Raw genomic sequence first — 72,089 nt, 5'->3', positions numbered from 1 at the left:
TGGCGAGCATCTTTATTAGTCCTCGGGGGCAACGTATATGCTTCGACCGCGTCTATGACTTCTTGCAGTCTCTCCTCTATCTGCGCACCACTTCGTACTGTTTTCCATAGAGTGATGTCATCTGCATACGAACTAATGTTTATGCCTTGAATGCATTCTATATGTCAGCTCAAGCAGGGCCACATTAAAGAGAAATGGAATCGAGCCTGTGGCGTGCGCACCTGCTTCCCAGTCGGATTTCTCCAGATTCGTGCTCTCCAATGTAAAATTTAGCTATCCTACCCGTCAGAAAGTCCCTAATGCAATTGCATGTTCGTATTTCGTTCCCATGATGGCGAATATTGCTAACAAAGCCTCGTGATGAACGTTCGAACGCCTTCTCCAAGTCCAATCCTACGATAACTCGCTTGTACTCTGTGACCACGTCAAGTAATTGGTGTTTCATTTGTAACACGAGGTCCTCTGTGGACAGGTTGTGCCGGAATCCTAGAACCTCTTGCCGGAATAATTCATTCTGCTCCATAAATGTATTCAGATGCGTTTGAATTACATGTTCCATCAGCTTACCTACGCACGAGGTCAATGAGATAATGCGGAAACTCTCAAGCTTAAGTTCTTTACCCCGTCTGGGGATCATCACTATCTTGACTCTATTCCACTTCGGGGAATTTTCCCTTCCCAACATTTTTGCATGTTAATGTTAGTCCTTTTAAGGTATTCTTGTTCAGATTACGAAAAATTTTGTTTATGATACCGTCCGGACCCGACACTGATTTGTTGCTTAGTTTGACTATCTCTGCACGAACCTCTGCCTTGCTCACAGGGGCGTCGAGTTGAGTATTGTCTCTACCTTATAATTTTGGAGATATACGCTATGTACTGTACCTATGTAGTGGTCCTGAAGTTCTAGGAGTGAATATTCCGTGGTTCCACTGTATCTGTGCAGAATTTTTTGAAGATTCTTTCGTTGGATGGTATGGCTGCTGTCCGCTTGTAATAAGTGTCGGAAGAGATTCCATGTTCGTGGAAGCCCTATATACCTTCCAGCCGGTCGCATGTGGACTCCCAGTTTTGCTTAGCTAGCTGCGCCGTGTGCTCCTCAGTTTACTTATTGAGCTTGGCGATCCGCTTTCTTGAAGGGAAGCCGGAGTGGTGTTTTGGCAATTTTCCGAGATGCGCGCATTAGAATATATGAAACTTGTAGATTAGGCTTCCGAAGTGGTTTTGGGCTACCATTTAAAGTTATGACGTAATCTAGCGTTAAAATTGTTACAATTCTTATGCTTCTCCTCAAAGCATTGCTGCCCAGCGGTGGAACTAGACAATGACGTCATTATGGGTGATGTTTAGAATCTCAACAGCTTTAGCCAATTCTTTCTGTGAGTCACCCTATGCCGCCGAACAAAACATCGCGACCTTTGCATTCGTTGGCGTTGGTCTTCTTCTTCAGAGCAAGCGTTTCTGAGTTGGAATTGCATCACCTGCACAAATGACGTCATGATTAGTGTTTCTACTTGTAACCATGTGCTGCGGAGAAGCCTGAAGGCCGAAATTGTTTTATTCAACGATTACGTCGTCAATTTAAATGATATAGCGCGAACCAGTTTGGCATGATTTAACCTGATACCCTTCACACATTCGACTCCTTTAATTTAGTGGAATTCTAAAACCGCTTAAGTTGCCCTTTAAGTTTCGATTCCATTTCCGCTTCCTGAGCCGCTTTTCTATATCTTAGCCTCCCACATGCGGAGAAGTTTGATATCGGCTATTTCCAGCTCATCCGCCCCTTTCTGTGTCTTGGAGGCCGACCTGACATCTTGACGAATGTCGCTCGCCCATGTCTAAGATTTCTGCCCCGGTAGTGTAGCATTCGGGTCTCTCCTTTCTGGTTGTTCCCCATTCGACCAGTGAGGGAATTAATGTTTTACCCTTACAGGGACTGCTTGTGGGCAGTTTCTAAAATGAAATAATCGCTGCCTAGATTCCCCTCGGTATTAATCCAGGTCTCGTTACCTATGTTTTTGATGAATGTCAGATTGGAAATATATTTTGTTAGGTTGTTACCGGTCTTGAGTGTGTGTGTGTGGGGGGGGGGGGGGGACGAATAAGTGAGTAGCATCAGTCCGTATTATTGGGCCTGAATCCACAGTTTGCGTCCTTTCATGTCCTCCACGTCGTATCCCCATGCGTGGTGTTTGGCATTAAAATACCCCACTATCAGGAACATGCGGGCGCCAGCTAGACGCAGGGTTTTCTGAAAGAGTGGTCCCAAGATTGCTTTTCGCAGCTTCGGGCTGCTGTATATATTTAAGACGAAAATCCTGATCAGGCTTCTTCGATGGGACAACTTCTACGAGTATGTGTTTAATGTCCTGAATCTCTGTCATGTTGGATCGCGGTCATGCTTCTTTTCATGAGAGTTGTGACACCAAGCAGTTCGTCACCTGATGCGAAATGTTGGTAAATAGAGGTTTTAGCATTAGCCTTAGTTTCTTGTAAAGCTAATAAATCGGGGCCAGCTTTGTTATTATTGAACTTCTGTAGCACTGCCCGTTTCTTGCAGAATCCTCGGGAGTTCCATTGCCAGATAGTGTAATTAGGCTGTCTGGCCATATTGGTCTGCTGTACTCCGCAGCCCCCTGAAAGTGTTCTGAACAGTTCATAGAAAAGCGCTTTTAAACGAGTGACGTTAAGCGAGATACGCCAAATTAGTCGAAGTCAGCTCCATAATTAATATATATTGGTTAATGCAAGTTTTGGACAGAAATGAATTTGGGGTCACATGAGCGCGCATTCATCACATTAGTCTTTCGAAGTGCGGGAAGCTCAGAGTAAAATATTATATGAGGAAAGTCTGAGAAAATTGGACAGTAAGAGATGGGCAACTAAAGTATTTAAATACCTATACCTAAAAAGCGTTGGCTCACAATCGAGGAAAAGAACTAGGAAACTAACCAGTAAGTATGCTGGTCACAAGGACGAAGAAATAAAGAGTGTTAAGCAACGGGTGAAAAACACAGAAGGTAAAAATTGGATAAATTCGATGTAAAAGAAATAGTGTGGAACTATACCGAAAGTGGAAAAGGCAGATCAGGAAGGAAGCTTTCTTTTATAACTCAAGAGGCAGTGCCCTACTATTTGAAGCTAGATCAGGGTGCCTGAGAACACGCAGAGCTACAAAAAGAAATTTAACAATAAAGATGACGCATCTGCTGTATGTAGTAACTCCAGTGAAACAATTGACCATATTATACTCGAATGTAATGGTATCTATCCGGAAGTCGATGCAGGCGCAGTCACTCTTCCTGAAGCTCTAGGGTTTAGAGATACCAGTGGATAGGCGAAGAAACCGGCGGTGGAAGCTAGCAAAAACGACTACAAGATTGGTGGCTTAAATGCAGAAAAAGGACATAATGTTAATAATGTAGAAACAAAAATTCAATAAATAGAATGGTGGTATAGTTAACCAATCTAAAGCAACAATTAAGATATAGGGAGAAAAATGAACGTGATAGCTACTGCTACCACCCCGTTCCAAAGGGGACGCTCCTATATTCCATCCATCCATACGAGCTCGTGGATTTTATTCAGAGAATAAATTTTAGTTTCCAAAAGTGCTTAGCCCCACCTACTGCCGTTGTTTGTTGTGCAAGTTTTGTCAGTCTTGTATCTTTTGAAACGCGTTTAACCTTGAAGCATTAGGGCTGAACTAGTTCAAACAACTATCACCGCACGTCGGCAATGTCTGCTGAATCTTTCCCAGCATGCTATTCGAATCGAATTAACTGCGGTCCTTTCAATACTCCTCAGAGTCAAACTAGATTTCTTTTATTCTTAGACGGAGCCAGAGAGTGTGTCGAATATTGCTTATATTATTTTCTCTCAGCTGAAATCTTTTTGTATGCATGGGGCAGCGATAGCCAAAAGGGTTTAGTCTCTCTCTGAAGTCCACCGGAACACATCGGCATGTTGGAACCTGATGCAAACTTGTGTTTAGTAGATATCAGAATACAGTCATAAAATGTTCCGTGTCTACGAGAACAATTAGTATTAAGACACGAGAGAGTCAGAGGCGGCGGCTGAGGGGTCGAATGAGCGTACATGACATATCGCTGCACTATTTGACTGACTGACGCAATTTCGTCGATCTCTACTTCGTATATCGCTTCAACACATCCAATTTAATCCCTTCAACGAAGTAAAAAATGCATAAATAAAAATGGTAGGCATACGTGTGCGCGCGTGTGTGTGTGTGTGTGTGTGTGTGTGTGTGTGTGTGTGTGTGTGTGTGTGTGTGTGTGTGTGTGTGTGTGTGTGTGTGTGTGTGTGTGTGTGTGTGTGTGTGTGTGTGTGTGTGTGTGTGTGTGTGTGTGTGTGTGTGTGTGTGTGTGTGTGTGTGTGTGTGTGTGTGTGTGTGTGTGTGTGTGTGTGTGTGTGTGTGTGTGTGTGTGTGTGTGTGTGTGTGTGCGTGCGTGCGTGTGTGTGTGTGTGTGTGTGTGTGTGTGTGTGTGTGTGTGTGTGTGTGTGTGTGTGTGTGTGTGTGTGTGTGTGTGTGTGTGTGTGTGTGTGTGTGTGTGTGTGTGTGTGTGTGTGTGTGTGTGTGTGTGTGTGTGTGTGTGTGTGTGTGTGTGTGTTTGCGTGCGTGCGTGCGTGCGCGCGTGCGCGCGTGTGTATGCGTGTGTGTGTGTGGTCGTGGATAAAATGGATACCGAGTAGGCATTCGTAGGGTACAATCGTTTTCTGAGTTTGCTGGACATATTCAGACGTATATAGTCGGTCACTCATTCAAACGTATCGCGCTAGCGTCGATTCCCACGTAGTGTCGCGACGGCGAGATCAATCAGAGTGCAATACAGCACTGGAAGCGCGTATGCGCACCGATCATCCTCCTGGCGTCGTCTGCTTGGCTGCTCTTCGGCTTCGTGCGAAGCAAGTTCCATGGCCGAGGCAGAAAATTCCGATGAGATTCCAGGTAGCTTTACAAATCAGTACGGAAACCAGGAAAAGTTTCTCTACGAGAGTAATACCCGTATCACGTGCACGGACAATTTCGAAAATAATCGAACTCGATCTGCACTCAACTCAATGCTGATCGAGGGTGTCATGTAGCAACTTTCAAGTGCAATCGAGCCCGAGCCTGGTTTGCTCGAAGCCCCTTCCTTAATCGCTCTCGAGTTTTTAAGGTGGTTAGAGAGCGTGGGCTGCCACCCTCGACGTCACCTATCGCACACAAAGGAAACCTCTCTGTTGTCGTTCGAACGACCGGGCAGCACTGCATGCTTCAATCCTATCTTGAATACCTCAGTGAAGATCGAGTGCAACGAGGATCAGAAGTATTCGTGTGACAGGGGTATTTCTTTCGGGTGAAGTTGGAGATCTAGAGATACGTATCTAAACGGAGGGAAAAATTAATGAAGAGAAGAGTGCAGTCAATGCCGGTACATAAACTATTTCCTCACGGGCGCACCTTCGAGCGGGTCCTTTGAGGGGCACGCACAGTTTTTCTTTTTATTTTTTCTGAGTTGCATACGGCTGTACTCGGGAGAGCTAATCAGCAAACAACCTCGCAGCGATTAGGGCGTTCGACTGCTAATATACAAAGGATACCGGATCGAATTCCAGTCGCGGCGGCCACTTTTCGATAGAGGCGAAAAGCCGTGACCGTGTGCTGTGCGACGTCAGTGCACGTTAAAGAACTCCAGGTAGTCGAAATTTCCAGAGCTTTTCACTACGGCGTCCCTGTGGGGAATTAGTTTATTTGGGAAATTAAACCTCCAAAAGAAATAAACAATCAACAAACAAGTGGCTTCGTTAAGCATAGGTACTTAAGAGATGAGCCAGCGGCCACTGATATAAAGATCACATTGGATGCTTTCCTTTTTTGGTGTTGGTGACCATGAATGAATAATTATTGATGGATATTATTGGCCAGAAAGTAGGCAAAAAAACACATGCCGCCGGTGGGATCCGTACACACAACCGCCGAATTTCGCGTCCGATGCTCGGTCACTGCACTAGTTCCGCCCTCCACGCCCCGTTAATTAGATTACATTCTACGTGGCACTCGCGCTATCATAGGACGATCTCCGCCCGCCGCTGTGGGGGAGGGTGGAGCTAGCGAACACGCTCAAAGACAGAAGCCAACTGTTAGCGACGGTAAGGAAAGCATCAAAGATTAATTTCTTTTTTTTTTGTACAAAAAATAGAGGTTAACTTTACCTTAATGGGATTTAACATCCCAAAACGACTCGGGTTATGACAGACCACGTAGCGGCGGGCTCCGAAACTTCGATTACTTGGGGCTCTTTAACGTGCACTGACATCGCACAGCACACGGGCATGGTTGTGTACCCATCCTGGCTATAGCGATAGCGACGGCGCGTGGCTATCGCGAGAGCTGGCTGTAAGATAAGCCCCGCTGCTCGGCAGCTGTGATGGAATAAACCACGTTCGGTTATGCACCCACCTGGCCTTTGTCAGCCTTGTTTTTTGCCTTCGTCAAAATGCGGCCGCCGTGGCCGGGATTCGGTCCCGCATCCTTGGGCAGAGCAGTCCAGCGCCTTAATCACTGCGCCACCGCAGAAGAATTAGTAGTGTAATATTGTCCAGTATTACACTGCTAATTCATACTGCAAAAACAGAAAAGAAAACCATCCAGTATATGTTTTCCTTGGCATCACTGACTGTTGGCTTCTTTCATTTGTGTATCATAACAAGCTTCTCACTTTCCTTACATTTGTACACTCTCGAGGACAGGTTATAAGTAACGTAAATACCCAAAGAAAGAGAAAGATTAAAAAGCCGTCACCGTAGTTCAGCCGGAAGAGCACCGAAGACGAAATTCGGAGGTCGTGGTCTCGCTTTCCACCGGCACCATATGGTTGTTTTTCTGCTACTTTCTGACCAGTTACCTTCACGAATAATTATTACTTCAAATATTACCCATGGTTCCCTTTGTGCCAGAGAGGCTGCTGGCTCGTTTCTTGCATACCTGGAAGAGATTCTTCTTCCGAGAGAAGCACGAGCTCTGAGCCCCAACTTCCTGCATTATTTCCGACGGTGCGTACGCGTTATCGTTTGCTTCATTGTTCGGTAAACTCACTAACGTATGTTCGGCAGAATTCACTAGCGAGCAGGCGGTGTTGTCGAACAATTTTCGTCAGCGCGTAGATGGTGATAATTGTTTATTTAAAAAAATCGAAAAGAAAAATAATGTTTCCGGCTGCTATCTAAAGCACCCGAGCTGCTATTCCTGCAAATAACAGGTACCCGCGGTCCTGCGGCCGGAACGTCATTAAATTGTTCCAGGCCACAAAGAAAAAACGGTATACTTTATTCAGACGTTTTGGCGGTAGTTCGGCCTTTGGCAAGGAATGCAGAAAGAAGAGGTGCTCATTGCTCATATACATAGACAGTCCAGGAACATATGACCAGCCATTATCCACCAACAAACATCAGAATATCAAAATAAGCTTCCACGTGTGTGATGTACTTGCGGTGCAGGATAGATAAAGAGTTTACATACAAAATGACACGTTTTGCACTCAGGCCATGCATCTTAAAATGTTGCGCAAGAAAAGGCAACATATGTCGAGAGAAGTCAGTCACTCTCATCGCACAACCGTGACACAAAATATCCCGAGGGTGGAATACACGTGGCACTTAATCCTGCAATATCCGGGGGTCATTCACACACTGAAGAAACATTCTGATTACTGGGCGACTATGGCAAATAAAACCAGAATATAATTTCACCGTGTAAGATGACTGATTTAGCACCGTAAAAAAAAAAATAACTTTTAAAGTCATTCTATCAGGACACCGCGAAAAGTCGGTGTTTTGATCAATGCGACGGAGAAAACGAGGAGCATTTAAAAAAAAAAAGTTAATCGTTAGTACCCTACAGTGTAGATTGCACAATGAATCGTGTGAAATGCATCTTACCCAATAGCATTTCAAAGGCCGCACCCCGGTCGAAACGGCGTAAAACTAACCGCTTACATATAACTAATGGCGAAAACCTAACTACTTGCCTTTATGGAAACTTACTGACTGCCAGCAGTATCTTCACTTTAACAGGAGCCATGTAAAGCATTGCAAAAACCAGTATTCCATACAGTCAGGCTGTCCATTTTAAAATGATATGTTCCGAACCATCTGGCTTCTATGGGAATTGTGAAGAACTTCGATTCGTTTTAACTAAATAAAAATATCCCGCCAAGGTGATTAATGATGCTGCGAAATGCGGCGATGCACTTGACCGCAACTGGTTACTTTGTTCAACTAACAATCCGGTCTCAGAACCGTAAACTAACTTGGTTTTAACCTACTCTGCCCCTCCCCCTAATGTAACAGGTATTTTAAGGAGACATAACAACATCCTGCTACAAAGTGACCGCCAAAAGGACATCTTCCAGGAACCGCCCCGAGCTGCATACACACGTGCTAAAATTTTGCGTGATATTTCAACTTGTTCGAAAACCACCCGTCCCGATTTTACTCGCTGTGCACCATGCAATAAATCTCGCTGTAAAAGCTGTTCCAAAAGGACAACGGCATCAGTAGCTATTAGCAGGCGTCCTCCAACTACCCTATCAAGATTAAAGGCAACGTCACCTGTGACACTGACAATATAACTTACCTGCTTCAATGTTGGGCGTGCAAGCTCCAGTATATATGGCAAACTGCCTACCCTTTTAGATTACGTTTTAATAATCGTGTGATTATTAAAACGTAATATAAAAGGGTAGGCAGTTTGCCAAGGGTAGGCACACAGTGCAAGCCTACCCAAGCATGTAAGCATTCAAGGTCATTCATTTGATTAAATAAAGATCACTACATTGCAATCTGGATTTCGATCACATTACGACCGTGAAGTCACATAATCATTTTTAATTGACAAGTTTTAGTTGTGACGTCAGGTGTTAATCAAAGCGTATAGGAAAGCTAAGCTGTCTATCTAAATAAAACTATTTCTGCAACTTCAAAAGATCAGCGTCGAGATGAGTGGGATCCTTATCCCTCCGTTCTTTCTCTTTTTTTTTTCTTTTTTAGCCATTACCATAAATAAATAAATAGTGTGTACGTATTGTGACCACCTCATTGTCCGCAGTTTAGCCACGTGCCTTGGTACGCTTACTATTTCCATGACTAGTGGTACATTTTTGCGCACACGTGGGCTCCGTAGAATCCTGAATAACGTCGCGCCACCACGTGTTATTATTTTCCTGTTATTTTCAACAGTTGTAATATGCATCATGACGCATGTGTGACTGCATTAGTGTTACCTATTTAGTTTTGGTTTATTATTAGATGGTCACGTCATCCTACTAATATACGTAGAGTATAAAATAGGAGGCTGCCTGTAGCCTAGTTTCTTCCGATGAAAGCCTGTCCTGCGGCCGAAACGTCAAATACATTCCCTTTTCCTTCACCACGTCTGAGTTCGTTTCGAACGTGTTCCCAACCAAGCCCAAAGAATCTCCTTTTTTCCTATATATATATATATATATTAGGAAATATTAGGAATTTAGGAAATATAACTAACGACCCCTGCATATATATATATATATATATATATATATATATATATATATATATATATATATATATATATATATATATATATATATATATATATATATATATATATATATATATATATGATATCTCTGAAATTATTGTTCCTTGCCTCTAGGGTAATGTCGTCATCCTCAGTTCGAGCTGAATACCTATTCTGTAGCGTGATGCTGAACTCTTCTGCCCTCCCCCTCACCGCTAATTCGTTGATGGGTTTCTTTCTTACTAATCTGTCGCGTTCCTTCTTCATATTTAGGTTAATTCGGGACCTCACCATCCTGTGGTCACTGCATCGCACTTTCCCGATTACCTCTACATCTTGCATAACGGTGGGGGTTGAACACATTATGAAGTCGATTTCATTTTTAGTCTCTCCGTTAGGACTTTTCCATGTCCATTTCCGGTTCTTCCGTTTGCTGAAGAAGGTATTCATGATTCGTAAGTTATTGCGCTCTGCAAACTCAACTAGTAACTCACCCCTGCTATTCCTAGAACCAATGCCATAGTCACCTACTGCCTTGTCTCCTGCCTGTTGTTTCCCTACCTTGGCATTGAAGTCGCCCATTAATACAGTATACTGCGTCTTTACTTTTCGCATTGCCGATTCTACATCTTCATAGAAGCTTTCAACTGCCTGGTCATCATAACTACATGTAGGTGCATAGGCCTGTACAACCTTCAGTTTATACCGCTTATTAAGCCTAATTAAGATGGCTGCAACCCTCCCATTAATACTATAGAATTCATCTATATTACCCGCTATATACTTATTGACAAGGAAACCTACTCCTAGTTGTCGCCTCTTTGGTAAACCTCGATAACACAGTACACGCCCATCCTTCAGTACAGTATATGCCTCATTCGGTCTCCTAACCTCACTAAGCCCTATAACATCCCATTTCATGCCCTCTAGTTCCGCTAACAGCACTGCTAAACTAGCTTCCCTGGCTAGGGTTCTAGCATTAAACGTTGCCAGGGTCAGTTTCCAATGGCGGCCTGTCCAGCGGAGCCAGGCTTTCTTAGCACCCCCTGCTGCGTCACAGGTCTGACCGCCGCCGTGGTCAGTTGTTCCGCAGCCGCTGGCGACTGAGGGCCGGGGTTTTATGGAGCTTATCATAGGTAGGTTGCGGCCAATTACTGCACAAGGGTGGCCAACTCCTGTTCTGGTGAGGGAGTGCGTCGCCGGAGGTGTTCACCGGCATCAGGTCGCACCCCAAGCCTGTGTATGCAATCCCATCGACACGCGGATCGTTTTGTTTTTTTGTTTTTCATCCGGTGGAGAATTGCTCGGCACCGGGATTTGAACCCCGGTCCTCTTGCATGCGAGGCGGATGTTCTACCGCTACGCCACCGCTGCACCCTAGAGGCAAGGAACAATACTTTCAGAAATATCATTACTGAGTGCGCGGTAGAAGTAGGCGGTAGGATAGTTAGAGAGGATACCGGTAAGCTGTCTAAGGAGACGAAACATTTGATTAAGAAACGCCAGAGTATGAAAGCTTCTAATCCAACAGACCAGACCGAATTGGCCGAGATATCAAAGCTAATCAATAAGCGCAAGGTGGCCGATATAAGGAAGTATAACATGGAGAAAATTGAGCATGCTGTAAAGAACGGGGGAAGCCTTAAAGCGGTAAAGAAGAAATTCGGCATAGGCAAAAAACAGATGTATGCGACAAGGGTCAAGGCGGGCAACGTCATCACTAATATGGAAAAGATAGTCAAAGTAGCCGAGGAGTTCTATACAGATCTCTACAGTAGCCAAAGTAGTCAGGACCGTAATGAGATTGGCGGTAGGGAAAAACAGTCAGACGTTCCACCAGTGACGAAGGACGAGGTCAAGAAAGCACTAGAAACTATAAAAAGGGGGAAATCAGCTGAAGAGGATCAGATAACTACAGATTTCCTGAAGGACGGGGGGGGGATATCGTGCAAGAAAAACTGGCCACCCTGTATACGCAGTGCCTGGTGTCATCGACGGTACCGGAACCATGGAAGAATGCAAACATTATCCTCATTCACAAGAAAGGGGACTCTAAGGACCTTAAAAATTACAGACCAATCAGCTTACTGTCTGTTACGTATAAGGTATTCACTAAGGTAATCGCTAATAGAATCAGGACAACCTTAGACTGCAATCAAGCAAAGGATCAAGCAGAGTTTCGGAAACGGTACTCTACTATCGATCATATCCATACCATCAATCAGGTGGTAGAAAAATGCTCAGAATATAACTAGCCCTTATCCATAGCATTCATTGATTACGAAAAAGCATTATACTCAGTTGAAACCTCGGCGGTGATGCAGGCATTGCGAAACCAGGGGGTAGACGAGCCGTACGTGAAAGTGCTGGAAGATATATATAGTGGCTGCACAGCAACCATAGTTGTGCATAAAGAAAGTAACAAAATTCCCATAAAGAAAGGTGTTAGGCAAGGAGACACAATCTCCCCAGTACTATTCACAGCTTGTTTAGAGGAAGTATTCAGAGACTTGGAATGGGAGCAGTTAGGGATAAGGGTAGATGGAGAATACCTCAGTAATCTGCGATTTGCTGATGACATTGCCTTGCTAAGCAACTCGAGGGATGAACTGCAAATAATGATTGATGACCTAGACAGGAAATGTAGAAAGGTAGGCTTGAAAATCAATATGCAGAAGACTAAGGTAATGTTCAACAGCCTCGAGAAGGAACAACAGTTTACATTAGGCAGCGAAATACTGGAAGTAGTAGGCGAATCTGTCTACTTAGGACAGGTAGTAACCGCAGATCCGGACCATGAAAAGGAAATAACAAGAAGACTAAGAATGGGATGGAGCGCATTTGGCAAGCACTCGCAGATTATGACTAGCAGCTTACCGGTATCGCTCAAGAGGAAAGTATACAACAGTTGCATCTTGCCTGCACTCACCTATGGGGCTGAAACGTGGAGGCTAACCAAGAGAGTTCTACTTAAGTTGAGGACAACCCAGAGGGCTATGGAACGATAAATGGTAGGGTTAGCATTAAGAGATAGAAAGCGTGCAGAGTGGGTGAGAGAAATAACTCAAGTTACCGACATTCTAGTAGAAATTAAGAAGAAATGGGCATTGGCAGGACATGTAGTGCGAAGAGAGGATAACCGATGGTCGCTGAGGGTAACAAACTGGATTCCAAGGGAAGGAAAGCGTAGCAGGGGGCGGTAGAAAGTTAGGTGGGCGGATGAGATCAAGAAGTTCGCAGGGGTCAAGTGGATGCAGCTAGCACAGACCCGGGTTAAGTGGAGAAATATGGGAGAGGCCTTCGCCCTGCAATGGGTATAATCAGGCTGATGATGATGATATATATATATATATATATATATATATATATATATATATATATATATATATATATATTCCTGTTCCTTCACCACGTCTGACTTCGTTTCGAACGTGTTCCGTAGCAAGCCCAAAGAATCTCCTTTTTTCCTATATATATATATATATATATATATATATATATATATATATATATATATATATATATATATATATATATATATATATATATAAAAGCTGTACACATCAACGCACGATCTGTGAAGAATAAAACGCAATCCCTAGAAGAATTTTTCAGTGAATTCAGGCTCACTGCGATAATGTTAATTGAAACGTGGAGCACCAGTGAAGATAATGTTTTCAGAATGACTAACTATAAAACGTATTACCTGAATAGATCTGTTGGCCGCTGTGGGGGAGTGGCAGTTCTCCTGGATATGAACGAAAATGGTGAAATGCTTGATTCATACAGTATGATCACACCGCACTACGAGGTCGTACCACTGTCTGTGGAGAAAATTATCTATTCCGTTTGTTATCGCCCACCCAATTGGGATATAGCCGTTTTCTTGAAGTTTTATGATCACTTTTTGTCGTTTGTAGCAGACGGAGGATACCTGCTTATTGCTGGAGGGGACTTTAGCATTGACATGTGCAGTGATAATTATCATACTAGAGAATTTAGCACTATGTTGGCTTCAAACGGTTTCACCAATGTAATTGAAATTCCAACGAGAATAACTATTGAAAATCAATCCACCTTAGACTTGTTCATCACCAATTTATGCCACCCGAAATTTAAGGCGGGTTTATTATCGTGCCCCGTCAGCTACCCTCTGCCTGTGTATTTCTGTATGGAGGTGCCAGCGCCAACTTTAAAGCAACCGGAAGCTTTCACTTACCAGTGTATAACAGAAGTTGCACTGGAGGATTTCAGAAATGCCCTTAACAAAGTTGACTGGACGCAGATTGTTGAGCTGGATAATGCAAATGATGCTTATAACCAATTCCTTAATATATTCAAACAAATCTACCAGTTTCACTTTCCCAATAAGACATATCAGCGGTCCCTTAAGAGTCGTAAACCTTGGATCACTCCTGCCTTGCGCCAAGAAATAAAAATGAAATATAAGTTATATATAACGTTTCTGACGACACGCACCGCTGATAATCTGAAGGCGTTCAAGCAGTTCCGAGATAAATTAACAAAGAAATTACGATCCGCTCGAAAGGACTATTGCTCTGCATTTTTGGACATTAAAAGGGGTCGTCATGACCTACTTTGGTCCCGTCTAAACATTTTGTTGCAACGCAACCAATCCCATGCCAGCGTACAAAGGTTGAAGATTAATTACAATGATTTAACTGGAATTGAGATGGCTAATGCTTTTAATGATTTTTTTACGCTAATACCAACCTATGGATCGCTTCCAGATGCATGTGAGTACATAAACTGTCGTAACGATAAAACAATCTTTCTAGAACCTGTTACAAGAGAGGAAGTTGTGTCAGTATTATTAAGCCAAAAGAATAGCAGATGCCGAGACATTGACGACCTTCAGATAAGACCAGTAAAATATGTAGCTGATATTGTAGCCCCCGCAGTTACGCACATATTCAATCTCTGCTTAACTACATCTTCCTTTCCAGAAAAAATGCAGACCGCCAAAGTAACCGTTCTATTTAAAAAGAGCGACCAAAATGACTTAGGTAATTATAGACCTGTATCCATACTTCCTGTTTTTTCTAAAGCACTAGAAAAAGTTATGCACTCCAGGTTTACTAAATTTATTGAACAATGTAATTTGCTCACTCCGTGTCAGTTCGGTTTTCGCAAAAATAAATCAACTGAACTAGCACTTCTACATCAAAAAGAATATATTCTGTCCCAGTTTGATAACAGAGCTTTTGTAATAGGTATATTTGTAGATTTTTCAAAGGCATTTGACTTGGTGAATCATGAATTACTCCTAAAGAAGTTATGGTACTATGGTATCCGAGGCCAGGCTGCAATGTTAATAAAATCATATCTTTCGCAAAGAAAATAAGCAGTTAGCTTAAATAATCTACTATCAGAGGTAAAACCTATATTTTCTGGCGTCCCTCAAGGCAGCGTGTTAGGCCCACTTCATTTCAATATGTTCCTTAATGACATTGTTAACATTAACAAAAATGCCAAATTCATCATATACGCTGATGACACGAGTATTTTTTTTTTTTTTTTTGCTGGGAAAAACATTCAGGATCTAATAGTGTCTTGCGATACAACAATGGTCGAAATCTAATGATATGCGCGTGAATGAAAAGAAGACAAAAGCCGTAATATTTCGCCCGAAAAACAAGCCGGTTTCTACTCACAGTTATATTCTATATAATTCTCGGCCTATAGAAATAGTTAATCATTTTAAATGCCTTGGAGTTATATTTTCTTCAACCATGTCATGGGAACACCATGTAACTCACGTTGTCAAACAACTGGCTAGAGTAGTGAGCATGATTGGCTGCAGACGGCACATTCTTCCGACGTCACTCAAACTAACTCTTTATAACACACTTTTTTATTCTCACGTAAATTATTGTCATTTTGTATGGGGAACTGCAACACATTCTTGTCTTTACAAAATACACATGTTGCAGAAAAGGGTCCTTCGCTACGCCTTCAATGTTAGCTATGGGGCACCCAGCAAAGGTCTCTTTCTTGCAGCCGGTGTGGTCCAAATCTATGAATTATATCGATACCGGTTGAGCATTTCTTACAAAACAGAAATAAAAAATTGTACAAACCACATTCGACGATTGGCAAACTTGCAAGAGAAAACCACAAATTACCCTTTCAGACAACCCGAACAATGGATGGTGCCAACAGCACGCCTAAACTCCGGGCAAGAACGTTTGCAATTCGCACTCCCTTCCCTTCTGAACGCACATTTTGAGTTAATCACTTGTACTCATAAGATATTGCGTAGGATGTATATAGAAGGTAGCTCCGAACAATTTTCATCCTCAGTTGTGCCAAAATAAGTCTTTGCTTCTGTATCTTATATTTTATGTATGAGAGTGTGATATGTAATAACAATCTTTTTATCCCTGTGTTTACTCAGTACGCTTGAAGTGCTCTTGCGATGTATAGCATTACATTTTTGTTCTTTTGTTTCGTTTATACGACACCAGAAGTTGAGTCGTTGTTTGTCTTCTGCTGTTGCCTGTAAAATGGGGGCTGCGGCTTTGTCAAGCTGTATTTTTACAGCTATTTCTGCAGCTCCTCTGTCGATATATCTTTGAGGCAGAAATAAAATTCATTTATTATTATTATTATATAATGCAGGGGTCGTTAGGTGTATTTCCTAAATTTCCCTAAGGAGGACGCAAAAGTGGGTTTTACTTGGCTACTTTTAGAGGCCCAGGGCGACCAAAAATTTTCATTGACAACATGGCAAATTTCTGGCGATTTTCGGTCAAGGCCTCAAAATATGGGTTCTAAGCTCAATGGCATCCAAACAAACTAACGACAACATTCTCTTTAATCTGTGTGGTTTCAGGAAAGTGTTAGCCAGGGTTTTTCTTTTTTCTTTCGTTTGGGAGCTCCACATCCCTCCCAGACTAAGCGTGCACGGCAGACTTCTTCCTCGTCCTCAAACGCAATTATGCCCCCCCCCCCCCCCCCCCTTTCTTGGTTTGGGAAGAGTTGAAAGGCAGGATGCAATGTAATGCCTGATTTTCTCCCGCGCACTGCGCTTTCACAAGCCTCATGCACCACTCGTTTCGTCCCACCGAGGGGAAATTAAAAAAAAATGGCAGAGATGGCAAGCGCCGAAGACGCCTAGCTGGTTCAGCGCCTCGGGAAGTACGCAGGCGAGAATTGCACACGTTCGCTTGCCAGCAAGGGAGCTTTTCAGCACGCGCACAGCACTCCCCAACCCCGCTCCCCAGTAATCATTAAAAAGGAGCAAAGAAATACACATGAGCGAGTGCCCAGCCATCGCTTGTGCTTCCTTCATATATGTACGCCGGGAGCCGCGTAACCTTCACTCCCAACTGACCCCCCCCCCCCCCCCCCCCCCCCCCCCCCCCCCGAGGGCAAACCAGTAAGTCCCAACGTCCGTTGTTAAAGGTTAAGAACAGTGCTCTAGAACTAGAATATGCTAAAGTTTTCCTGATTACTTAAATACATAGCTAATCATAACACCAAATTATAAACTCATGGTTTTGCGATGCGTCTAGCATATTTGGTGTACTAAAATATAAAAAAAAACGTATTTCGTTTACTACACTTCTAATGCGGCGACTTTTTAGGCGAAATTTCAAACAAAATGGCTACGTTTGACGATATTTTGCCCGCCATCCGGCGACATTGACTCAAAACTCATTGGCACGTACAGTTTCTACGCATCTGTTCACCACATTCACTTACGAAGACTGGGCAGCCCCCAATACCTATGCCAAGCGCAAGGTTAGTGCCCTGCTAGACTTCATGTCGGAGTCTGGCGCCCTCAACCTCACCTAACCCATCCCTTTCCCCTCTAGGCCTCAGGTCATCCGGCTGCGCTCTACATGGCTGCAGTAAAATTATAACTAAATTGCGAAAGCTTTGGCTTCGAAGCTAAGTGTTACCTGGGAGAGCGCGTTTATGTGCTGCGAAATTCCCCCATTAATGCCATGAAACAAATCTGACAACGCCGTCGACTTGCTCACCAACGCCGTTCGTTGCTTTGCCCACTGGCTTCTGTTTTGTAGCGGGTATTCCAGTACTGATTAGACGAAGATTCAATGCCAGGAAACGGCCTACGTCGTTGTCTAATCAGAACGTCTGTTCTTAGTGTCCTATTTTTGAGGTCTGACGCAGAATAACGATCCGTTACATTTCTAAAAAAAAGTTTTGTTGCTTATCTTATACAAGAATGTAGGATGGGTGGAGTTAATTAGCGAATCAACTGAGAAAGGATTCAGCGGGAATGGACATAAGCAGAGCAAAATCAAATAACTGAACAAACACGAGTCCCTCTCTCTAAAAAAAAGAGACGTTTATAGCAAGTTATCACAGGTAGTTGGGATTTTATTTGCACAATGGCCTTGAGAAATCCCCCCACACACACACGCACAGAGAATACAAAACAAGTAACGACACTATTTTATAGCTTGTAGAGGTAAGTGTAAATAAATTCAAATGGTAACGCAACTAAAGAAACATGGGCAAAATGCAGTAATTGTCAACAACAGTAATGTGCAGATGAAGTGCAGCAAACAACAAGAACTTGATTTCCTCAACGTTGATAAAAACTGCAACAATCGACAGCAATTCAAACAACAACACTGCTTCCTCAGTGGTAAATATTTGACTATACAGCACAGCCTATTGTTTTGTTTGAGGGATAATGAGCATTTCATCATCATCATCATCATCATCAGCCTGACTACCCACTGCAGAGCGAAGGCCTCTCCCATATTTCTCCACTTGACTCGGTTCTGTGCTAGCTGCATCCACTTGACCCCTGCGAACTTCTTAATCTCATCCGCCCACCTAACTTTCTGCCGCCCCCTGCTACGCTTTCCTTCCCTTGGAATACAATTTGTTACTCTCAGTGACCATCGGTTATCCTCTCTTCGCACTACATGTCCTGCCCATGTCCATTTCTTCTTCTTAATTTCCACTAGAATGTCGGTAACTTGAGTTATTTCTCTGACCCACTCTGCACGCTTTCTATCTCTTAATGTTACCCCTGCCATTTTTCGTTCCATAGCCCTCTGGGATGTCCTCAACTTAAGTAGAACTCTCTTGGTTAGCCTCCACGCTCATTACTGAGTACGCGGTACTGAGTAGGCGGTAGGATAGTTAGAGAGGATACCGGTAAGCTGTCTAAGGAGACGAAAGATTTGATTAAGAAACGCCAGAGTATGAAAGCTTCCAATCCAACAGACCAGATCGAATTGGACGAGATATCAAAGCTAATCAATAAGCGCAAGGTGGCCGATATAAGGAAGTATAACATGGAGAAAATTGAGCATGCTGTAAAGAACGGGGGAAGCCTTAAAGCGGTAAAGAAGAAATTCGGCATAAGCAAACAAAAAATGTATGCGATTCACTAATATGGAAAAGATAGTCAAAGTAGCCGAGGAGTTCTATACAGATCTCTACAGTAGCCAAAGTAGTCAGGACCGTAATGAGATTGGCGGTAGGGAAAAACAGTCAGACGTTCCACTAGTGACGAAGGACGAGGTCAAGAAAGCACTAGAAACTATGAAAAGGGGGAAATCAGCTGGAGAGGATCATATAACTACAGATTTGCTGAAGGACGGGGGGGATATCGTGCAAGAAAAACTGGCCACCCTGTATACGCAGTGCCTGGTGTCATCGACGGTACCGGAACCATGGAAGAATGCAAACATTATCCTCATTCGCAAGAAAGGGGACTCTAAGGACCTTAAAAATTACAGACCAATCAGCTTACTGTCTGTTACGTATAAGGTATTTGCTAAGGTAATCGCTAATAGAATCAGGACAACCTTAGACTGCAATCAAGCAAAGGATCAAGCAGAGTTTCGGAAACGGTACTCTACTATCGATCATATCCATACCATCAATCAGGTGATAGAAAAATGCTCGGAATATAACCAGCCCTTATACATAGCATTCATTGATTACGAAAAAGCATTTGACTCAGTTGAAACCTCGGGGGTGATGCAGGCATTGCGAAATCAGGGGGTGGCCGAGCCGTACGTGAAAGTGCTGGAAGATATATATAGTGTCTGCACAGCAACCATAGTTCTGCATAAAAAAAGTAACAAAAATCCCATAAAGAAAGGTGTTAGGCAAGGAGACACAATCTCCCCAGTACTATTCACAGCTTGTTTAGAGGAAGTATTCAGAGACTTGGAATTGGCGCAGTTAGGGATAAGGGTAGATGAAGAATACCTCAGTAATCTGCGATTTGCTGATGGCATTGCCTTGCTAAGCAACTCGGGGGATGAAGTGCAAATAATGATTGATGACCTAGACAGAAAAAGTAGAAAGGTAGGCTTGAAAATCAATATGCAGAAGACTAAGGTAATGTTCAACAGCCTCGGGAAGGAACAGCAGTTTACATTAGGTAGCGAAATACTGGTAGTAGGCGAATATGTCTACTTAGGACAGGTAGTAACCGCAGATCCGGACCATGGAAAGGAAATAAGAAGAATAAGATTGGGATGGAGCGCATTTGGCAAGCACTCGCAGATTATGACTAGCAGCTTACCGGTATCGCTCAAGAGGAAAGTATACAACAGTTACATCTTGCCTGTACTCTCCTGTGGTGCTGAATGAGCATTTAGACATAGAATAATTCGACAGTTATACAGCGAATACGATTGCACACATTCTTATTTATATATAAACATCACAATCAACGTATATATATATATATATAATGATTGCACGTGTATTGATAGTAAGCACAACTGCAGAGAGCGAGACTCCGTTAGAGCAGCTTGGCCTTTTTCCTTGCTACTCTGACTTTTTCTGCAAGCTCCACGCCGCTCTAAATCTTCTTCCGAGTTCTTTTCGAGGTTTTCTTTTACCTGCGCTATTTCTTCTTTCTTTTTCTTGTTTGCTCTTGTTTGCTGCCGAAGCTCGTAGAAGTGCTTTTCTTAGCAGTCATGGTCTTCAGTTGTTGAAGTCGTTTTCTTTTTTCTGACCCTCTTGCTCGCCGAAGTTTTCTGCGCAGCCTTAAATAATTAGAACAAACCTGTCGCGAATTGTTAACACAGAGCAGTTTTTATGACGCATTTGCTCTTTGCATAAGCTCTGAACTTCGGCCCCCTCATACAATTTCATTTCACTGGCCTGCTTAAGAAGATCTTCTACCTATCCAACCCTTCGCACATTATATAAGACCTTTTTGTGCACTTTACCGGTGTACGCGTTCATTGCACATGGCAACCGCTCGTCGATCACAAAAGTCTTTTCAACTAGCAAGTTTCCTCGAACTAGACAATGAGTGTAAAACAGCCCGCATCTTTCATCTGTCTCCTCATCGCGAAAGTACTCAAATTTTCATTGAGTTGTTGCCAAAGTTACAGATTCTAGGAAATCGAGATTAAAGTCCGAGTCCGTTTGTTCAGTGCTTCTGTCTTGTTTGTGCTGCTCTGATACGGAGTCTTGTAGGTTCCGACACCACTGTCGAAACACATGTGGAAGCGCGATCCTTTGGTGACTTTCTTTTCGGTCTAGAATGCTTCGGTTTTGAAATGTGTGCTGGCAATGAAAGAAAAACCCTTGGTAGAGCGCCTGGTGCCAACATTCATTTCCCTCTATCCAAAATTACTTCCTTACCTTGAATTATATGCCGATAGGTCTTTAGGACGTCTTCCTCTTCGAAGTGCAGATCACAAACCTTGCATTTCGAAGTCAGTTTTTAATATTTTCTGTGAAGGGCTTGCTCCCATCTTTTAAATACGATAGGGACTTTCGGTGGCGCGAAGAAATGACGGCCTTTCGAGTCTTCATTTCGATACCGACTTTTGCACCCAGGGGCAAAGCAGGTCGGCATGGAAAGTACCGATGTCGCAAAATAAAAATAAAAAGAAAGAATTAAGCCAAAAGCAGCCGACGCGCAGTGACTGGCGCGGGTACGTGTTTAAGATGACCGCTACAGCCGCCGCCGGTTGCAGCCGCGGGGCAGAGAGTGGCGGCGAGGGAGCAAGAGTAGTTATAATTTTACTACAGCGCTATAAGTGCAACGGCAACACACCGATCGGTTATGTGATACCTTGACGCGCGGAGCCTTATGCAACCAAACCTCCCCCCATCTGACAACGCCATGGCAACACGTAACAGCTACGTGTGTGCCGGCCTCTCCATGCTTCCGCGCAGCGTGTAGCAGACGACGCGCCCGGCAAGGAGCAAGAGTCGACTGCAGCGCCGCTAATTCTCACGACCGCCACTTGGGACTCCTCTCCGGGCGGAGCTGTGAAACTGAGTTTGTTCTAGTAACGTTGTGCAGAACTACAACTTTTGCCCAAAACTAATGCAAAGATAAACGTTGTTCTACCGTAAACATAGAGTTCCTTACACTAACTATAAGGAAAGCTGAGGGCGCTGCACTTCAGCCACCATGGGCGCGCTAAGAATCATGGGCCGGTGTACTACTTGTTGAGGGACAGTCAGTTTTTCTCGGGCACGTGGAGTGGCGTTACTGCGATGTTTCTTTTTCGTTATCATCATCATCTGAAGGTGCGTACATAGACTGCGAAATCCATAGTAGCGAAGGCGCAAAAGCAGACGTCGCCAGTAAATGGTTTATGTTTCCCGAAAGGCCACTAAAAACTTCCATACGTGATTACACAACAATAAATACTTTCATAACATTTTTTTATTTCAGTGTTTGCCTATTAACTGCGAAATATTGGTATTTGTGCTGCTCAAAACTAAGCCAATAGGAGAAAGAGCCAACGCCTATATTGGATAAATCTCACACTGGCATTCTGTTTCTCTCTCTTTTTGTAATTTATAGTCACAATATTCAATGTTAGGACATTATTCACTGTAGAACAACGTTTATCTTTGCATTAGGTTTGGACAAAAGTTGTAGTTCTGCACTCGGTAGCTCTCCGGCCCATGATGCTTTGAGCGCCCATGGTGGCTGAACTGGCCATCTGGAAACTCCATGTAAACGCCCATAGACGGCAGCACAGCTTTCCCTCTAGGTGAGAGCAAGAAACTCTATGACCGTAAATAATGTCCTAACATTGAATATTGTGACTATAAATTGCAAAAAGAGAGAGAAACAGCATGTCAGTGTGATATTTATCCAATATAAGCGATGGCTCTTTCTCCTATGGCTTAGTTTTGAACAGCACAAATACCAATGTTTCGCACTTGACAGGCAAACTTTGAAATAAAACAACATTATGAAAATATTTATGGTTGTGCAATGACTTAAGGAAGTTTTTAGTGGCATTTCAGGAAACAGAAACCATTTATTGGCGACGTCTGCTTTTGCGCCTTCGCTACTATGGCTTTCGCGGTCTATGTACGCTCCTTCAAATGAAGATGATGATGACGAAAACGAAACATCGCAGTAACGCCACTCCACGTACTCGAGAAAACCGACTGTCCCGCAACAAGTAGCACACCGGCCCATGATTCTTAGCGCGCCCATGGTGGCTTAAAGGGAAGCTGAAGAGTTTTTCGAATTCATTAAGATGCTCACGTGTGGATGTGGGGTCCTTATAAATCATGCGGGTGAAATTTTTTTGCAGATTCATTGCTTAGGAGCGACGTAATCGCCGTTTAAATTTGCGCGGTAGCTCCGCCCCCCGCCGTCCGCCGAGCGCTGCTGATGACCCTGACGATGCGAGCCGAAACCGGAAACCGCGGAGTGATGACGTCAAAACTGGTGATCGTCGCTTCGCAGCCTCCGCGACTGTACTTCTTTCTGCGTGTGTGCCTGCATAAGCTGCTTGGAGCTGCACTGTGTTTCTGTATTTGTGCGTTTTTGTTGTAAGGTACAGAAACGTGTACAGTATCGAGTGACGCGGTGGACCCATCATGCCGGCGTTCTGCGCAGCCTTCGACTGCACGTACACCGGCGCCTGCGACGGACGATGTGATCTTTCACTATTTCCCGCAAAAGAAGAAGCTTTCCGCGAAGTGGGTCACTGCAGTTAAGCGAAAGGATTTCAAGCCGTCAAAGACAACAGTACTATGCTACGTGTATCAGTGCTATACTACATTTGCTCGCCTCAAAATTCACTCATTACCAAATGACGTTTCCAATACGTGGAGGTGCTGACACTGATTTTGTTCGAGTCAAAATCACCGCTTGAGCCAGCATCGTTTCTTTCTTGGGGAGGTTTGCTCTGCATAGACCGATCCCACCGACCGATTTGCGCATGCGCCGGGTTTCCGCTTGTTGTAGTCGGCTGGTCAGCGCGAGCACATACGACTACACTCTCCGCAATCTCCGTTTCACATGAACTCAACGCATACTTCCCATACCTCACTGCGAGAAAAAGTCGTTGTCACTATTACAGTGACTGTTGATGTTACAGTGACTGTTGATGCAAAGCAAGCGCTCTAGGGGCCTTAATTTTTGTTCAACCAGTAGCCTCCGATTCAGTTGTGAGGAGCTTGTCGGAAATAAATGAGGGCTGCATACAAAAATCGTATCACGGTAATTTATGGTTCTGGTAATTGATGGTTTATTGGTGTATGATAGGCGATGGTGAAATAAAGAAATTATTGTAATTAATTGATAAATTAAAGAAAAAATGAATAAATTGGATAAAGAGAGGTTCAACGGTGTCAAAATGCTCAGGATTAAAAGCCGATGAATGATGATGCTAACAGAAATTTTAGATTATGTAGTTAATCAATTATTAAGTGACCTAATTGAAAAAATGAGAAATTAGGAAAAGGGGTTTCAATGTTGACAAAATGGTCGTAATCAAAGCCAGTGTTTAATGATCTAATAAAGTAAATTGAAAGTGTGTATTTGCTCAAATATCTGAAGTAACAAAAACAAAAAAAAACAATAAACGGGGTTCAAATGTGCTAAATTTCATAAAACAAAAAGTCAATGATTGATAGACTAATCAAGAGAATTTAGAGGCGGAACTGACCAATCATTTATTCAAAATAGAGAAAAAACTGAGATTATGAAGATGGGTCAAATACACAAAATAAAAGTAAATGCTTGATGACGATAATGAAAAAATTAAAGCACAAAAGTGACCAAATAAATATCTCAATGATTGTATGAAATGAAAAAGTGCACTTAACAATGTCAAACTAATTTTGACACCTTTGAACTACCTTTTTTAATAGCACAGGATTTTCAATCACTTCCGTTATTTTTGATCAATTACGCACTCTAAATTTTAACATTTAGCGCCCTCTAGCATTGACTTCTTATCCTGGACATTTTGACACCTTTGAACCCACTAATTTTTTTAATTCTGACGTCTTTCAATTATTTCAGTTAATTAACCAATTGCACACTTTAAATTTTCTTTTTTAGTATCATCACGCATTGGCTTTTTATTTTGAGTATTTGACACATATCAACCCACTTTTTCTAATTCTTCATTTTTGAAATATTTCAATTACTTAATAGATCAATTACACACTAAATTTTCCGAATGGCATGATCAAGCATTGGCTTTAAAGTACAAATAATTTTGACAGCATTGAGGCCCTGTTTTTATTTTTAATTTTTTTCCATTTAATTACACATTCTAAATTTTCATAAACAGAACCATCTAGCACAGGCCTTTCATTCGGATAATAGAACACACAAGTTTTCATTTTTCAATTATTTCAACTAATTAAGTGGCAAATTACACTAAATTTTCTAAGCATCATCAAATTGTCTTTTCATCTGAGCGTTTTGAGACTATAGAACCATGCATTTCCCGATTTCTTCTTTCTTATTTAATCAATTAATCACATTGATTCCATTAGCTCATCGTCCCCAATCAAATACCAATCAATTATCAATCGCAGGACAAATTACCAGCGTAAGGATTTTGCGCAGTGCTCCTTATTTCCGACATGCGGTGCCAACAACTATTACTTCTACTACTACAACAGCGCCGACGGCTATTCGGCCGAACGAGCTGTATAAGCTATTGCATAAATACATAACACTAGAGTAATATATGTGCTATGTGCTGTTACAGCGCCCAGGAACGAGACAGATGAATTTTTCCAGTGCACTAAGACATACACACGAACTAAAAATTGTTCGGAAACATGGCGCGCAGGCTGTCCGGGCGACTGGAGTAGCCAATTGACTACGTGTACCAGCATGCACCGCGACAGCGGCAGCATCGTGAAACTGGCCGGTGGAATCAGTCTATTGGTTCGAACATATAGGCCATGATACCAAGATCCTCCGGGTAATCGTCCATGTGTTCCATCGTCATATAAGAAGCAAACCAGCAGCATCAAACCACCCTGCGCCGCGCTTAATATGCAGCGGCGCGACCGCGCCGGGGCCCACCGAGCAAACACCTTTGTTGACGTCACAAGAGGCCCAACCAATCACAGGAGGCAGCGCGGCGCGCGAGGTGGCCCGCCACTGCTGCTGGACTTTTCGCCAAAATAAAAGAGGTTTGCGCTTTCCTTTGCCTGATTTCGATGAGAAATTCGAATTCCGAGGGTGGAAAATAGTAAAGTGCACCTCTTCACTCAATTTTTCTGGGAAACCTTTCAGCATCCCTTTAAGTGCAGCTCCCTCAGCTTTCCCTCAACATGCACCGCCTCATTCACACTACAGCACACCAAGGCACAGACATCCTTCAATACCTTACACAGCGATACATTTCGCCCCCCTCCCACCTTCTTCCACGCCCCCATCCCCTCCCCCACCTAACCCAAGGCTAGATGAGGACATAACCACCGCGGAGGTACGGTCCACCCTCGCCCACATCACTCGTAGCACCGCACCCGGGCCCGACCAAATTACATACAAACTCCTTCGAAACCTTGATGATACATCTCTTCCTCAGCTCACAGCTTACTACAACCAACATTGGAGGGAGGGTACTTTACCAGACTCTTGGAAACACGCTGCAATCAACTTCATCCCAAAGACCGGAAAACCCCTTTCCTTAGACAATCTACGTCCCATTTCTCTCCCAAGTTGTCTTGGCAAACTCTATGAACAAGTAATCCTTAGACGGCTTCAACATGAACTCGAATCTACCGGTTTTTTTGCTCACTCTCAATTCGGCTTCCGCCCACATCTCTGCACCCACGACATTCTACTGCACCTGAAAGAGACCATCCTAAACAATACCCTCCATAAACATGCCACACGGGCCATACTTGCACTTGATATACAAAAGGCAATTGATAACGTGAGCCATGACCACATTCTGTCTACCCTTGCCACAACTAACTGCGGGCTACGCATCTGGCGCTACGTTGAGGCATTCCTAACCAAACGCACGGCTCATATCACACTCGGGTCCTACACCTCCCCGACCATCTATTTACCCAACCGAGGCACACCGCAGGGCTCAGTCCTCTCACCCATCCTCTTTACATCGCCCTAACTCCCTTAGCCCGGATACTCGAAACTATACCTGAGCTTCAGCACGCAATATACGCAGACGACATCACGCTATGGACTACTAAGGGTTGCCCTGGCCAAGTTGAACAAACTTTACAACTCGCAACAGATGCCATCCACACATATACACAGGCTATAGGTCTTGCGTGTGCACCGCAGAAATCTGAGCTCCTAGTCATCAAGCCTTCCCCACGTGCCCCAACCATCAACGTACTCCTTGACAATGCCCCGATTCCCAACGTATCATGGCTCCGACTGCTGGGTCTCCACATTCAACAGGACACTAGAGCCACCTACACCATACACCTCCTGCAGCGCCAAATCAACCAGATAACACATCTCATTCGTCGCATTTCAAGCCGCAATCATGGCCTCAAGGACAAAAAAGAAACATCGCAGTAACGCCACTCCACGTACCCTGGATTAATTCACTGTGTTTAACTTATTATTCGCCTTGACCGGCTTTCGTCGCTGAACAAGGACCTTTTGTAGCGCTCACCCTGGCACAGCCCTAGCTTCGTTGAAGGGCAGCTCGTCCCCGGTGGCCGCAGGCCACAGGGCCTCTTACCAGCGAGGCCTAGCATGGCCTCGAACGGAATCCACAGCCGGTCACCAAGCCCTGCAGACGCCTCTGGTGGCCTAGGCCTGGCGGGGAGCTCTGGCTCTCGGGACGGACCTGTACCACCTGGACAACTGCAGGCGCATCATCACGACGCTCATTCTTCCCTGAACTCTGAGCTGCGGGCTCTATCGCATGATGCACTTGCCGGTAACACACATCAGCCTTCTCCGGACTCGGCGTCTGTTCTCCCGGACCGTATTCAACTCGGCAGTTCTGCGAAGGCCATGGTCCTCCACGAGGGTATAATAGCAACGATCTTGAACCCACTGCACAAAGTACAGGCCACTGTTCGTGCAGAGCTTATCACGGCCGTCAGCGAGCTATACCGAGAATCATCAAGGTTCTTCGCTGTTGCAGTTGGCGAGCGTGGACGTTCAGATGTCCTTTTCGCCACTTTACGCGAAAGAGACCGCGAAGTTGAGGCCCTCAAATCATTGGTTGCGGAGCAACGAGTGCGGCTCACGGAGGCTGTGGAAGATTTGCGGGCCCTCCGAAGTAGAACAGCGGCTCCTCGATCCTTTGCGTCCGTGGTGCGCGAGCAGCCTACTCAGGATACTTCGGATGCCGCCAGCTGCGTCCCTGTAACTCCGTCTGCTGGTCCTATTGACTCTTTTGGCACCTTGTCCTCTGTGATCCCCAGTCCTGATCACGTCATGTTTTTGTCACCCATCCAGCCCTCCGACTCTGCAGGCCGTGATATGGACACCGTGCTCAAGGCTAACATCGATCCTGAGGCTGAAGGCATCGGAGCCGTCACTTTGCGACGCACTCGGCGCGGGGTCACAGTCGTTTCCAAAGATCGCTCAAACCTCGAACGCATTAAGGAGGCGATCAACCGTACTGAGGTGACCCGCACTTCGATAGCTGTTCGAGTGCCACAGTAGAGAAATCCTCATGTGAAACTTGCCGGAGTGGACGCGGGCGTTACCACGGACGAACTGATTGCTGCCCTAAACCGCCGGAACCAATCGCTGCAGCTGTACCCTGCCACTTGTAAGGTGCGTGTTTCGTATAAAGAAAGAGGCGGAACTTATGCACATATAATTGAAGTGGACCCGGCTGCGTTCCGCCGCCTGATGGCAGCCAGAAGTGTCATTGTAGGCTGGACGTCAATCGCAGTCTGAGGATTTGCACGTTCCCCTTTGCACGCACTGCTCAGAGTATGGTCATGGGCTGAGCCGCTGCCCGCATGCGGACGACCTCTCAAAAGCTGTCTGAACACGCTGTGCTGGACGTCACCGCGTCACATCTTGCAGTGTACGTGTGCGGGACTCCGCTGTTTGTTGCGCCGCATGCCGTGAAGCCGGGCAAATTTCGAACCATCCTTCTGGCCACGGAACGTGCTCAATTTTAAAGGATAAGGTAGCCCGTGTTCGCGCCCGAACTAATTATGGCGGGACACCTTAAAGAGCCACTGTCCAGGGAAGGCCCTTTTAATCAAAGGAGCCCAGTGTTTCGATCAGGTACCGGAGATAGTCTGTGCAAAATGCTACAGTGACACGCGAGCCGCAAAGCATCGAAAATACAATTCAAAGCTCTCTCATGCTCTCCTCTGGGAAGCCAGCTTCCCCGTTTCCTGCGCTGGCCCGACGGGCCACAGCAATGACGTACGTACCGCGAACGATGTCCATTGGTCCGTCTCGCTGACTGACGGGAGAAGGATGGGTGTCTACCGCTCGCAGCGCGCTTTTCCCTCGCCACGACCAGACTGAATACAGCGGCGCGCGCTCCCTCGACCGTTTTTTTTTTCGCGCTCGCGGAGAGCCACACCCCACCTCCCGCCAAATGCGGAGGAGGAAGGGGAATTTGTATTGCGGAGGCTAGACGACCTCGGGCAGGAGAGTGAATAACCTTTGCGAGGGAACGGAAGGAGAGAGGCTTGACAGAATCGGGTGATTGCGGTGGCTGTAACTGCGTTATTAGTTACTCTTTTCAAAAACATTTTGCGGCCTTGCGTTCTAGGGGCGAAGTCTCACAGTCACCGGGGAAGAAAATATTTTCGACCGGAGGGTGGACAGTGGGCCTTTAAGCACAAACGACAGTCAAAACGTGCACCACCGGCTTCTACCATGGTTGCATGGCAGTGTAATCCTAGAGGCTTTCGTCAGAAAAAGGCAGGTCTGCAGCAACTCGTAGAGTCTCGCGGACGCAAACCAGATGTTATCGCCCTCCAAGAAACGAACTGCACACCAACACTCAAAGGATATTCAACATTCACGCAACAAATATTGGATCCCTACGAAACACCACGCGTAGCCATTTTGGTTAACAATGATATGACCGCGATTGATTGCTCAATGACACAACACTCACACATTTCACACGTTTTGCTCGAGCTCCTGCCTAGAGAAAGAGGCCATGGCAGTGTATTTGTGTTGAATGTGTACAGTCCTCCCAAAAAGGGCAAGAGGGACGTATTTGAAGAGCTCTTTCATGACGCCCTCAAGATTGTGAAGCCACGTGAGAATTCTTTACTAATTATGGGTGATTTCAACGCGTCCCATCCTTCGTGGGGCTCCAAAACCGAAACTCCCAAGGGCCGTAAGTTGGCCCTAGCTATTGCCCGCATCCAACTGACTCTTATGACTGAAACCGACCATCCCACCCGTATGGGCAACAGCGTGAACCGGGACACTAGCCCGGACCTGACACTAGTTCGCACGCAACATCCGTGCACGTGGACCAACCTAGAAGAGTCTCTAGGCAGTGACCATTTTATCCTTGAGACGGCAATGCAAGTGAGAGTGGGCCGCGTGTCTGGTCGTCAGCTGCGCCTCACGGACTGGGACGCCTTCCGAAAACAAAGACTTGCTTTGAAAGAAGGCGAGCGACTCCCTTTGGCTGAATGGGTGAGACAGCTTCAGATGGATTTAAAGAACGCCACCTCCGTAGTGAAGGCCACAGAAAAGGCACCTGAGATCGACCCGCACCTCCTCCCTCTGTGGGAAGCTCGAAGAGGACTTGTCCTAAGATGGCGGAAGCAGCGACACAATCGCAAGCTACGGAAACGTATAGCGGAAATTACAATTGCGGCCGAGCGCTATGCGGAAGAGCTCACGAGTTCCAACTGGCACAGGCTCTGCACAAAGCTGCAGGGAACACTCGGAACGGCCAAAACGTGGTCACTCCTTCGAGGCCTTCTGGACCCATCCAAAACCAGAGAGGAAACCTCTAAAGCGGTTGCCAAACTCCTCCATAAGGAAGCGAAAGATAGCACTGCACTGCTGCATGCCCTGGAGGCGCGCTATATACTGACGGGTCCCAGACCGCAATATAGAGACTACCCTCATCAAAATGAGTATTCACCCCTGGAGGAGGACATCATGGAATCAGAGGTTCGAGCAGTACTCGCGAGCCTGAGAAAGAGCACTGTCCCTGGGGCGGACGGTATTACATATAAGATGCTCCAGAACCTTGATGACGAATCAATAACTGCCTTGACCAGTTATTATAATGACGTATGGAAGACCGGTACACTCCCGCAAGAATGGCGTCATGCTGACAGAAATTTAATTCCGAAACCAGGCAAGCAGCTCGCCCTTCAGAATCTTCGACCCATATCCTTGATGTCGTGTTGGGAAACTGATGGAGCATGTAGTGCTCCAGCGGCTGCACCTCTTCCCTGACACCATGTTCGGGTTCCGGTCGCATCTCTCTTCTCAGGATGTTCATCTTCAGCTTAAAGAGGAAGTGATCGATCATCCCGGCAGGACCCAGGCCCGTGCATTCCTGGCCTTAGACCTGAAGGGGGCCTTTGACAACGTGTCGCACGATGCCATCTTGGTGGGACTAGCGAGTTCACATTGTGGTCAACGAACTTATCATTACGTTAGGGCTTTCCTCATGGATCGAACTGCTACCCTGGGTATCGGAGACGTACGCTCTGAACCGATACGTCTCACAGGTCGAGGCACCCCACAGGGTTTCGTGTTGTCGCCCACATTGTTCAACGGGGCGATAGCAGGACTTCCTCCGCTGCTGTCAAGAATTCCTGATCAGCATCATGCGCTCTATGCTGATGACATCACGTTATGGATCACCAAAGGCTCTGACGGCCACATCCAAGACAGCCTTCAAGAAGCAATTGAAATGACACAGCAGTGCGCAACTGAGCGCGGGCTTACATGCGCGGCTGAGAAATAAGAACTGCTTGTGATTCGTGCACGAGCGAGGACCCAAGTAGTCGACCGGGAAATCGATTTGCATCTCGAAGGAATTCCCATCTCTAGAGTGGATCGACTAAGGGTACTGGGCCTGTATCTGCAGAGCAACGGCAGAGCGACCTACACTATACAGCTGCTGAAGAAGCAATTCGCGCAGGTGGCGCAATTGATCCGCCGTATTTCCAACAGACGTGGATGGCTCAAGGAAAGGGATACCATGTGAATCGTGCAGGCGCCATTAATCAGCCGTATGACGTTTCACGCCCCTTATCACAAGTTCAATCGAACTGAATTCAGTCATCTAAACATCTTTCTATGATCGGAAGTAAAGACAGCCCTCGGACTTCCTCCGTACACCTCGACGCATCGCCTGCTTCAGCTTGGCCTCCACAACACCGCAGAAGAGCTGATAGAAGCTCAAAGGAATGGCCTACTCACGCGCCTTCGAGACACTAGAGTGGGCCGGACTGTTCTCCGTAGACTAGGCTACCCGGAGCCGACAACACTGCTGCAACAGAGGTACCATGCCATCTCGCCCCAACTGGCAGCTAAGATCAGGGTCGCGCCAGTCCCAAAGATTATGGACCCCGCACTCCACACTGGTCGTAGGACCTCTAGAGTCAAGACACTCCTGCGCCAGTACAGAGGTGTCCAAACTGTTTTATATGTCGACGCGACAAGATATCCATCGGACACAGACGCTATGGCACTAGCTGTTACGGACGCCAACGGCTCAATTAAGATTACGGGCTCCGTTCGTGGCAGGAACTCGAGCACGACGGCTGAGGAGACTGCCATAGCGGTAGCACTCACTTTCATACACCACATGGACACATGTTACAAACATCCCACCAGTCCGACATACACAATAATCACAGATTCACAAGCTGCGTGTCGCGCCTTCGCGAAGAATACATTATCTTTCGAGGCTTCACGCGTGTTCTCACCTATGATACCTTTCCCATTGTTAAAATTGTTTGGACTCCTGGTTACTCCTCCCTTCCTGGCAACGAGAGTGCGCACGCGCTCGCCCGAGCAGCAACCTTCCGGGCGCTGTCGACGGAAGCGGAGGGGTAAGTAGACACAGAGGACGCCAGCACAGTTCCACAGTCTTACATCCACATTACACTATATTACCGTACACAAAGAAGAACTCTGCCACCGCCACACCCAACACTCACCAAGGCCGAAGCTGTGGCATGGCGATAACTGCAGACTCACATGTATACAAATTTGTACCACAAACATTTGTTCTTCCCCACCCGCTACCCAGATAAATGCCCCACCTGCCAACAACACCGACCTACACTATATCTTCTGTTTGGGCCTGCCCAAAGCCACCCGGCGGCGTTCCACCTGTACCTCACCCCACCCTCTCATCTTGGGAAGATGCCTTGTCCCGCACGGAGCTGGCCGAACAACGCCGGCTAATCGAGCGGGCCGAGAGGATTGCCGTGGCCCATGGGCTTATGGACTGATTTGTATTCTTTCTGAGACCGTTTTATTCGCAACAACCCGCAAGACCAGCGACAGCTGTTCTGGCGGGCCTGCAGGATTGAGGCGGCACATGGAGCCCTGGACTGAGGGCTCCCCTCAGGAAGAAAAGGAAGTTTATATAATAAATGTTTTTCCTCCTCCTCCTCAAGGAAAAAGACACTTTAAGACTCGTAGACACCCTTATCGTTAGTCGACTAGCTTACCACCTCCCCTACCATCACATCACCAAAACAAAATTCAATAAACTTAACGTCCTACACCGCTCAGCCGTTAAAGCTGCCCTCCATTTACCTCGTCATACCAGTATGATTCGGCTCCATCAATTAGGCATTCATAACAATGTTGAGGAGATCGTAGAGGCGCACCTCTTCAGCCAACAACGTCGACTCCGCACAACATCTACAGGCACTCATCTCTTGCGCTCAATGGGCTACAACACCCGTGATCCCTCACCTCATACTCATATAGCCATCCCTCCGCGTCTGCGGAGCCTCCTCGAGCTCAAACCCCTCCCAAGAAATATGGATCCCGAACACCACAAACGTCGCGCAGCCCGTGCCTCATATTTTTTCCAAACAGTACTCTACACGCCAAGACGTCATATACACGGATGCTTCACACAATCCGGACATTCCTCACATCTGCACTGCTGTATTCACGGACATTCGCCGCTCAACATTCAATGTCGCCTCCATCCACTGCACTAGCATCTCCGAGGCCGAAGGCTTGGCCATTACACTCGCAATTGCAAACATCAGTAACTTGCAGACTCAGCACACCACAATATGCACAGACTCCCAAACAGCATACAGATATCTACTGCGAGGAACCCTCCCACACTCATCTGCTAAAATATTATCTACTCTACCTACCCCTCCCGATGCCATCACCATCACATGGGTTCCTGGGCATGAGGACATCCTCGGAAATGAGCGCCCTCATGCGTTTGCCCGAGAACAAGCTTCCGGGCGCCGGTGGATGTCCTCCCCAAACCTTCATTATACACCACCATCGAACCTCTTGACTACACTACAATTGTTCACTACTATCGTCGTTGCCGTGCCACGTACCCGCCCCCACATCACACGCTTGCTCACATCGACAGCACGTACTGGCGACAACTGCAAACACATTCGCTTCCACCTCCTCAATTTGCCCACATATTTCACCCCACGGACTTCCCACCATACTGCACCACATGCAACGCCACCCCACGCACCCTCTACCATTACTTATGGGAATGCCCACATCCCATCCGCGTTCCTCCCGTCATACCCCACCCCCTCCTCCTTGAAGGCTGCCCGTCTAGCCACGCAACCTGCAGATCAGTTACGGCTGGTCGAGCGGGCTAAGCTAGAAGGAACAGCCAGAGGGCTCCTGGACTAAAAGGTCCTCCTGGGAGTGTTTACATTTTTTTAAATAAAGTATTTTCCTCCTCCTCCTCCTCCTCCTCCTCTAGGTAATGTAAGGAACTCTATGCCTTCAGATGATGATGATGACGAAAAAGAAGCATCACAGTAACGCCACTCGATGTACCCGAGAAAAACCGACTGTCCCGCAACAAGTAGCCCACCGGCCCATGATTCTTAGCGCGCCCATGTTGGCTGAAGTGCAGCACCCTCAGCTTTCCCTCTAGTTAGTGTAAGGAACTCTATGTTAAGGTGCCTACATAGACCGCAAAGCCATAGTACAGTGCCTAGTATACAGGCTAGTGTGACGAGCACCCGCGCTTCCCTATGGGCGAGGATGGCGCTGTTTCCAATGAAAGCCAATTGTTAGCGGCAGAGGGCGCTGCTTGTCGGGAGGGTACCACAATATGCACAGACTCCCAAACAGCATACAGATATCTACTGCGAGGAACCCTCCCACACTCATCTGCTAAAATATTATCTACTCTACCTACCCCTCCCGATGCCATCACCATCACATGGGTTCCTGGGCATGAGGACATCCCCGGAAATGAGCGCCCTCATGCGTTTGCCCGAGAACAAGCTTCCGGGCGCCGGTGGATGTCCTCCCCAAACCTTCATTATACACCACCATCGAACCTCTTGACTACACTACAATTGTTCACTACTATCGTCTTTGCCATTAATGAACTCAGTCCAAAAAGTAAGGAAACGTTGTTAAAAGCTCTGGAAACAGTCATAACGAATAAGCAAATTCCGGACAGCTGGCGGCAGAGTAAAATGAATTTGATTTATAAAGGGAAAGGAGACAGGATGCACATAAAATCCTACAGGCCAATTACCATAACATCTGTTATGTACAGGTTAGCCATGCAGGCGGTTAAATTAAAGGTGCAAGCATGGGTAGAAAGTAACAAGATATTCGGAGAACTTCAGAACGGCTTTAGAAATGGTAGGCGCATAGATGATAGCCTGTTCGTGCTTACCCAATGCATCAAAATATCTAGAGTGGAAAATAGACCTTTGTATTTGGCCTTCCTGGACATAAATGGGGCGTACGACAACGTAAGCAGGAAACTCCTGTGGAAAATATTAAAAGAAGAAGGTATCGGTTATGAGATAATATAGTTCCTAGAGGAAATATACCGGGATAACAAAGTAGAATTTACGTGGGAAGGGATAAGAAGTACGGAGGATGTCAAAGTATGCAAAGGATTAAGACAAGGTTGTCCTCTATCACCGGTGCTGTTCATGCTTTATATGATAAACCTGGAACGGAGGATACAAGACAGTAACCTAGGTTTTAACCTGTCATATAGATTATGTGGAAAGGCGGTAGAGCAGCGCCTGCCCGGTTTGATGTATGCAGACGATATTGTGGTGCTAGCTGAGTCTGGAAGAATTGCAAACTCTAAGTATTGCGGAGACGAAGCGGACGCTCTGGGCTTCAGTTTCAGCGCAGTTAAGTCGGGTCTGATGATTTTCAACGGCGCAACTGATCAGGGTCTTAAACTACAAGGCCATGAAATACCTAGAGTAGCAGAATATAAATATCTGGGGGTATGGGTAAACGAAGGATTGGCATACATTGGAAAGCATGAGCAATCACTTAAGTCCAAAGGGCGAAGGAATGCCGGGATAATGAAGCATAAGGCATTGTGGGGATACAATAGGTATGAGGTTTTGAGGGGTATTTGGAAAGGAATTATGGCGCCCGGACTTACTTTCGGAAACGCGGTTTTGTGCCTAAAATCAGAGGTACAGTCGACATTAGAAATAAATCAGAGATCCGTTGGACGATTAGCACTAGGTGCCCACGGCAAAACTACAAATGAGGCGGTACAGGGAGATATGGGCTGGGCATCTTTCGAAGTACGGGAAGCTCAGAGTAACATATTATATGAGGAACGCCTGAGGAAATTGGACAGTAACAGATGGGCAGCTAAAGTATTTAAATACCTGTACTTAAAAAGCGTGGACTCACAATGGAGGAAAAGAACTAGGAAACTAACTAGTAAGTATGCTAGTCACACGGACGGAGAAATAAAGAGCATTAAGCAACAGGTGAAAAACACAGAAGGTAAAAATTGGATAAATTCGATGGAAAAGAAACAGAGTGTGGAATTATACCGTAAGTGGAAAATGCAGATCAGGAAGGAGGATTTCTTTGATAACTCAAGAGGCAGTGCCCTACTTTTTGAAGCTAGATCAGGGTGCCTTAGAACACGCAGCTACAAAAAGAAATTTAACAATGGAGATGACGCATGTGCTCTATGTGGAAACTACAGTGAAACAATTGACCAGATTATACTCGAATGTAATGGTATCCATCCATCCATCCATCCACCCACCCACCCACTCATCCATCCATCCATCCATCCATCCAACCGGGACGACAATCGTAAGCTCAATAATGTCATCTTTTACTTGAGCGACGTCGCTAATCTGTGGTTTCGAAACCACGAGTTGGACTTTGCCACCTGGGCGAATTTCAAGACCAAATTTTCTGATGTCTTTGGCCGCTCCGCCGTCCGAAAACTCCGCGCGGAACAGCGTCTTCGGTCGCGACTGCAGCTGCCTGGTGAAACGTTCACCAGTTACATTGAGGACATTGTTGATATGTGTCGTCGCGTTGACCCGACCATGACCGAGGCCGTTAAAATACGTCATGTCCTCACAGGAATTGATGACGGCGCTTTCCACATGCTCATCACGAAAGGCCCCACTACGGTCAAGGAAATCTATGACCTCTGTCAAAGCTACGACGAGCTCCGGAAGGAGCGTGTTTTGATTCGCCAGCCTCATACATCACTTGCTGGACTAGCCGCGGGGAGGGAGTCATCTAGCCTCTCTGAAGACATCAAGGCTTTTGTACGCCAGAAAGTCGCGCGACAACTGTCCCTGCAGCCATATGTTAAGGAGTCGTCAACAACTGGCCTTGTTCCGGAGCTTCGCCATGCAATCCAGCAGCATGTATCTGAAGTCCTCCCTAATCCTGTTCCTCAATCAGCTCCGGTCGCACCTTCAATGCCGTTCCCCACAGTTTCATCGTCCGGCGTTGCGCCACTGAGCTACGCTCCAGCATTCGCGCCGGCTCCTCCTCAAGTATTGGGTCGCACGTATGCCGAAGTCACTTCAAGTCCACCGCCTAAGCCAGCATATGCCTATGCTTCGCCCCCCATGCGGTCCGCACCAACAGCTTTTGCTCCCCCCTTGCTTCCGACACGATCTCCATGGCGCACTTCAGACAACCGGCCTATTTGCTACTACTGCGGCATCCCTGGGCACACTACACGCTACTGCAGGCGCCGAATAAATATGGCTTTTGCTGCACGGCCTGTGCCACCTTATTTGACCCCCCAGTTCCCAGTTCCATCAGGTCCTCCAACAGCACCCCCTGATCCTCCTGACTTCCTCCCTCGTCGTTCGCCATCACCACGTCGCCGCTCCATTTCGCCAATGCGCCGACGACCCGCTACCCAGCCGGAAAACTAACCGCCGCAGTTCGCGAGGCACGAACTGCGTATTCGACAGAATTTCCAAGTCCTCGTCTTAATCCCGCGAATGTTATTCCTGTCATCGTTATCAGCCAAAAACTCTGCCGCTCCATCCGAAAGGTGACTACGCCTCTCGAGGAACTATCGCTTCGTACCGCATCCGCTCACAGTGTACAGCCGAGAGCTATCTGCACTGCTCCCGTCGTCATTGCTGCAGCCTTGTAGATCATCGAATTCGTCGTTCTCCCCACATGTTCTCATGACGTCATTCTTGGCTGGGATTTCCTGTCCCAGCATCATGCTATCATTGACTGCGCCAGTCCTCGAGTAGAGCTCATTGAATCGAGTGATGCACCGTCTGATGCCCTGCTCCACAAGCCGTGTCCTCGTTTTGCGACCAAACTCCTCGTAGCACATGACACAACCATCCCACCCGTTAGCGCTGTTCTCGTTCCCCTCACTGCCTCTTTTACCAACGCAGCGACAGTCCTCTTTGTGCCCTCTAACGTTGTCTGCCGCCGCCGCCACTTACCGCTGCCGTTTGCCGTCCTTGACATGAAAAACGGCGCTAGCACACGTCTAGTAGCCAATCCTCTTCCGTCTCCCGCTATGTTGATCGAAGGGGAGTGCCTCGGCCACGTCGAGCCCGTGGACCTTCTGTTCGCCTTTGATGATGTGTCATTCCCTGTTTGCCAAGTTGACGCCTTGACTCCAACTCGTGTGGCTTCAGATCCGCTACAGCGGAACCTTTTTGACCATTCTGTGGACAACGCTCTAGAACCGCGCCACCGCGAGCAACTTCTTGACCTTCTACACCAATTCCGCGCCTCCTTCGACATTCCGCAATCTTCCTTGGGCCGCACGACGACCGTTTCCCACCTCATCGACACTGGCGCTCACCCACCTCTCCATCAGCGGCAGTATCGGGTGTCCCCGACTGAGCGCCGTATTATTGCCCAACAAGTCGATGACATGCTGCAACGCGGAGTAATTAGAGAATCCTGTAGCCCATGGTCGTCTCCTGTGGTCCTAGTTAAAAAGAAGGATGGCTCCATACGATTTTGTGTTGATTATCGCCGCCTCAACAAAATCACTCGTCGTGATGTGTACCCCCTCCCACGAATCGACGATGCCCTAGACTGCTTGCAAGGCGCAGAATTCTTTTCCTCACTCGATTTACGCTCCGGGTATTGGCAGGTGCCCGTGGCAGAGGCGGATCGTCCTAAGACCGCCTTTATTACTCCAGACGGACTATACGAATTTAATGTTATGCCATTCGGACTCTGTAACGCCCCAGCCACATTTGAAAGAATGATAGACACTGTACTGCGCGGCCTGAAATGGAACATCTGTTTATGCTACCTCGATGATATCGTCGTCTTTTCAACAGACTTCCCGACCCACCTGACCCGACTTCGCCAGGTCTTCACCTGCCTAACCCGTGCCGGTCTTCAACTGAACCTCAAAAAGTGCCGCTTCGGTGCCCGCCAGCTCACAATACTCGGACATGTTGTGTGCAAAGAAGGAGTTCTGCCTGATCCTGAGAAGCTCCGCGACGTTGCTGACTTTCCGAAACCGACCACTTTGAAACAACTGCGAAGCTTCGTGGGCCTCTGCTCGTACTTTCGTCGTTTTGTTCGCAATTTCGCGACCATCATAGCCCCCCTTACACAGCTCTTGAAAGGCACCCCTAACCTCCCCTCTTGGTCGCCAGCCTGCGATGATGCATTCGCGACGCTGCGCAATGTTCTGACGTCACCGCCAATCCTTCGCCATTACGACCCTACTGCACCTGCAGAACTTCACACCGATGCCAGTGGTGTCGGCCTCGGCGCCGTCCTCGCCCAGCGCAAGCCTGGCTTCTCCGAATACGTTGTCGCCTACGCAAGCTCGCGTCTCTCAAGGATCCGTCTGGCCGTCTCGGGCGCTGGGCTCTCAGGCTTCAGGAATACGACATCCGTGTAGTGTACCGCTCTGGCCGCAAGCACTCTGACGCCGACGCTCTTTCTCGGGTCACCGGTGCGCTCGCCTAACTCATCATCCCCTCCTCAAGCCTCTTTGTCAGCACTCACCATTGAGGATATGCCTTTCGAGTAACGACAAGATCCTTGGGTTTCTAACCTGCTAGATGTCCTTAGCACTACTTCCGCGGCTATGCATCCTCGGGCACTCCGCCGACAGGCCTCCCATTTTACTATTCGGGACGGCCTGCTCTACCGAAAGAACTACAACTCAGAGGGCAGAAAATGGCTTCTTGTCATTCCGCGCCACCTCCGCTCCGAGGTTTGTGCACACCATCACACTGACCCGCAAAGCGCTCATGCCGGCGTCCTGAACACCTATGATCGAATTCGTCAGAGGTATTACTGGCGGGGAATGTACAATTTCGTACGTCGTTACATTCGCCCTTGTACCGCCTGTCAACAACGCAAGATTTCTCGCCACCCCGTTGGCCCTCTCTAGCCTTTACCGTGTCCAGCTCGCCCGTTTTATCGCGTGGGAATCGACCTCTATGGTCCGCTACCATGCAGTGCCGCCGGTAATCGATGGGTCATCGCCGCCGTCGACCACCTGACCCGTTATGCGGAGACTTCTGCACTTCCCGCGGCGACAGCCCGAGAGGTAGCCCATTTTCTCCTGCACAACTTCATTCTTCGACACGGCGCCCCTCGCGAACTACTGAGCGATAGAGGTCGTGTCTTTCTTTCCGAAGTAGTCCAAGAGCTCCTGTTGTCTTGCAAATCGATACATCGGGCTACAACCGCGTACCACCCGCAAACCAACGGCCTCACGGAGCGTTTCAACCGTACGCTTGGGGACATGCTCACAATGTATGTTACATCTGAATCTGGGAGCTCCAACTGGGACCAGGTACTGCCATTTGTAACATTCGCGTACAACACTGCCACCCAAGCAACAACTGGTTTTTCGCCCTTCTTTCTCTTATACGACCGTGAACCATCTTGTACTCTGGACACAATTTTGCCATACCATCCAGATGCCTCTGAGTACAGTGCTTTGTCCGATATTGTACAGAAGGCTGAGGAATGCCGTCAGCTAGCTCGCACGGTCACCTCCAACACTCAAGGCTATCGCAAAGACCAGCATGATAGCGATACCCCTGCTCCGACGTTCCTGGCCGACAGCTTCGTTTGGCTATGCGTTCCTGCCACCAGCAAACTAGAAACGAAATACCACGGACCTTATCGCGTCTTGGAACGCACATCCCCTGTAAACTACATCATCGAGCCAGTCACCCCTTCTTTCGACCACCGCCACCGCGGCCGTGAGGTTGTCCATGTTAGCCGCCTCAAGCCGTATTACAACCCTCTGGTTGTCCCTTCGTGAGTCGCCAGGATGGCGACTTCACGCGGGGGAAATATAAAAAAGATGAAGAAGAAACAACGCTGCGGCATCGCCATCACCATCGCTGGTCTCCGGCGCCCATCTCTCTCGCGCTGAAGCTGTGCCCTGCGGCTGGTATTCCGATCCTGCTGTGCCCGAATTACTGCCAGCGCTAGACGTTCCAACCAACCATTAAATCCACATCTCAATATATATATATATATATATATATATATATATACATATATATACCTGCGTTCAGGGGTAGATGTTTTGTTGAAGTCTAGCTTGATATATCTGATGATATCTAGCTTGACAGCATCGAATGTGAACATGAAATGAGCGCAGCTATAGAATTTCATTTAAGCATAGCCTGGAAACATCTCGGCTCCCGGTGTTTTCCTTATTTATTGTAAGTACCTACAGCGCCCATGAGGCATTTGTTTAGGGGGGACACAACTACATACAATAACACATGCAAAGAAGCTAGGTATCGGGAAACTTGTTAGCAAGGTAACACAACGCACTAATAGAACACTAAATGAATTCACAAGTAGTATAAGTGATAACATAACATACATCAAACGCAGCGCTGGTAAACGCACGAGGTCTGGAAGAAATATATCACTAACATCATTTCAACAGCACTTTGGAAGCCAGGTGCACAAACTACATCTTTCGGAGGCTTATTCCAGTCCAGAATTGTTGTAGGGAAAAACGAATACTTAAATACATTAATGCGGCATTGATAACTCAGTTTTTTTGGTGTTGTCTAGTCTCTCCGAAATGTAATTTGGCTGCTTTAGATAAGTGTTTTTATTAATACCGGTACAATCATTGTAAATGCTGCAACAGAACTTAAGCCAGCAGATTTCCCTTCGGGTTGCTAAAGTCTTCCACCCAATACGGTCGCGAAGAATGAAATTTCGTTGTGCAGCAGAGGTGTTTCCTCTTGTCTCACAGAAAAAAAAACAGAACAGCCAAATTAAGCAGCCCAGGCAAACTCAGTAGCGAAGAAAGACAGTAACTGTGAAAACAAAATTACTACTATCCCTAAGTGATTCTTCAGCTGCTCACCTATCTATTCGGAAAACAACAAAATTCACGGCGAAAAAAAATTCAAGGGTGGTTTACTAGCACGGATATACATGCAATGTTTACAGCTCATGTTTAGAAAAGTATTGCCTCCTGTAGCTTTGTTATGCCATGCCTTGCCACGTTTAGCTAAGTACTTAAATAGTTCCTTGGGTTTTCATTAGGATTAAGGAGACCTAAATAACGTCTTTAGTGCCACTGTGTCATATAGCATGAAGACAACGACCTTCGATCAAAGCGCAGCTTGAAAGACTGGCAGCTTAATACGTGAAAAAAAACTGGGTACCGAAATTGCGGAGTGGCCTATCTAGCACTGTGGCCAGCAAAGTTAATCTTTTTACCTCGGCTCGTGTCTGGTGGCAGTTATGGCGGCAAGTTTTTCTTGGAGTGATTGCTCAATGGAGGTTTTAAAGCCACCCCGGCGAAATCCCGCGTAGAAGGCTGGTTGTAATTATTTCGCTTAAAAATGGCCGCTGCATAGAATAATAAAATTACATCGGCATGGCTTTTATAGTTGACAAATAAATAAAGATGCCGTGTAAAAGTGGAGGTCGCAGTAAGAGCAGAAAGTATGCAGCGGATCTTGAAGGGATGTCTCAAACGCGGCTGATTAACCGCGAGACGAGCAGACGACACGCAGTGAGCGGACGTGTAAGCGTTTGTCAGCGCCCCCTGGATCTCCCACTCCGGAGCATGGCGGAAGGGCTTCAGAGTCGGCAGCGCGGTCTGCACACTTCCCCTATTCTAGCCACTGTAAGACTGCCAATAAAAGGTTTCTGTTTCCCGAAATGCCACTAAAAACCTCCTTAAGTAATTGCGCAACCATAAATATTTGCAAAACGTTTTTTTTCCTTTCAAAGTGTGCCTATTAAGTGTGAAATATTGGTATTTGTGCTGCTCAAAGCTAAGACAATAGGAGAAAGAGCCATCGTACAGTGTCTAGATGGGTAGGTGTGCCTATAGAGTTTCTTACTCTAACCTAGAGGGAAAGCTGTGCTGCCGTCTATGGGAGTTTACATGGAGTTTCCAGATGGCCAGTTCAGCCGCCATGGGCGCTCAAAGCATCATGGGCCGGAGAGCTACCGAGTGCAGCTCTACAACTTTAGGCCAAAACTATTGCAAAGATAAGCGTTTTTCTACCCTAAATAATGTCCTAAGATTGAATATTGTGACTATAAATTGCAAAAAGAGAGAGAAACAGCATGTCAGTGTGATATTTATCCAATATAAGCGCGGGCTCTTTCTCCTATTGGCTTAGTTTTGAGCAGCACAAATACCAATATTTCGCACTCAATAGGCAAAATTTGAAACAGAAAAACTTTCTAAAAATATATATGGTTGTGCAATCACTTAAGGAAGTTTTTAGTGGCATTTCGGGAAACAGAAACCGTTTATTCGCGACGTCTGCTTTTGCGCCTTCGCTACTATGGCTTTCGCGGTGTATGTACGCACTTTCAAATGATGATGATGACGAAAAAGAAACAGCGCAGTAACTCCAGGTACCCGAGAAAAACCGACTGTCCCGCAACAAGTAGCACACCGGCCCATGATTCTTAGCGCGCCCATGGTGGCTCAAGTGCAGCGCCCTCAGCTTTCCCTCTAGGGTGTGCCCACCGGCGGGGGTAACGCATGCCTTTTCTTCATGACGCCGCAGTGGCGCCACCAGCGAAAGCCCGGTTCATGACCGTTTCCTCCAGCCGTCGCCACGCATGACAGAAAGCGACTCGCTTCACTTTTTTCCAAGTGCAAATGAGTTTATTGCAAACAAGCTGTCTTACGGGAATAGGGAAGGGATGTAAACATATTACAAAGGCAGGGGAGCCGAGCTTAAGGCTGTATTTTTACGTACAGCGTGTTTGATGCGTTCCCGATTTTTCAGGCAAGCAACTCCAAACACTGTTATGTCACTTCCTCGTTCGTAATTTTTTTTTTCATTAAATGTTCCACGCCATCACAAGGCAACGCGAATATATATTAACACAGTGCTCAGCTGTGATTTATGCGTGTGCATGGGCGTAAGCAGACCTTGCGAATAAATAAAATAAAACGAGTGCATAAGCTTGTATTGCAAAACGGTATCTTCTAGCTGAACTTTTGAAAGTGCAATAAATGACATGCACACATTAGTGTTTTTGAATGAGTGAAGTAACACACCCCAAAATCATGCCTATGCGTTCAAAGCACGCGTCTCAATTTCAGGTGTTTTCTTTTTTTCGCGCATTTTCACGGGCCAGGTTCTTGCTCTTGACCAAGAAGTGGAGGCGCATGATAGAGTAAAACTTGACGACGCTGTTAGTGATCTCAATCTTATGCTCCTCACAACCGCGATCATAGGCGGATGTTTGAGCTGCAGAAAAGAGGCGAAGTCTCCGAGACTTTCTCGCCTCAGTTCAGTGACTGTGAAGCAGTGACTAAAGGTCTCCTCGAGAGATGTCACGAGACTGTTCAAAGCATCAGATGAGAATATTAAGTTCCCCATGCTTACGTGGGCTGTGAGAGCGGCCACAGGCGGAAGGGGAGCTTCTGGCGATGCCAGCAAAACAGTGGCACAATCGGCACATTTAGTCTTTGAAAGAAACTTTCGCGCCACGTATCCTGCCAAATAGAAAATCAGCCGCGAATCACTTTTTCTTACCACCAGGCTGCTGTGGTCATTGTCAAGCTGGCAAGCGCTGAGCATTTCGTGTGCCGCCTGCACATTCCCTATGTCCAGTAAGTCGTCCACATACCTCTGCTGGGTCTCTGCTTTTGCTATGACATCATCGGTGTCAAGCAAGCTGCTTAGTAGACCGGGTGAAACATTCCCATGATCAGGTGACTTGGCCAAGTTCATGAACTCCAAAGCGTTTATGGAGATCAAGAACTGATCGGGGGTTGGATGGTCGTTACTTCCTGTAATTTGTTGCAAAACCCCAAACAGTAGCTCCAAGATGTCTTGGCTTAGTCTGGCGGTCATTAAGTACCTGTAGCCTATTTTGGACGACAGATAATCCAAGAGGGAAAGAGTGCTCGACAGCGTGACTCGGAGGCCTTCTGCAGTGCTCCCTGATAAGAATCCCTCCTTCTGAGCACAGCGTTGCCACTCATCAAGATAGGGGAGGAAGTCACGAAGTCGCCGAGCTTTCGCAGAGTTCGGGCGGAGGGCGGCAGCTGAAAATCTTGAAGTCATGATGCTGATGATCTCCTGCATCAATTTGACAAGTTCATCGGTCGCGTGAACTGCACCGTGGTTGTGCTCAATCTGCTGTCTATACGTGAAAAGACCACGCCGGACATCATCAGAGAACAAGCGAAACGCATAATTTACGCGCATCTTCTCGAATGTGTCGGGCCTTACAACAGCTTTGTGCACCCTGGGCATTGTCTTCAAGCCAACATGGCTACGTTGATCTAGCTGCCATGCGGCATCAACATGACTGATGGATGCCACGCCCTGAGGAGTTATTAAAGGGTGCTGGAGCAAGCTGTTTCTTACATTCTTCACCAAATGGGGAAAATCGGAGACGAAGTGCAAGGAGCGGTTCTTGTCCACAGGGTACGGCGACTTGCAGACTTGTCCTGCTTTCCTAGAAATTCCAAAAATACGCCACATGGAACGATTCCAGCTAGCAGCGTCTGTTGTTATGAAATCCACAAAAAGTGAGGCGTTTTCTGCCATTATCACACCCTCCACCGTAATTTTTGCTAGCACATCAGCTTTCACGTTCCCCTTCGAGGCGAAAACGCCAAGCACCTGGTGCCACTTTCCCGTGAATGGTTGGAAGAGAACAACTAGGGCGTGATCCGCCAATTCTGAGCTGGAGCTAGATGAAAATTTTTCGAGGTCCACCAAACCGTTCACTTTCCCGTAGTGACTGACCGTCAGGTTCTCGGAAAGTTTAATTTCATCCATCATAATGCCGCCATGACGTTGCTGCTCCGTCATGCATATGCATTTTTCCTTCAAGGCAGCAAACACCCGTTTGTTGAAGCCGAATCCGCTTCGACATCCGCGCAGGTACCGTTGGAGACACGTTCTGCCGGGCAGCAGCATGATCTTCTCCTTGCGCAGGTGCTCATAAAGCCGTTTGCTCCTCATCCGCATTATCAAGCATTCGAGCAGCCACTCGCGCTGGTACTTAAAACCCTTCGTGCTTTTCCGCTTTGAAGCATTTAAACAGGCCATGACTTGTGACTGTTGTCTTACTGGCAAATTTTCTATTTTTGACATGAGCGCGCAGCTTTCTAGTTTTGAGTTCTTCCTCCTCATCTCTTCCAGTTTGTCTCAAGAGTAAACATATTTCGCTTCAGTCTCTTGAACTTTGCGGTTACAAGCTTTCTCTTCTTTTCGCGCTCCCTCGACCTCCGGTCCTTTGTTCTTTTGTACGACAGCTGATTTAGGAGCTGCTTTTTTGCGTATCGGCAATGCAAACTGGAGTCTCCTTGACTTGTGGCGATGCCGACGCATTTGGAGCTGAATGTTGTGTTTCCGTGGATCCTTATATTCTTGGATTTCGCGAAGACGGAGTCAAGTTGTCAGTGCATTTTATGCCCTGACATGGAATCATGGCATCCACGTCAGCCAAAAGGTCCCCAACCTGTTCACGAGTTTCCAAATCCAGCTTCTGTGTTACGGCGCCTTGCACGGACACGGTGGCTCGCAGTTTTGACGCACAGTGCTCCAGGAGTATTACTTTCACCAGAACGATGCTCTGTCCGCTTTTTCTGCAAGTCGAGAACGCAGATGCGCCAGAATCTTCAATAGAGCGATGTGTCCAGCCGCTGTGGGATGCCGTGCAGGTAGTGAAGTCAATGTCAACCGGACGAGGTGACACTTCGGTTACAGACGTAGAGATACCTTCACTGGAGCTTGAAGGTACTGGATCGTCCGGCACTGTCTCAAGGGCGTGGCTGTCATTTCTGGCAGCCTTGGTTGGGCGGCAGCCTGTGGAATTCTTCGTCTTTCCTTTCGCGGTCACCTTTCTTGACAGGTAAGCAGGAGCATCGGGCAGGGCAGAAGGCACGGCATCTTTCGTCAACCGTGGGTGAGAACGTGGGAGGCTAACAACGTTGCCTTCTATCATATATTTGTAACCCCGTTCGATACACTCTTGGTCAAAATGCCGCTCACACACAACGGAGTGTGGCTGCAACCTCTTGTCGGCACGATGAAGAGCAAGCTCCCACACTTTGAACAGTTCGGGATCCCGCGGCGCCGAAAACAGCGAGACTTTCAGTCCTTTTCTCGATGACTTGTAGCCGAATTTGCAGAAGGGTGCGAAACAAGTTGTGTCCTTTTTGGTCTTCATTCCGATCACTTCTCACAAAAAACTCAGCGCCTGCTCCGCTACGGCGCTTGCATGTGGACGATGACAGACAGCAAACAGACGAGAAAACAGGTAGCTAGTGTCGTCTGTTTATTGTTTCAATGCCAGACCGCAAAAGTCTCAGTTTCAGCTACTATTTTGACTGATAACGCAAGTAATAAGTAATGTTTTTTAAACAAAAATGAGGTTAACAAAACGCGCGATGCGATTGCGACAAGTAGCAGACGATCCGCCGGTGAGCACCGGGCGGAGAACAGCAGCGCCAGTTTCGTCGTCATGAAGCGGAGGCACGCGGAACTACGCTTGTGCCCTGCAGGTCGACACACCTACCCATCTAGCCACCGTACTCTTACCTAGAGGGAAAACTGTGCTGCCGTCTATGGGCGTTTACATGGAGTTTCCAGACGGCCAGTTCAACCACCATGGGCGCTCAAAGCATCATGGGCCGGTGAGCTACCGAGTGCAGAACTACAACTTTTGGCAAAAACTAATGCAAACATAAACGTTGTTCTACCGTAAATAATGTCCTAAGATTGAATATTGTGACAATAAATTACAAAAAGAGAGAGAAACAGAATGCCAGTGTGAGATTTATCGAATATAAGCGATGGCCCTTTCTCCTATTGGCTTAGTTTTGAGCAGCACAAATACCAATATTTCTCACTTAATAGACAAACTTTGAAATAAAAAAATGTTATGAAAATATTTATCGTTGTGCCATCACTTAAGGAAGTTTTTAGTGGCATTTCGGGAAACAGAAACCATTTATTGGCGACGTCTGCTTTTGCGCCTTCGCTACTATGGCTTTCGCGGTCAATGTACGCACCTTCAGATGATGATGATGACGAAAAAGAAACATCGCAGTAACGCCACTCCACGTGCCCGAGAAAAACCGACTGTCCCGCAACAAGTAGCACACCGGCCCATGATTCTTAGCGCGCCCATGGTGGCTGAAGTGCAGCGCCCTCAGCTTTCCCTCTAGTTAGTGTGAGGAACTCTATGGGGCTGTTTCTCTGTTTTTTTTTGCAATTTATATTCACAGAATTAAATGATAAAGCATTGTTTACAGTAAAACAACGTTTATCTTTGCATTAATTTTGCCCAAAAGTTGCAGTTCTGCAGTCGGTAGCTCTCCGGCCCATGATGCTTTAGCGCCCATGGTGGCTGAACCGATCATCAGCATTCTCAACCCTAACTGCCTCGGGCGAGGTAGCTTGCTTTTTCTTCTTCACTTGCGTTTTCGTTTTTCGTGCGCCACGGGTTGTTTCTGCTTGTGAAGAAAAAAGAAACCCTGAGGGATCTCGTTTTTATGATGTATATGCAAGACCTGGCAGACTTCGCATCCATAAATAAAGATGGCGAGAACGACGTCGATTGCAACAATGACAACAGCATCGACTGCGATGACTTTCTGGATCACGACGACGAAGATTCGGACGAAGGTGGGCTAGAGAACATGCGCTAGTGCACACGCGCTTTAGTCTTCTTCTCTTTCTTGCAGTGAAGTGCTCGTTCACTCCACGCGTCTTTTAGCTCCAGAGGAACAGCCAGTGCAAGGCGGAGCTAGGCGCGTGCTTCAGAAGGTTCTGAAGGCGGAGTCGGGACGTGGTCAAGGAAGCCAGGTTACGAAAAGTGGCGCCACAGAGATCGGGAGCCGGGCAGCAGTTAGAGAGAATGCCGTTTCGAAGGGCACAGACCGACGGTATCATCTCTTGTGCACCTTTTTTCGCGCCGGACTTAGCTTATCGTCGCTCGGCTGTTTGTGGTTCCTTGGCAGGTTTAATGGGAGTGGGATGTCCTATTATAAACTTACAGGAATATCCTCTAGACTTGCTGAGGGAAAAGAAGCGAGCAGTGTTGTACGGCCCAGAACTCCGGTAATCTTCATTTGAACAGGAGAATTGGTGCTAGCGGCGGCAGGGGCTACTGTTTTTCGCTGGCTGCTTGGTTAGGTTGATGGAGTCGGTGGACCGTGGTGTACTCATAGCGGTTTGTTCAAATCACAACGTACTCTATAAGGTCGTGGTTCAAATTGTCGATCGCTCGCCCTGTGCAGATACCGAAGATGCAAGCGAGACGGACATGGTCATGCAACATGAAGAGGAGATCATGAAACAGTGAGTTTGCTCTGTAATAACTGGGCAATACAATTTAAGTTACTAAGCATGGTTCTTGATAGCATGGCTCTTGACAACCAGAAAAACACGAGCTCCAGTGTGTTGTCTGGTTGTCAAGAGTCATGTTGTCTGCTCTGAGTGGGTGTATGATGACAGCGGCGCGTTTTTTCGTACTGGAGTTTGATGTCTGGCAACTCAGACGAATCAGCTGCTAGCGATCGCATCTGGCGGCAGCGCTTCGTGTGTTTAGCCGCGGTCAGCATTAACTCCAAGATTGAGGGCCTGTTTCACTACTTACGTGGTGGGTGTTTGGCGGCAGCATTTATTCCTAATAGAGCATCACCGCCTGGAAAATTTAGCGGTTGGTTGTTTGGTAGCGCTTGGTAGTTGGTAGTGCAGTGGACGTGGTATTCGCAGGGGGGAAGCAGCGCCGGCGTAGGTGGTTCGGAGATGTCTGCTTCGTTGGCTTCGTCGTCATCGGCGCATTGGTTCAGCAGCTCGTCACGTGGACCAAACATATAAGCCCCGATTTACAATCGGCCGATAACTCGCACACATGACAGGCAGTTCTTTGCAGAAAGTATTCCGGCGATTGTTTTCGTTCTCTCCATTTTATTTAAATTCTTCGCTGCTTAATTCATATACACCGGATGCACTGTCTAATGTCTGTTTTTTTCTCACACGAACAGCATCCAAGAGTTATATGTGGTCACTGAAATGAAATATAAATGTATGGCCGGTCTTAAATGGATTTTGCTTTTTCATTGGCGTGCTCTTCTAAATTTTTCTGGACACCGCGTTTAATGTGCTGGTTGTGATGCTGTCTCTGTCCATGTTCTCCCACTTGTATATGTCTTTTTCTTTGCTTGCTTGTGTTTATGATGCCTTATGTTCTGGTGTCTACCTTCAGGATTGCACAACCTAGTGGAATGCTCAACAGTAGAATGTTTTGGTGCCCTTAATTTGACATTGTCCTTGTTTTAATAAGGCAGCTTTGGTATCTCTATGTAAAATAATATTGCTATCTGCACTTGAGAGTATCCACGTGGTGATGGATGCAGACAGAAAGATAGAAACCTTCACGCAGTTTCTCCTACTAGCCTGTAAATACAGGCCAGTAGAAGCAACTGATAGAATGAAAACAGTTTGGTTGGTTCCACATTCAGTCTACTAGCATCTGCTACATTACTCCGGAGCCCTGCCTCGGGCCCAAGCTAGAACAATATTTCATTTTGAGTGTACCAGCATGTATATTTTTAGATGAGGGGTCATTTTATTCAACTGCTCCTGTTTTAGCTGAAGGGGTTGTTTCCGCATTCACACAAACAAGTGTAATAATGTCTCCATTTTCACATGTGGAGGCATTGCTGAAAGTTGTCTGTGTGAAACCTGCACTCAACCAGTGTGAGTTTGCGCAGTTGAAATGAGTGGCATAGTTAAGCAGTGCCTAAGCTAGTTTGAGAAGCACAGGGAATTGAAGGGATCTCCAATTAAAGCTACATGCAATGTTGAAAACTGTCATGAATGTAATTGTTCAGCCTACCCAGCTGTTCTTTGCCTGTCATGCTGATTATATCCTTCGGCTGCATTTCAGTAAATATGCGGCAATCCCTCCCTGTCAAAACTGATCTGCAGCCTTCCAAGTGGCATGCCTCAGAAACCACAACATTGCATTCACTTTTTATAGCCCATTTAACGAGTTAGTCAATGACTAGCGGTTTCTTTATAAAGTCAAAAGTATGCCATACCACTTACTTTGCTCTCCATGGAATGTACAGGGACAAGCTCGCCACGCTGAAAAAGCAGCTGGCACAGCTAGAGGAAGGAAGTCACCCCGAGTACCTCGAGCGGCTGCGCAAGATTGAGCAGCTCTATCAGGAGCGACGCCTCATGAACGAAGTCTTCCAGTCTCATGAGGTGCTTGTCACTACTCACTTGCATTCATGGGGAGCGGTTAGCGGAGAAAGAAGCCATTCTCTTCAAATTGTGATTTCTCTTTTGCTGAAGAGTGTGTTCTGTTTCCAGCCAGCCCAAAAAAGAAAGATCACATAGTCATGTTTGCTCTATTTAGCCAGTCATAGTAGGCCTACTGCTTTTCTTTAGTTGCTCATAGCATTGTCACAAGGGTGTTACGAAAGACACATGCAGCAAATGCAAAGAGCGAGGCATTGAAAGGACTGCTCAGTGAGGGAAGTCTTGGCCAGCCTTTTAAATGCACTTCGTGCAACACAGGAAAGATTTGGTTTTGGTTTTGTAGGTTTTAACGTCCCAAAACGACACCGGCTATGCCATAGTAGAGGGTTTCGAAAACTACAAACACCTAGGGTACCTTAACATGCACTGAGTACCAGAAAGGCACTGCACAAGTGAATGGGTGGTGCTGCTGCCTTCATGTCTGCCTGCTTACCTATAAAGCTGCAGTGTGGTGCTAGCCATTATGTTCTTTGCACAGCTGCACTGCGCGAGACTAAAACTGCAAGAAAACCACACAGGGGCACTAGCAAAATGCTGTGCACGTCTAAGTTGTCAGTGGCTCTTTCTTTTCCAACTGAAGTGCAAAAAATGGGAAAGTTTTCTGTGCTGTTTCCTGCTCTTGAGAAATCTGAAATAGCTAGACGAGAGCTAGAAAACGCCACGACAGACTGAGGATAAGGTCAAGATACAGCTTGTGGAATAAAAAAAAAAAAGACATTTAATTTGCAGAACTAAAACCGACCAGTCATTCCCGTCTGAGCCATGCAATTTTGTGGCAGTAACTGCAGCTAAGTCTTAATAGTTATTGTTTCATGGTTACAGGTCATCTTTGCATGCACATCTCCAAAAACAATGGGAACCCTTTTGCATGCAGCACTTTGTGCAGAATCAGACTTGAAAGTGACTCTTATAGCAGCCTATTTAAGATTGCGTCATACAAATCAATAAATTGCACATCTGTATGTTGCCCGCAACTTTTTAATTCTTGTTTCTTTCAACGTGCTCTCTCAGATATGGCATTCCCATGCTTTTCAGGTTGACCGTGTGGAGCGGGAATACACCCATGAAAAGAAGGCGGCTGTCCGGGAATTTAATTACAAAAAAAGAGATCTGCGGAAATCGCTCATCATGGACCTCCAAAAGAAGAGACGCAAGCTAGAATCCGAGCAGAGCACTATAAAGCTCACTGGAGGTAGGCTTACCTTTCTGCAAGCTTTTGGCACACTGCGACTGATCACCTATGATATATATACTGTTGTAGGCGAACATCCTGGATGATAATGTCAAAACTGGGGCTTTTTGGTTCATTATTCAAAGCTGTAGTACACCAACAGATAATGGACGACAGGCGAGAAGGACATGTGCAGCTTTAGCTTCTAGCAACTTTATTGAAATGCTCTAGTAATTGTACGAGCTGCATTGCTGCAACATCTAAATACATTAATGTAATCATCAGCAATGAGGGTAAGCAAGTTCTGTTATTTTTGTTGGAAGGCTGAGAGATGGGGTGCTCAGATAAGTGCTTTTCATTTGGAAAGAGTCAGGATAGGTGCTCATGAGAAATAACACTTCGAAGTAGCTGCGCAATGAGCTTTCTGACTTACTTTCAAAAAACAACTTACTTTAACATAGTTCCTACTAAAACACACGTCTTTTGTTGTGGCAACGCAGCACATATGAATAGTTGCGCAATTCTTGATAAAGCCATTGCAAGTAAGCACAGTGTGTCTTCGTACACTGTGTTTTGTCATTGTGCCGCAGCTGCTTTTTGCATGCCGGAGGAGCGCGAAGGCAAGTCAGATAAGATCTCTCTACATCTTTGTGAAACTGATGCAGCTTCTCGAGACTGAAGTATTGACCACCCTCTATATAAAGGTTTTGTGCCACTGTCAAGTGCGTGCCTAAAGAGAGTTATGAAAAGCTCTTAACCAAAAGTAGACAACGTGCACGAGCCATCAGTATTCCATCAGTCCACTCAGCAACACAAAATGTTTTAAGCTACCTTAGCTAATGCCAGATATTGCTGATGGAAAGTGATGGTCCTTCTCTTCCCCATGAACTCAGCTCACACCAGCCCGCTAGAAAAAAAAAACGAAGTCTTGGCGGTGCCCACTGAACCCTGACCCACCCACATAACTTGAGTACAACCAATGAGGGAATAGCTAAAAAGCCTAGTTGATGTTAACGAGAAGGAGATGGCTACAAACTCCTTTGAACTCGCAGTTATGCGACGCCCCAGCTAGTTGCGAGTGGTTGCCAGGATTAAAAAAACTTGTAGACTGGCTAGATCGCTCTCAGCTTCTGACGACATTCTTAGCGCAGAAAAACACACACGCACACGAGAGAAAAGGAAGGACACGGGTCAGGCGGTACTACATCTCGTTTATTGCACTGAAAAGACCTGCAATATATAGCAATGACCACACATACGTAGACCAACCAACCACGCCCCCTTCACTGAAACCACTCAAGAAATCGCAGTTCTACCCCAACAGAGCAACAGATGTGTCACTAACACACCCCTACCCCCCTCTTTCTTATATGAAATGCTTCAAGCAGTAGTGACACGTCTGTCGCTTTGTTGGGAGCAGAAATGCGATTTCTTGAGCGGTTTCGATGAAGGGGGGCGTGGTTGGTTGATCTACACGATTGGTCATTGCTATATATTGCAGGCCTTTTCAGTGCAATAAACGAGATGTAGTAGCGCATGTCCCGTGTCCTTCCTTTTCTCTCGTGTGCATGTGTTTTTCTGCACTAAGAATGCCGTCTGAAGAAGGTTGCCAGGAGCAGTCTTCATAAATATTTTTAAATTATTGGGTCCACACAGAGCTCTTACACTTGGCTAAAATGCTTGCAAAGGCCATGTGCAAGATGTTTTCTGCATTATGATATTACCATAAATATTGTGTTAGGGTCCTTTTAGGGCCTGTTTTAAGAAAAAAAGACTTGTGCACATGCCAGAAATATACAAGTGCACTAAACAAAAAGAACACCAAAGCTGAAGAATATTGGGACTGAATGAAAGCAGCACGATTTCATCCAGTATTTTTGAATATCATATTTTTTTAAATTGAATAGCGAGACTGGCATGCAAGAGTGAAAAACCCATTGTGCGAATTTGCTTCAGGTTGTGCAATGCTGGTAAGCTGGATCATGAGTGTAGAAGTGAAATATGCCTCCTGCCTGCATTGTTTGTTCCAATATTGGTGAAACTTGGCAAGCCAAAGGTTGTGCTTTTTTTCCCTTTAATTATGTAGGATGTGGAGGTCACCTAAATCAAAATGCTTGAAGCAGGGTGGCCAAACCATGCTTAGGCATACTTGGATGGTTTGTGGGGTTTAACATCCCAAAGCGACTCAGGCTATGAGAGACGCCGTAGTGGAGGACTCCGGAAATCTCGACCACCTGGGATTCTTTAACTGCTTAGGCATACTTAGCGAGACCAAAATCCACTCTTTAGGCATAAATTACTAGAAACATATCCTCTCGATTCTTGTCTTGAAACCTTATGATAGCCCATTTTACATGCACAAGTATTATATACAGTAAAATATCTCAAAAAGTCTTAATCTTGATTTCTGTTGCCATAAATTTGGCTCATTTTGAAGCACTTGCTTGTGTAAATTATGGCAGTAAATCCACACCTGTGTGAATTGTGGTGCGCATGTGTCTCGTACATAATTATTCATGGTTCTGCATGCTCGCCTGGTTTGTTTGCACTGCTTGCTCGACTAACAGTATGTTTCCTATCTTGTAATGCTCGTTACTTGCACATGTTTGTTCGCTCATGCATTTACGGAAAGGCTAGCATTTGTTTCATTAGGGTGCGACTTATACAAGGTATGCCTTCTTTGTAGGCCCTAGTAGGAAAGGCAGGTTGCAAAAGCATTTGCGTTTCAATGAGCCTCACCCGCAGCATTTTGGCTTGCATGTTGGTTCACGTCATGCTTTCTTGGTCTGATGCATTGTCTTTAAATTGATGTGTATATGTGTACTGTAGTTCAGTTGTCTAGCATGATAACTACACGTGTTTTGCTGCCAATCTTGCTGTGGCATTTACACCAAAACAGGAACTACATTACAAGATCTGATGCAAACTGATAAAGGCAGTATTTATATATATATATATATATATATATATATATATAATATAAATACTGCATATATCAGCCAACTGTTTTGAAAAAGAATAGAATAATTGGACCTGGGGAAAGGAAAGGCATCTGTCACACTTGTACTGCAGAAACCTGAATGAAGTGAGGAAGGTGGGAGTGAAAGTGGAAAGAGACTGAGGAGCTGTAGTGGAGGGCCATGGAACAGTTTCAACCATCTGAGAATCTTGACATTGCGCAGCACACGGATGCATGACTGCTTTCTTAGTATTCATGCAAATGCGGCAGGATCTGATCCATTTTATCAAATGCAGTGCATATCTGCTTTCCTAGTTCTAGGTTTTCTAGTTGCCAGTTATTTTTTGCTGTCAGTAGCGCTGGTCATTTCTTTAAGGTTCCAGCTTGCCATGGTGCACAGATCCCATGAAGGTGAAGTCTGTGACAACTAGCAAACCACAGAGAACACCAAATGACCCACTGCCTACGCTTGAGAAAAGGCGAAAGACCTCACCTCATATCCTTTGATGTTTTGGAAGTCTTGCATTCTGTTTATGGTTTCAATGAATAGAAATACTCTAGTTGGGTACAATAAAAGAATGCAGTGGCAAATACCCTTCATGGGAAGCCCTCCAACCAATGGCATTGATTGGTTCTCACGACATGGCGGTTAAGCCTTTGGCATGAAATCGCTGACGAATAGCAGGCATGCCCATTTGAATGGGATTGACCGTAATGCCATGGCCATCGTGGTAAATGCCATTGGAAAGAGGACCTCCTTTGAGGGGTATTTGCAGTTAAGTTGTACAGTTGTACCCGACTATTGATACTGTAGACTTCTTTTGTGATGTATGTGCGACTTTTGAACACTGCAAAAGGTATGTCCTTTTGAAACCATGTGCAAAGGTTGAGTTTATTCCTTAAGACTGCCACCCCAGCTGAATCTCCTTCTCGATGAAGGTGAAATACTGGATGACCTAAAGATATTGAACGAGGTACCTGCTTTTTCTTTTTTTCAGCAATGTATGTACTTAGTTGTGCCAATGCTTGTAGAGAGGTTTTCCTGCTAATGATGCCCCATGACAGCCTTATGCTAATACTAATGTGGAGCTTGAAGCACGTGGGTGCTAATACGGACCATGGTAGCATCCACCGTTCCTCACTGTTATACAAGACACTCTAGTCGATGAGAGTTGCGATGGGATTCCATTGAAGTAAACTGAAGCTGATAAGAATGTTTATGCTAGAGGGAAACTAGTTCAGTATTTTCTTAAAAACTTCTATGCAAGATTATGACCCCCAGGTGCACAAATATGAGGCTTAACTGTGGCTACCAATTCCTGGTTCATGAACATTTTGTTCTTTGCTACAAGCCTTGCTTTTATTAAAAGTAGAGCATAGTACGACTTTTAGGCTGCGACTTAGATGGTTGAGCAGAGCATTTGCTCTTTATTGACAGAAAACAAAGAATCCTCACATTATAATGTTTGTTTTTTTTTCACAGGGAAAAACACCATCAGTCAGCAAGAAAATAGACTGTAAGTTCAATTCAGACAGGTTGTAGCCTTCCGAGCTGTTTTTGCCTGGTACATATAACCGCATTTTGATGCTTGTTTGCACAGATAAAGAGTATGGAAATATGAATCATGGCACACACGCAACTGAAGCGAGGATAGAGGATGGCAAGCTGTTCTACGAATGGAAATGCTAATGTTTCCTTGAAGTACGCTTTTCCACGTGTAGACTGCAACTCCATCTCCTTTTCTCTTGCAGCTGTCAGTGAGGCTAGTCTGTCTGTGTGGATTCAAAAGATATGAGCAGATTTTTGGGGGGCATTTTGGGAATAGGCACATCAGAAATTAGATGCTTGCCTATCCTTCCTTTTCCTACGTGACCGATTCCAGATTGTCATTCCCAAGAAGGGATTATTATTTAATATTTAATAAATATTTATCAGAAAAGCTTGACAGTGCGCACAAGGAATTGTTGAAGATATTCTTTGTGTCACTAGGCAGTCTTAGTGCCACAAGTGCCTGTCTCGCCCTTGCTTAAAAAACAAACCAAACAGCTCAGATACAAACATTGCTGAGCAGTTGATGCTATGTTAGGTCATCTGCACAGCTAGGTTTGTTAGGGCATCTTTGTAGATTATATTAAATGAGGTATTTTTTTTTGTTCTTTCCACACAGCTTTGGGTAAAGAAGACCAGTGACAATGGCAAGGTCAAGATCCACCTCTCCTAGCTTCTGAAAGGAAAGGTCACCTTACGGAGAAAGTCGACGTGCTAACACACTCCGTACAGAAGTTCTTGTATATAGCACATACCCTTACTGATTTCAAAATAAAACAAAGCCCACTGTACATTACCATCGTACACCAACATAAAGTGTTTGTTTCACTGATATTTTTTTAAGGAAAAATATGTGTTGCTCCTTTTGTTAGTGACATCAGCCATTTAGTGTTCAGCTAAACCTGAAGATAAGCCACCCACACACAAGCTTGTTAAGCAGTAGGTTGCAAGTTACTATGGCTGTCTTCTCATACCCATATACAACATAGCATAAAATTTTCATCTCCAGTACCTACATGAGATGGACACGTACCTTAGAACATAAGGCAAGTTTTTTTAAATTTCATATGCATACTATTTATTTATTTATTTCCTCAAAGCATGTTCACATATACATTGCCTTGCTGTTGCAACAGTGTAGCATACTGTGGTCTGATCGTCGATGTACACTGCTGAATAGAGACAAATTTCACATACGTGCAGCTTTGCTGAAAATCTCTTGCACTGCAGTATGTTGTTAACATTCTCAACAAATCCAATTTATTAGCTTTAGATCATTCAGGAAAGAAATGTACAAACTGGTGTGCATACAATAAGACAATGGCAGTTACTCATTGTATACACAAGCAACAGCATTATGTCATTGCAATAGACCTTGATAGCATCCAAGGCATCATCTAAAGGTCTCCAAAACTGCTACATCAGATTCAAATTCAGAGATCTAGATAAGCAGGTTATCACAAAAGAGTGAAGTCATGCATAGGTATCGACAAGAACTGAATCTGGGAAACATAAAATACGCTGTATGCCTTGCAGCTTTAATTTCAGTATTTCAGAGGATTTGTTAGCATTGCTTACACGCCATCATGGCACAATAGTTTAACTTCACCCTCAAACACATACTTCTTGCAGAACATGCACAGAAGAAACCATTTCTGTTAGGATTGCTGTGCTGGCTGGTTGTCACATCTTTGTGGGCCATGTCAGAAAAACTGTAGTGTGCAATGCCCCATAGTCCCACCAGGCCGAACACATCATCCTTAGCCTTTTCTATGGCTCTGGAGCAAGGAAGATTGACCTACTTCAAGATTTTTTTTAATTTTGTTTCTGTAAGCTAGGACTGCAAATGTTGCAAATCGGCCAACTTGTATTCAGAGGAGACTCGAATGGGGAAACATACAAGCATTGTCAAGTTACTGAGAAATACTTAAAATTAACCTGTTAGCTTCAGGAGAGTCAGGTGTAAAAACATGAATGAATTTACCGGCCTCCTCGTTTACTCCGTTAATGTACAGTGTACCTTCATGAATAACCAAAAATAAAAAAGTTGAATGTAACATTCAATATCTGGTGAAAATGGACCCATTGTAGCAATTTTATACAGCATTAAGTTTTCTTCAGATAGGCACTCTATGCAGTGTACGGCACGAGCATGTATTGCAGTTTGAACTTGATGAAAACAATGTTTACTGCACAGCATGAGAGTGTGTTAGTTTTACATGGGATGTAATGACTGCGACAATAGTATAGTTTGATCTTTTTGTTCTGGCCCGGGTTTGAAACCCAGTCTTATTAGCACTTTTTATCTGTTGACTGTTCGTGCAAACACGCTCTGCCAATACACTCTGTCTACAATTCCTGTCCACACCACTCACAAGACAAGAAATGCATTAAAAATGTCAGAGACAAGAACTCCCACTATGGTGACCATGTACATGCCTATATTCAAACATTTTTTTAATTGTGAGCAGATTGCCATGAATAAAAGCCAGGCTGTCTAAACTGATATTACAAAAGCACATTTTTTTGCTTCAGAATGCTTATGGTGTAAGTTTTGTGGATTGCATCGCAGTGCATAAGGACAAGGCACTAGAGGTCGCAAGATGATTGCAGTACATATTGTGACAAAAAAAAACTTTCATGATTATTTTGCACACACATATTACTAGGCTTCTGAAAAAAAAAAAACTTCAAAGTGTAAAAGCAGCTGCAGTACCAGTGAAGGGCAGTGATGTTGCATGCCTGGTTGTCTCCAGGGTGCTTTCACTTATAATGCTATAATCTTCGGGCATGCCTGTGAAAGACTTGAAAAAACATCAGGCTAATTTCAGTGAAATATAGCTGAAAAACAGCATCACAGATACTTTGCACTATATTCGAACAAAAAGTGGCTCACACAAGGTATTATTGCACACTGCATGTTGCATGGCTACCATCATGCTGCCTCCTTCAGATTGAGCATGGAATACAAGAATGCCGGCTTCACTTCATTTGCACCTGGTTTAACATACCATTGTTTGTGCGTAGCCAAACGCAGCAAGCCAACATGTTCTGCACTGTCTTGCACCTTATGATGCCTTTGTCATTGGCAAATAATGTAAACAATGTGTACGCTGTCAAATCCAGATATATATATTGAGCACTAAGGGGATCGTGAAATAGTTCGATATACCAATAATTAGCTTCTTTGTAACGAAGAAGTGTATATATGATGCAACCACACTTCGAGGGCCGTGGGTTCCAGGCTCGCACCACGTGCCACGTTTGGGCTCACATCGCTGCCGCAGGTGGTGCTTTGGAAGAAGCCATTACTGATCATAAGGGGTCGAATTCTGTTGCTGATACATTCTAAATGCAACAATATCTAAATTAAAATTGGATACAGTTGATTTTTGGTGTTGCTTTCAGCAAAGCCACTGCCATTTTCAGTCAGCATAGTTCAATATATCTCATGTTGTGTTAATGGGAGTTTGATAAACCTGAACAACATACAGTAAAAGCTCGTTAATTCAAACTCGAAGGGGCAGAGAAAATTGTTCGAATTAAGCGGAGTTCGAATTAACAGTTGGGCACTGGAATGAGCGCCATCGTGGCCCACCGTGCTGGCCGAGCCCACATGTTTACCATGAGTAAAGAGGGCTAGGCGCTACTGCACGTTTACGGGGGGCGATTCCGACAATTTTTGCAATCGAGCCACAACGGCGAATGAACGGGACTAATCAGTCAGTCATACGCTGCAAACAAGAACCGGAATGCATTCGTGTGAGTAGCGAGCTTCAAAACATGTTTATTTACACGGAAAAATAATCGGTAATGTGCGTTTGCTTGCGTTTCTTGAGCCGCGACTCCACAAGTATCGACTGCGCAGGATCCGAATTCTCATCGGCAGAGAAGTATCGTGCAGCGAGATCGAGACCCGACGCTACTTCACATGCACTAGAAGGTGGCACCAGATCGTCGCCTTTGTCGGACTCTTCATCGCTTTCAGCCGTGTTCGCCACCTGTGAGCCCTGTGGAGCACATGCAGCTGCTATTATATCCTCATCATTCAAGGGCCCAGATGTCTCCACACCGTTGTCAACGTTAACGTAGGCTTCAAAGGCGACACCCTTCGACAAAGCCGCATAGCCATGGTCGAACATGACGGAGTCATTATCAGACGAAGCCTCCGCTACCTCTGCGCTGCATGCTTCTGGGGCATCACCAAAGCCACACTTGCAGAAACAATTTTTTATAGTTTCCGGCTTGACGGTATTCCACGATGATGCCAGCATGTGGACAGCTCCAAGCAAATTGATGTCATACGACTTGCCACTCTCCAAACAAAGAAGAAGTCTCTCTAGGAGGTGGCGCCTTTATAGCGTTTTTAAGTTCTGAATAACTCCAAGATCCATAGGCTGGAGCACAGAAGTCGTGTTTTTAGGCAAAAATGCCAAGCGGATTGCTGTCAGTCCACTCACGTCACAATGAGCTGTACAGTTGTCCACGAACATGAGAACATTCCTGTTCTGTGCAGCAAATTTCCTGTCTAGCTTGCCCAGCCAGTCAGTGAAAATTTCCCGTGTCATCACGACTTTTTGTTTGCGGTGTAATCAACAGGAAGCGTCTTGATGCCTTTAAAACAGCAAGGCTTCTCTGCCTTGCCAATCACCAGCAAGCGGCACTGTTCTGTGCCCGTCGCATTTGCGCACATCATGACGGTGATTCTTTCTTTGCTTCGCTTTCCGCCAGCACAAGCGTCACCTTTGTAAGTGACGGTCTTGTTGGGGAGCAATTTGAAATACAGCGCCGTCTCGTCAGCATTAAATACATCGCCGAGCGCATAATCAGCGAGGAGTTCCTTCAGTTCACTGGAGACCCACTGTTCACACGTTTCCTTGTCGACTTCAGCTGACTCCCCACAAACGTTTCTAAATGTCGGCCCGTGACGCGCCTTGAAGTGCGACAGCAAGCCTTCCGATGCGCCGAACTTGCTGATGCCCATTTGGCTGGCAAAGACTGCAGCCTTTGCAGCAATTATGGGCCCGCTTAACAGAATGTTCCGGCTGCGAACTTCTTTTATCCATGCCATTACGGCACTCTCCACTTCGGGATGGGCCGACGTCCGTAGCCTTTTGCTAGAGGGCTCCATAATGTCTATACGAAAGGCAGCACTGATCGATTCCTTGTTCCTGAGATACGTTGACAGCGTGCTCTTCTTGATGTCATACTTTTTGGCTATATCCGTCTTGGATAGGACACCACGTTCCACCTCACTCAAAATCTCCATTTTCGTCTTGAGGTCCTTTGCCGTGTATTTACCACGGTTTGCCATGGCTGTCACAATCAATGAGTCATCGCTGGCAAAGCGGTGAGGAAACGAAAACGGTAAAACTTGGACCACCGCAGCACGAACAAATGAATGACACCGACAACTGTGTTGTACACACAACGTGACCACAGGACAAAAAGAAAAAAGGCTTGTCAAAAGCGCACCCAGCAACCGCGGTGCAGCCAAAACCTGCAACGGCTTGCGCCGGACCGTTGGTGTCATGGAGGATGGTTGGTGTGATGGAGCCTGGCGGCACCCGGTAGCGAAAACCTGCTACAGCATGCACCGGAATGTTCGCTGTGACTGTCGAGTGTGCACCTCGTCTCGCGCACGCGGGCAGATTTGAAAGATTTTGTTTTTTGAGTCTTTAGTAATCTTTCTGCGCATTGTACACGGTATGGGCCGACTTCTGTCTGCGAGGAGTTGTGTAAGCCACGGGCTCCTAGTTCGAATTAACCGTTGTAGATACTGGCATGTTCGAATTATCGGGCGTTTTCTCCTATTGAAATACATAGGGCCATGCCGGGACCCGAGCGTCAGTTCGAATTAACCACACGTTCGAATTAACCGAGTTCAAATTAACGAGGTTTTACTGTATGCTTTTGCATGAGATTTCGAAAAGGGTATTCAGACAGCCCAATACAAGCAATAATTTGACATATCTAAGTTTGATACATGCAGGATTGACAGTAGTCAACATTCAATGTCAAAATATTGACAGACATCCATTTGGACTGTCTAGGAATTTAAGCAGCTTGCTCACAAAAATAGTAGACACCATGGGAAATGCACTGCTAGTACTTGCAATAACAGACCTAAGGGCTAGAATGTTTTGATGCTTTTTCTCTGTGGAAAAAAAAGCCATCCTTAAATAAGGCATCAGTGACCAACTTATGCTATAAATTTGGGCAACAAACGAATGCAGTAAAATTTATAATGAATGAATTGCATAATGTGAGCTGTTAAATAATTTTGATAATAAAATCTTATCAAAGGACAACTTTTATTGTGTAAAATTTATTTTGGATAAGTATTTATCCTCTGGCAGAGGATGAACATATTAGTACCCTGCGAATAATTGTGCTTAAGGTTTGCAAAATGCAATTTCCGTCAGTACTGGGCCAAAGTCAATTGTGTCACTGCAAAGGAGAAAAGAGGGCAAACGAAATGTACTGCAATAGGTCCAGCCATGCAAGTTTCTCATTTTCTCCACTTTGCTCATGACATACCTTAGCTCTGTAGCAGGCAGCCAATATATATGAATTAAGGGTTATTTTGTTTGCTAGCAGTGCACAAGAAACAATGTACCCTTGAAATGCAGGCTATGGTGGCTTAAGTGCATTACAGCACTTCATAGGAGCAGGCTTCAGAGAGCTCCTCATGGTCCATGACAAAGCTGAAGGCCAAGGGGTCCGTGATGTAGTGCCACTGAACCAACTTGAACACCATGATCCCAGTCTGTACAAAAAATGGCAGTGGAAGGCAATGGAGAGAATTGAATACTACTGTCAATTTCCTTAGCAACTAAGGTTATAGAAAACATGCAGTTCGGATTTTCCAAGATAAATGCTAATGGAGTGCAGTTGTAAAGGCATCAATCCCTTTTGTAATATTTTGGACATGATCCAACAATGGAAAACTTCATCCATAGTCAACTGCTCGAAAAATATTGAAATCTATGACACCACTGGGGGTGTAGACAACACTGGGTTTAACAATGGGCGAGATTGTGGACGAACGGCAGCCAATTACTCTGTCTGATCACTATGTGCCAACTACAATAAAACTTAGAATAGAAAGAGAAATGAGTAGACTGGGACTTTGTCTTAGCAAAGTTGAGGTGCTTGAGGACATATAGTTGATTCTCATGCTGCATTATTTGGGTTTTAATGCCTTCTCTCTCAACAAGACAAGTTGATTTTTAAAAGTAGAAATACAACTCATCAAAAAATTGGGCCTGACAATATTTGCAGTCCCCCAGTACTAAATGGCAGTTTCGTGGCCGAATATATTGTTGGTATGGCATCGATATGCATTGACAACTTTTCAGTCTGGATGCAGGATCCTACTTGCACTATGTTGACAGAATGGCTATGATGGAGGTAAAATGATTTATTCTGTGTATGTTTGTTATAGTTGTGACCCGTAACAGGCTTTGTATAGCACTAATTGATCGATTGAAGGCACTTCAATGGGTGGAGGGATTGAGTCCACTGAAGTGGTGTATCTGCGAATTTTCACTATGAGACTGCATTTAAAAAATGACTGCTCTCTTAATAGCAATACATGTAGTCCAATGCTCCAAGCTGCAGTGTGACAAGGAGTTCTCATTGCAACGTATCAGTGGCACTTTCATTTTCTGAACACTCCTTAGGAACAGCAAGCAGCATTCAACAAGGAATGTGGCACGTTTGCTCAGAGCAGGTGTCTCTGGATTACACACACCCAGTACTCTTATGGGCCTCAAAATACCCCAAGAGCTGTACAGTCGGCTTCTTTTACAGTGTTTGACGTGGCACACGTATAGGGTGTGTTGCGTGCATAAATCAGAAAAGTCACTCCTGAGAGGGTGAGGAACACAAACTTTTGCAGCTGCTGCCATGTCGCGCATGTGTGAGAGTAATATCTGTATATAAATAAATAAAATACCTGCTACAACTTGCGTGTAAAATTACTGCCCTGGGGCCATCTAATACCAAGGAATTTGGCAACATATATAGTCGTCGAGTAATCCTGGATCAGAATTCCTGCCTTCCTTTGCTCGCCTTGATTTTCCTCTCTATCCAAAATAACTGCCTCCGACCTCCTCCTCCTAAACTTAATTTCGACAGTATGGATACTACATACATAGCCATAACCCATGAAATATCATGCATGCTTTCAAGCATGCCCTTTATTTAAATGGAAGTAAGCGTTACTGTTGTCCATGTGAGCTGCAGTACAGACAGTTGTGCTGTGCAAGACCAAGAATGTATATTTTTGCACTGCAAAACACATGCACCAAGCTTAGTGTGAGCATCGCTGCATGTAAAGCCTAGCACTAGCACTACGCAGCTGAAACCTTTCACTGATGACATGCGAGGTTCTGGAAATGAATGGCTTTTGCACAGGCAGCCACAGGTGGCATTTTAGATTTTGTTGTGTCTGCTCGACCGCATGTCAGTATTCAACGCTCGGGAATCAGGACATTGGATGGTTCTGCTTCAGCAATCTGAGAAGGTATCCGAGAAGAGCTACACACACCACACCGAGCCACATGCAAGAAAGGTCAATGTGTTCTCACTTTTTGTGCGTCGGCCACTTCTTTAATGCATGCATTGAGGGGCATGCTTATTTCACACATGCAGTGGACTTAATTGCACAATAATCTCTTTTACAAGCTTCATATCCCGTGGTGCGGCCACCGACTGCTTGTTTGTTTTGTTAGTTTTTTCTGTGTGCTTGAGCTGTTCTCTGTATATAAGCCTGTTTAGTTCTCAAATGCCATTACTATGCTTATCCCTGTGAGTGTGATCGAATTGTCTAACAGTGTTTTGGTTCAGTGTTCATTTATTTGTAATCGTTTCTGTGGATGCAAGTGCAGTTGCCTTGCGCGCATTAAAACTTTAAATCCTCATGCCAAGCTTGTACAACGGGCGAAAAGAACATGAACCACAAGGGGGCACATCTACCAGTTCTCACAGTTTTCACTGGTTCTGCTATGCCAGCCAGATGCATATGAAATACTATCGCACAATGCCACCACATTATAATCTTGGTGGCATCTGCTGCTTTGCCACTCTTTAGTTATTTCTCTTATTCTATACTCTTCCAGCAGTGTACACCTACCTGAATTTCCTTCAGCGAGTCCTCGAGGCTAGGGACAGTGAGAAGGATGGCACCTTCCTTGATGGTGCGCCTTAGGAACTGCCACAGTGTAACCTGCTCTGCCTCTGGTGTGAAGAATTCAAACACATTGTCGAGAATCACCACATCAGATTCGGAAACGATATCTGGCACACTGAGCACGTTGGCATTGATGACATGCATAGGGAGATTACCAGCAAATGTTGAGAACTATGTGCAGTGTTTCTTTGAATAAAAGGTAGTGAAAGCCACATTCAAACCAAAGCCAACAATATCTCTTGGAACAATATATATCATATACAGTTGAACCCCTCTATAACGAAAGCCCTCAAGAACGAAATTCTCGCGACAAAGAAAAATTCTGGCGCCCCCGGCGAACTCCCATAGGGTTCAATGCATTTGTCCCCTCTCAACAGCGAAGGGTTTTTAAAAAGCAGTCCCGCATTAACGAAAGTTTGAGGTAGTGATCTGCAACATTTTTTCGGCACATCAGCCAGTCGGGAACATAGAATGGGCGAAACTGCAGCAGCACACTCATCCGACAAGTCGAGCCCGTTCATTTCACCTGCCAACAAGCACCGGCGCAGCCATTTTTGTTTACTTTCGGTTGGTTCGGTAATGATGATGATAGCAAAGCATTTTTTTTTTTTTTGCCCGCTGAAAGCGGCTTTTTGCTAGCCTGTCTGTTGGCCACTACGCATGTATGTGACGTTTCACGCCACGTGACGACATCGCCGGCCAACCGGGGAAGAGCAAGGAACCTCCTTTTTTTTTCTTTTCGCTAGTGCGCCGACCACGCGACCACGCTATCTCGCCGATCTCGCCATCCGCCTTGTGCCGCTCGCGACTTGCCTGTGTACAGTGTTTTTTGTTGTTTTTTTTTACTGTCGGAAACATGCCGCCTCCTGTAAAGAAGCGCAAGTTTTTGACGCTGCAGGAAACGGCTGCAATTATCGCCGAAGCTGAAAAAGGCAGGAAGAAGACTGATATTGCGGAGGAGTTCGGTATCCCGTGCAGCTCGCTTTCTACGATTCTGAAATCAAGGAATGGCATCATGGCGGCACTCCAGAACGGCGCGCGCGCTCAGAACAAGACTTTGGCAGCGCCGGTCTACAAAGATGTGGACAAAGCTGTATTTCAGTGGTTCCTGGACAAGAGAGCGAACAAGGTGCCTTTGTCCGGAAGCCTCCTGCAGCAAAGGCGATTGACTATGCGTGCATTCTGGGGCACGACAACTTTAAGGCGAGTGCCGGATGGCTAAGTCGATTTAAAGCGCGGCACTGCATCGTCGCCAAAGTGTTGTCGGGGGAGTGTGCGAGCGTAGACGCTGAAGCAGCATCTTCCTGGATGGAGAAAAGTTACGAAGGCATAATGGACGAGTACGAGCCCTCCGAAATTTATAATGCGGACGAAACGGGCTTCTTCTATGAAATGTTGCCTTCAAAAACGCTAAACCTGAAAGGAAAAAAATGCCATGGCGGCAAGCTGAGCAAAAAGCGGGTCACCATTCTTTTATGCTCAAACATGGATGGATCTGACAAGCGTCCCCTCCTCGTGATCGGCCGGAACAAGACTCCACGGTGTTTTAAACGTAACCGAAAGCTTCCGGTCCAGTACACTGCAAACCAAAAAGCGTGGATGACGCGCACAATATTCACAAGCTGGCTGGAAGCCTTTGATACGGACATGCGAAAGCAGGGCAGATCTGTCTGTCTTTTTTTGGACAACTGCAGTGCGCACCACATTGAAGACGTTGCCCTGACGAGCATCCGCTTGATTTTTTTCCCCGCGAACTGCACATCCGTTATCCAGCCTCTTGACCAGGGGGTTATCAAAAGTGTGAAGTCTGCGTACCGAAGAAGGCTCATACAGCGGATGTTGCTAAACATCGAAATGAAGCAACCGACGGAAATTGACCTCTTCATGGCGCTGGAGATGCTTGCCGGCGCGTGGATTGCTACTTCGGCCACGCTTGTCCAGAACTGCTTCAGGCATGCCGGTTTCGCAGCTGGTCAGCATGCCTTGGCAGAACCGGAAGCTGCAAGCGGTGACGATCTGCAGCCACTAACCGAAGAATGGAACGCGCTTCGCAGTGTAGATACAATGGTGCCAGAGGCTGTTGAACTGGAGGACTTTTTGTGTGCGGACGCCGACTTGATCGTGCACGAGGAATTCAGCGACGACGCTATTATCGACAGTGTGCGCAAAGGAAATGAGGCGAGTGACGACAAAGATAGCAAAAACCAAGTACAAGGTAAGCAAGTAAGCTCGCGTGATGTGCTTGATGCATTCGATGTGATCCGGACTTTTCTCGGCGACCACGATGACGACGACGAAGCTATGCATAGCTTATCAAGCTGCGAAGCCAGAGTCGTCAAGCTCCTGCACAGCAATGTCAAGCAGAGCAAAATATGCGACTTTTTTAATTAAATCTTGGTTCTGGAAGGTAATGGGTGTGCTTATTTGTCCATTTTCGCGACAGCGAAATTCGAAAAGGTTTTCCTTCCGACAACGAAAAGGTTTTCCTTCCCCGACGGGGTTCGACTGTATAACAATGGACAGCCATGGCCCCTTCAGTTTTTCAAGTTCATTGTGGTAAAATTAATAGCCTTTAATAATTCTGCCATGGCACATTATCGGTTATAAAAGTTAAATCTGGTCACTGAGAGCCAACCTTAAAAGAACAAAAAAGTATGAAAACACCACAACCTTGCATGCCGCAATGGCGCAGAGGAGGAGATAAGACTGCTGAGACTTTCTGAACTCTCTTTCAATGAAGCAGTCCTTTACTAAAGTTTGCGAGAGTGTGCCCCTTGTAGAAAATGCACCAGGTGACCTGCTCCGATGCATCACTCCACAGCTGCATTTCCTTTCTGCCATCATCATTTCCTCTTTCGTACAACTTCATTTAAATTCCCGCTAAAACTTTCTTCCAAAAAGCTAGCTTCATACAGAATGCCAGCGACAACAAGGTCTGCGAAGCTCCAACCAATGTAATGGTGACAGCCGCATATCGAAACTTTAAAAAGTTTTGCATGTTGGCAATGCAGTCATAGAAAATGAAGATTTCACCAATGAGGAGATCTTATCAACTATCACCAGAATTGACAGCAACGGCAGCTGACAACGACGATGAACAGTAACCTCTGCAAAAGACTCCTTACAAACAAGACTGCCTATGAGGACTTCAGTTTTGCTAAAGGTCTCTTCACTTGAATATGTACAGTAGCTAGCCACTCTGAAGAGAGATGTGAGCCATACATACTGCATACCAGTCAAAGCTGGTTAATACAAATTTATTTCCAGCAAAGAAATGAATATTGTAAGCTACTTTCCTATCATGTAATGCTTGGAGGTTTGTCATTTCCTTGTTTTTGGCACAACCTGGCCTAACAATTACCGGTTATAACAGTGATATTTTCTTGGTACCCCATTACTGTTATAAGTGGCTCATATTATACAAATATTCCTCAGTATCAATAACCATGCGCCGGATTCGGGCAAGAGCAGCTCTGACTCCGGTGCATCATCGGTGGTGTTCACCGGAATTGTGTGATGTAAATACTTGTTGTGGACTTGCAGTTACGGCTTCTATGAGACAACGCTTCTGAAGAGAAGTAGGCTTGTGGTAGGACCTTGAATGTGGATATTGCAAGTGGACTCTGGATAATCGCTTCATCAGAAACTTTTACGAATTTTGAAGTGAGACCAGTCTACAATCCTTCTTCCATCTTTCTCCCACATTCTTCCTCCCTTTCTCATTATGCCTAGTGGCAAAAATCTCCAAGAAATAATAAAAAGAACTGGTGGTTGCATGCCATAACACTGTCAGTCTGCTCCATTTAAATATTACTAAGATTTTTCTGCTAGGGCATATCATACGTGTGAATAACCTTGCAGCATTAAAACGGTTGTCTAAGTTGAAAGAATAAAAAAAAAAATCTTGGGCACATTTAAGGTCCGTTTTTATACATAGGACAGTGTTAATGGCTTTAGAGAAGAGGAAAAGCACAAGAGAGAAGAAAGAGAAGAAGTGGGAGAGTGGGAGGCAATGACCAAGTATGAATCAGAAAAGTAAATGACTGAGAATGACTTAGCAGAAATAAATGAGCAAAAATTACTAAGCCAAATTAAAGATGACAAAGCATGGAACAGAGAAATTAAATATGATGAAAATAATTTTTTGATAGAGGCAAAAAGTAAGGCACCTATGTACTATAGATATCAGTGCTTATAAAATACCTCCCGATGGCCGAAATTTCTGGAGCCCTCCATTAACATATCCTTACAGCCTGGATTGCTTTCAGACATTAGCCACCACAAACCAAAAGAAACTACATATCCCTTTGCAAAATAGACAAAAATACTGCCCATGGATGGCATAGGGTTAGCAAAAGCGAAGAGTCGATTAATATTGCCAAAAGGCACCAGATATGTACAACGGTAGGGTTAGTAAAAGTGAAGAGTCAATTATGTTACCAAATTGTTTTAATAAATGTACTATCGGGGGCAAAAGTCTCTAGACTGCATGTCTGCCGATTTAGGACTAGAAGCATGATGTAAACAAATTATCACCTTATTTCGCTAGCACATATGAAAGAACTAAATAAAGTCCAACTTTCACACGGACAAGTATGGTCTGCAGCTACTGGTCAGTATGAAAGTTATGCGTTTTGGTTGCAGTCTGCGTGATCCAGCCGACTTTTGTTCCCGATAGTACTCTTCTTTTACAACATAATGGAGTAGGAAAGGCCATATTTACACAGTGTTAATCCAATTCATTGCTTCAAGATTTCTCGCATTTTGGCCTTCATCAACATGTGCTCTTGGTGAATTTTGGGGGCTGTTAATCTCCACTGATTTTACCGAGCTTGCCTTGTCACTGTCGCGATTTTCTGTTTTCTTTCATTTTTTTTTTCTTTTTTCTTTATCTCTCGCTTTCTGCCTTGGAGTGTGTTTACAGTTCTTCTGCGTGAGGAAGAACCAAAAGAACCTTCAGTATTGTTAGCCAGCACTGCATTCCCCCCTCTTCTTGTCTGATGCATTTGTCTGTTCTTGCACTGTTGTTCACAAGATGGCTGTGGTGGCTAGAATCTGAGCTTGCTACACTGTAATCCGCAGTGAACGCCTTGGCCAGAGTGTCAGGCTAAAAAAAATTGTCTTTAATGGTGAAATGGAATGCCAAATCAGCACTAATTAACAACAGAAGCTCGCTACAGTAAATATTTAGATAGTAAAAACATGGGTATGGTGAAGTGCAATAACCTTATTTTGCCTTCTGCAGACTGTTGTTGTATT

General features: G+C 45.5%; 1 protein-coding gene and 1 pseudogene across 1 annotated transcript; one reads left to right on the top strand and one right to left on the bottom strand.

Annotated features, from left to right (window-relative positions):
- The first annotated feature begins 49,176 nt into the window (after positions 1-49,176).
- On the top strand, positions 49,177-58,352 carry LOC146183695 (sin3 histone deacetylase corepressor complex component SDS3-like; annotated as a pseudogene).
- A 3,847-nt stretch (positions 58,353-62,199) lies between these two features.
- LOC146183694 (uncharacterized) lies at positions 62,200-66,974 on the bottom strand. The gene is made up of 2 exons (XM_084608403.1): positions 66,774-66,974; positions 62,200-64,403 (listed from the first exon to the last, which is right to left on the bottom strand). The coding sequence occupies exons 1-2, from the start codon at positions 66,972-66,974 to the stop codon at positions 64,287-64,289; spliced, it is 318 nt and encodes a 105-aa protein (XP_084464529.1). The 3' UTR covers positions 62,200-64,286.
- Between the last annotated feature and the right edge of the window lie 5,115 nt (positions 66,975-72,089).

The sequence above is a fragment of the Amblyomma maculatum genome, chromosome 7, assembly GCF_055883805.1.
Source record: "Amblyomma maculatum isolate TAMU_Amacu chromosome 7, ASM5588380v1, whole genome shotgun sequence".
Classification (NCBI taxonomy): Eukaryota; Metazoa; Arthropoda; class Arachnida; order Ixodida; family Ixodidae; genus Amblyomma; species Amblyomma maculatum.
Note: the sequence above shows the minus strand (reverse complement) of the source record. Positions and strands in the feature narration are given on the sequence as shown.

Coding starts and splice junctions, on each gene's coding strand:
- LOC146183694 (XM_084608403.1), bottom strand. CDS start 66,974: ATGCATGTCATCAATGCCAACGTGCTCAGTGTGCCAGATATCGTTTCC. Junction 64,404..66,773: donor ACTCGCTGAAGGAAATTCAG/GTAGGTGTACAC, acceptor TTTTTTGTACAG/ACTGGGATCATGGTGTTCAA.